General features: G+C 37.1%; 2 protein-coding genes across 2 annotated transcripts; one reads left to right on the top strand and one right to left on the bottom strand.

Annotated features, from left to right (window-relative positions):
- The first annotated feature begins 16,061 nt into the window (after positions 1 to 16,061).
- Positions 16,062 to 18,098, top strand: LOC123869745 (cytochrome P450 6B5-like). The gene is made up of 2 exons (XM_045912744.1): positions 16,062 to 17,499; positions 17,929 to 18,098. Exons 1-2 carry the CDS (start codon positions 16,119 to 16,121, stop codon positions 18,096 to 18,098), a joined length of 1,551 nt encoding a protein of 516 aa, XP_045768700.1. The 5' UTR covers positions 16,062 to 16,118.
- A 4,452-nt stretch (positions 18,099 to 22,550) lies between these two features.
- On the bottom strand, positions 22,551 to 68,882 carry LOC123869843 (ATP-binding cassette subfamily G member 4). Its single transcript, XM_045912903.1, has 8 exons — positions 68,690 to 68,882; positions 42,709 to 42,884; positions 35,147 to 35,452; positions 32,704 to 33,278; positions 31,746 to 31,931; positions 29,856 to 30,260; positions 29,092 to 29,192; positions 22,551 to 28,854 (listed from the first exon to the last, which is right to left on the bottom strand). The coding sequence occupies exons 2-8, from the start codon at positions 42,855 to 42,857 to the stop codon at positions 28,354 to 28,356; spliced, it is 2,223 nt and encodes a 740-aa protein (XP_045768859.1). The 5' UTR covers positions 42,858 to 42,884; positions 68,690 to 68,882; the 3' UTR covers positions 22,551 to 28,353.
- Between the last annotated feature and the right edge of the window lie 3,207 nt (positions 68,883 to 72,089).

The raw sequence follows: 72,089 nt of genomic DNA, 5'->3' as shown, positions 1-72,089 counted from the left end.
ATCCACCACGCTGGCCAAGTGTGGATTGGCAGACTTCACACACCTTTGAGAACATGGAGAACTCTCAGGCATACATGTTTCCTCACGATGTTTTCCTTCACCCTTAAAGTACCTTTAAGAATTTAGTGCCTAAAGCTGGACCCTCAATGAATGTGTTCTTCTGTTGTACACAATCCTTTAAATTAAAAAATGTCACGTCCAAATGTATTGCTATCCCTTTCTCCATGCTTCCTGCGTCAAAGGATAGCACTAGATTTAGATCTGTCAATATTAAAATACATAGAGAATTTTTTAAAGTAATTAAATATTTAATTTTTACGCACCGAATTTACAACCGCGCGACTACGAGGCCAACGTCTTAACCACTAGTCTATTACCACTTAAAAATTAAGTAATTATTTTTTAACTGCCATCAAATCTGTGATAGCCTAGTGGTTAGAACGTCCGCCCCCTAATCGGAGGTCGGGGGTTCGATCCCGGGCACGCACCACTAACTTTTCAGTTATGTACGTTTTAAGCAATTAAATATCACTTGCTTTAAACGGTGAAGGAAAACATCGTGAGGAAACCTGCATGCCTGAGAGTTCTCCATGTTCTCAAAGGTGTGTGAAGTCTGCCAATCCACATTGGGCCAGCGACAGACTATGGCCTAAACCCTTCTCATTCTCATCCCACTACTGAGTACGGGTCTCCCGTACCCAGTAGTGGGGCGGAAATGGGTTGATCATGATGATGATGATTTTTTAACTAATTAACTTTGAAAAATCTCTATGTATTATATAGACAGATCTAAATAATTATAGTGCTATCCTTCGGCGCAGGGAGCATGAAGAAAGAAAGCAATACATTTGGACGTGTCATTTTTAATTTAAGGGATTGTGTACAACAGAAAGCCACATTCATTGTGTGCCCAGCTTTAGGCACTAAATTCTCAAAGGTACGCAAAACAATAAAGCATCTAACAAAACAAGGGTGAACGCCGTTATCTCCTACTAACGCGGTCATAATTCAGTGAGGGCGTCATACCTGAAACCCGCTAGGGTTGTCACACAACACGGTAAAAATAACCAAAACTTATCAAAAACTAGCTGACGCTGTCTCTTCCGAGTGGAAGTTTACAAAATTCCGTAGGATTTCATTTTCCGGAATAAATAGTAGACTATGCGTTAATCCAGGGTATAATCTATCTCCATTCCAAATTTCAGCCAAATCCGTCCAATAGTTTTTGCGTGAAAGAGTAACAAACATACACACATACATACAAACTTTTGCCTTTATAATATTAAGTGTGATATGAGTTTGTATGGAGCAAGACGCTGCCGCGTCGCGTCGCGTCGTGCAGTGCAGCAGCGCGTAACTGCCAACTGGGAGTGTAAGTGTGTTTGGACCTTAACACTTATGTAGGAACTTAAAACTAAGTAGAGATAGCTCCGAGCAAGATGGCCCGCTTTGCATACAGCGGGCTCATATTGGCCGAGATGTCTCCCGCGTCACCTGCGAGTGAGCGCTTATTGTCTGATGAAATCGCAAGGATTTACATAATACGATACAGAATGATACTTTCTGTCTGAGGGTAAGTATAGGATATTGTATTTTTAACTCCCGACCCAAAAAGAGGGGTGTTTTAAGTTTGACGTGTGTATCTGTGTATCTGTCTGTTGCATTGTAGCTCCTAAACTAATGAACAGATTTTAATTTTGTTTTTTGTTTGAAAGGTGGCTGAGTGAGTGAGGCTGATCAAGAGTGTTCTTAGCTATAATCCAAGAAAATCGATTCAGCCGTTTGAAAGTTATCAGCTCTTTTCTAGTTACCGTAACCTTCACTTGTCAGGGGTGTTATAAATTTTTTATTTACACTTGTGTATTGAAAATGTTAGAACAAAACTCATAGCTAACCTAAGCTATACCCTATCCGCGGAAGGAAGTTAGTAGCTCTCTCTCTGTTACGTAATACCATACAAATGATAGAGACAAAAAAACCGGTCAAGAGCGAGTTGGACCTCGCTCTTTTAGAGTTCCGTACATAATTATTATGAACATCATATTTTGGGTGTATGACATACCTATTAATTCTTTTCTGAATAGCTAGAACAATATTGCAGTAACTGTGAAATAAAACCCCAAAAAAGTTTTCATTTTTTTATTGGTCACAGCTTACGAACTATTTTATAAGATATTGTTTTTCAGTATTTGTTATTTAAATACAGCATAAAATATACCGAAATTTCATATTCCTAACTAATTTAGTTTTTGAGATAGCCCCCGTCACAAAAATTGTCTAAAACTGATAACTTTGGCGGTCCTCCATTTCCTTAATTATTACCGAGATTGGAAAATAGCCTTCTACGTTTTTGAAAGAATTACGAAAATATAATTCACTAGAGGATGCCCGCGACTTCTTCCGCGTGGATTTAGGTTTTTAATGATCCCGTGGGAACTGTTTGATTTTCCGGGATAAAAAGTTGCCTATGTCAATTACAGGGACGCAAGCTACCTCGGTACCAAATTTCGGTTAAATTACCGGCTAAGCGGATGGGTTTTTGGGATTCCCGTGGTAACTCTTTCATTTTCTGGGATAAAAAGTAGCCTATCTCCGTCCCCGGGATATAAGCTAACCCCTTTCATCAGAATCGGTAAAACTGTTGGGCCGTGAAAAGGTAGCACAGACAGACAGACAGACAGACACACTTCCGCATTTATAATATTAGTATGGATTGGTCCGCGAGACCAACGCACGGGTACAGGAAGGTTGAGAGGATATTATTTGATATTCTGCATCTTTTTTTGTCCTGAATGTATTTTTAACTAGTTGATATTATACTCAAGGCCAGCGAGGCTAGCATAATGTGCTTTTAGCTTCGAGAATATAGCCCCTTTGAGAAACAACTTGGTTAATCTGGTTATGGACTTTGTTGCGACATAGTTGAGCTTTTAATTTTGAAGATTACTGGTAAAACAAAGCTAAAATTCTGGGAAATAAACGAGTTATGTCCAGCTGTGGACGTCTATCGGTTGGTGAAGAAGACGACGAAGTTATAGAGCAAATTCCTACTGTCGCCAGACCTTCCTTATTTTCTGAGAAACAAAATGTGTGGGATAGAGTAGTATTATAGTATAGTGTTAGTATGTACTATAAACGTATGCATATCTGCGTGTTACGTGGGACAAGTTATAGGTATCATCTACTGAAAGTAACTATTTAAACAAGTGTAAATTAAAAATTTATAACACCCCCGACAAGTGAAGGTTACAGTAACTAGAAAAGAGCTGATACGTAACTTTCAAACGGCTGAACTGATTTTCTTGAATTATAGCTAGGAACACTCTCGTTCAAGCCACCTTTCAAACAAAAAAAACTATATTAAAATCGGTTCATTAGTTTAGGAGCTACGATGCCACAGACAGATACACAGATACACACGTCAAACTTATAACACCCCTCTTTTTGGGTCGTGGGTTAAATGTACTCCCTTTTCTTAAAGTTAGACTGCGGATTTCCGCTTATGTTTTACAGAATATGGTTAATTATTAATATTCAATACTGCCAAACACTTCAGCGATAATTTCTACCAAACACTTTAAAGCTCGCAAAAAATAACATAGTTTATCTTGCTAATAGTCTGCGTAGTAATTTTTGTATTATGATATTCAGGAAATATACATAAAAATCAGTACTCAGACATCGAGAAAAGTGAGTGCTTTAGCAACTGATATCTTTAAATTGGCCCAGGTACAAGCTAGTAAATATGCGTTTGTTAAAGGTAGGTACACACTATAATAGCACTAAATTATCCCACAGATTTTGTTTCTCAGAAAATAATCTTGGACCATTAATGACAAGCTTATTTTCGATATATTTTGAGTAAATTTTCCGATATTTGCGTATCAAAATTGTCGGAGCGTAAACCGCAGCACAATATAGGTATTTAATACAAAACGATTGTCGTTAGGTATTCAAATATGAGTCGCATCGGGAAGGAACCCGACAGCTTTGCGTGGGGAAAGAATTTCTATGAGACATTCTTATTGGTTCTTTTCATTTTATACATAGAGATAACGTAATAACTTATTTTATATTGGAAAAATACGGCAAAAAAAGTGAAATTTAAAACGCAATAGTTATCCGCGATCTGCCGATAAATAGTGATAGGTAATATACTAAAATTGTTTTTCTGTCACCATTGTACGTTAGGATACCTCAGTTTATCTCGGTTAAACGTCAATCGAAACGAAATCGGCACTTAGGGGTAGAAGCGGTTTACAGCTCGTTCACACCTGCTGCGTAAGCGTTGCGTAGCGTAGACGTAGCACGTACCATTACGTTGTAATGTATGAGACATGGCATACCGCTTGCGTGGCATGGACGTTCGCGTAGACGTGATACGTACAGTTATGTCTACGGATTCACGCGCGTCACTACGCACGTATCACGTGTACGTGCTTGGTGTGAATCGGCCTTTAGGGTGTGTGTTAATAAATCAGTCAGTTTAGTCAGAGCCAGTCTTTTTGTATCATTAAAATTAATTAAGATCATCCGTAGTAAACATAATATTATGATAAGCAAATCAAGAGAGTTTTTGAAGTGTGCTTTAAATATGAATAAACTCATTACGAATAGAGGATTTGAATATACAATTCCGCTCGAAGAAATTTTCATGAATTTGGCGAAACGTAAGTACGGCTCGCTTCATCGTTCAAAGAGAAAATTCGTACCTCTAATAAACATTTAACGCCCGGGAGAGTCTCAAACGTTTATTTAAACTGTACGCACATCTAACAAATAGAGCACGCCGCACGCACCACACGCGCCAAAAATGTTGTATCAATAGCACAAAGCCCTCACCTATTTCAAATACCTTTATCCCTTCTTTACCCTCACGATCAATAAGATTAATGAATAAAAACTTAAAACGAGTTGGTTTACAGCACGTCATGCACAAAAAATTAGGGTGTTCAAAACTAACTCTCATGTTATTTTTATACATAATAATTCCCTTATTTAAACTATTATTTATCCAGATAAAAGTTTATTTAATATACAGAATCTATACTAATATATAATATAATAAATAAAATTGGAGTGTCTGTCTGTAATTTCGAAATAACTACCGCATATTAAGGTCATATGGTTATTTGAACGATACTATAACTGAATCACACGTTTTTAAAATTTTTGTCTGTCTGTCTGTCTGTCTGTCTGTTTGAAAAGGCTAATCATGGGAACGGCTGAACCGATTTTGACGGGATTTTCACAGACAAGTAGAGAATTGACCAGGGAGTAACATAGACTACTTTTTTAACCGACTTTCAAAAAGGGAGTTGTGTTTTTCTACCTATGTACACCGAAATCTCCGAGATTTCTGAACCGATTTGCGTCATTTCTTTTTTAATCGATAGAGGAACTTTGCGACATTGTTTCATAAAAAATTTGGAGTCCAACTCCTCAATCCTGATGCTGCAGGGGATCTGACCAATCCACGCGGGCGAAGCTGCGGGCATCAGCTAGTTACATATAATAATAATTAATTTACAATTGTATAAAATAAATTGAAATCAAAATTCAAATTTTAAAAAAAATATAACTAAATTAAAAACAAAAATAAATTAAATTAAATCTAAAACCTCATGAAGATTGCAGCAGATTATAATATGGATAGTGATGGGATGTATACCGCAATGTTGCTCTAGCGATGAACTAGCTGTGCGAGCAGCTATCGTCATAGTTCAATTAACAATTTTGTATACGATCTTAAATACATGAAAGATGTAATTAAGGAATTTGAACCAGAACAACGAACTTCAATTGGGCTCCGATATACCTACGACTCCTACGAATTTATCTATACTAATAAATAAAATTGGAGTGTCTGTCTGTAATATCAAAATAACTACCTCATGTTAAGCTCATAGGGTTATTTGAACGATACCTTAACTGAATCACACGTTTTTAAAATTTTTGTCTGTCTGTCTGTCTGTCTGTCTGTCTGTTTGAAAAGGCTAATCTTGGGAACGGCTGAACCGATTTTGACGGGATTTTCACAGACAAGTAGAGAATTGACCAGGGAGTAACATAGGCTACTTTTTTAACCGACTTTCAAAAAGGGAGTTGTGTTTTTCTACCTATGTACACCGAAATCTCCGAGATTTCTGAACCGATTTGCGTCATTTCTTTTTTAATCGATAGAGGAACTTTGCGACATTGTTACATAAAAAATTTGGAGTCCAACTCCTCAATCCTGATGCTGCAGGGGATCTGACCAATCCACGCGGGCGAAGCTGCGGGCATCAGCTAGTTATTAAATATGTGACACCCGCAGCTTCATCAGCGTGGATTTAGGTTTCTGAAATATCTTGCGGAGACTATTTGCTACAACCTCAGGAGTGGTAACTCTTAGGAAAAAAATTATATAAACTATTTTTGTAGAGAATTTTAAGATCTTTGGTCTGAGATTTTATTTGATAAATTTACCGTTTTCGAGAAAAATGCAAAAAAAACTCAAATTTTGACCTTTGACCCCGAATAACTTTTGTAGCGCACATAGGATCGATGAGAATTTTTAACACTTTATTTGTGATGGTAAACCCTAGCTCTCCACCAATATTTGGCTCTGTGGGATTTTCGTTATTTTAAATGTCTATATTGGCTGGCAAACAAGTGCAACACATCACTCAATTAATGAAAAATAATCCTGTGCTCCGCTTCCAGAAAGTCAGAAAGTCGTTTTAAATAGGAATGAGCGTAATCTTTTTTTATAATAAAACTGGATGATGCTCGCTACCTCGTTGCGTGTATTTAGGGTTATAAAAGTCCCGTGGGAACTGATTGATTTTCCGGGATAAAATGCAGGCTAAGTATGTGTTAATTCAGGGTAAATGTGAAAGATTATGTAAAATGATAAAGAGCGTGGATTTGACGCTGTAGCAAAGCGTGGAACTGCAATTACGGTATTACTTAATTGCAGTCTCGATGGTATAAAGCCCGATTTACATTGGTCCAGGGATTAGCCAAGTAGATAAGCACAGTGAGTAAGTACAGTGGTGTTAATCGATCGGAGAGTAATGGTGCAAGAGAATCTAAAAAGAATAGTTTTCTATTATTTTGTCATATTGCGAACATACGCATGTCTTGATGTCACGTAATGATTCACGAATTTATTTCCGATCTTCTATGGCTAGTTTTGAGTAATGAAGCCTCAACCGCTCTAGTTCTTGGAGTAATAAAGCATCAATAGTTACGTTTAGAGTCCCATAATATATTATTTCTGTTGGTTTATTTATTTGGTATATATAGCTTCTTCTTAGCTCTTTGCTCTAGTCTATAATATTGAAGAGGACTCTGCACAAAATCGCACGTATTTTTGACGATGCTCGTCGATTTTGTGCATACATTTCGTTCATTCTGGGCGCAAAATGCCACTTGACTCACTGCAGTATAAAGTTAAAAATGAATATTTTATTACGCTCAGCAACAAATGAAACATAAAAGTAACAAAACAAGTATAAACAATTATTTTCCAGTGATTGCGACTTGCCACTGGGCGACTTGGGCGATTGTGATTGTGAAGACTCGCTACTTGCCACTGTCCTCGACCAATGTAAATCGGGCCTAAGTTTGTTGAACTGTGTGCTGAGGCAGAGTTAGATATATTTACTCAAAAGCCTACACTAGAGCGTCAATTCCAATCTAATTTGCTTTCCCAAATGGAATGTTAAGCCTCAATTCCATCCGAGCAAGTACCTTCACAGGATAGGATCAGCGTAGAGCATTCACAATAAGAAGATTAGCAACCCGAGACCCTGCACCCTCGTCATGCGCTTGTTACTGGAATACTTCACGAGCCTGCACAGAATAGTTACACAACAGAGGTCCTAGACGCAACGCAAACCGGCAGAGCCAAGGCGCAACGTTTTCACACACCTTTGAGAAAAACATGGGAAACTCTCAGGCACGCAGGTTTGAGAAGTGAGTGTATTGTTGGGATAGTTTTATCGTATATGAGCACGTGTGAGAGTTTGACGGACGATAACTCGCATCGGTTGCTGGATTTAGTCCTACGCAAACTGAGCGAGTGTTTCAACCACCGAAAGTGTCGCTGAGCGAGTTTTTTATTACTTGATAGGTATTTTCGATGGGTTATCTATACTTATATTATAAAGAGGTAAAGTTTGTAATTTTGTTTGTATCTCTGGAACTACTGAACCCTCTCACCAGTAGAACGCTCCATTATTTCTGAGTAACATAGGCTATAAATTATTTTTTTAATAGAGATCCCTACAAAAACTTAATAAGCTACCCGTGCGAAGCCGTGGCGGGTCGCTAGTAACTTATAAGTATAGTTTCTACTCATATATCTTAAACTAAGAGAAAAGAGGTAGTTACTTACTTAGCAACGCTTTCACGTAAAAGCTATTCATTGGATTAAGGTGGAATGTTTGTTCCGAACTAGGTACATAAAATAGTATCAGAATATAAGTTGAGTGAAGTGCCTAATACGTTTATTAAGATGAAGTACCTACTGATAGAGTAAATAAATAAATTGAATTGAATTGAATTGAATTGGGACTACACAAAATGGAGTTTTCATAAAGTTTCCATTAAGCGTAAACTTATCGAAAAATCTTATTACAATGTAAAGGAATTATATTGAAGAAAGCTTGGGGATGAGCTACCTAACAGCTTTGATAGTTCTAATAAGTTGAAGTAATTTTGTGAAGTGGTGATAATAAAAAGAATACCCGGCTGAGTTTGTTGTGCGCTCTTTTCAGACCTGGGTGCGTTTGGAACCATCGCATCGCATTTAAGTTTACACATTTTAGAGCCTCGATAGCTCAACGGTTGAGGAGCGGACTGAATTCCGAAAGGTCGGCGGTTCAAACCCCACCCGTTGCACTATTGTCGTACCCACTCCTGGCACAAGCTTTACGCTTAATTGGAGGGGAAAGGGAAGTTCTGCTTATCATGACTAATATTCTTTTTCAAAAAAAAAAAATATCACCATTATTCTTACAAATTCAATTAGTGACAATCAAAAGGTGTACAATGTTACCAGGTGTATGATTTGACTTTGACTTTGGAGAAAAGGAAAAGACTTAGAAACGAATCAACCGCAAAAACAATTTTGTTTTTTCTAATTATGGTTTGCAAATTCTGCTGAACAAAATCTCCAAACTAAAGTTTTATAGGTCTAAATCTAACGCTCTCCTTCCCTTTCCGTGGAGAGCATTATGAAAAGGATAGCAATAAAATTCGTTGTTATATATGTGATAACATTATTATATTGATAACTTACCGAATCGAGTGATCTGGATCGCCCCGCTGTTATTATAGTTTACTCTAGAAATTGTGAACAACGGAATTATCACCATTGTGTTTCTTTCAGCATTGTTTGTTTGGTAAATACATAAAACAGTATCAGCGTATGAATTGAGAGAAGTACCAACCTACCTACGTTTATTGTGATAAAGGACTGATAAAGGACTACGGGACAAAATGGTGGAAAGGAAAAGGGTTCTAGTATAAATCCAGTCATAATTCAAGATGGTGGCAGCGGTCCTAAATAATTGTATTATTAACTTATTTCCCAATACACCGAAACTATAGATTAGTAAAGGTAGAAATTATGGTGGAATCATTTTTCAATAGTGTAATTTGCAGTGTAAAACAACAACCTTAGGGCTGAACGTAATCCTTAAACAATGTTAAGGCAACACTCTTCAAGTAGGTAAACCGAACCTTTTTTAAAATGCCCAAAATTAATTCACAGTCACGTTTTAATGAGGCTACCTACTTATGTTAACTAGGTAAGTACAACATAATCATTTTTCTGTAAATTTTCGTGTTACAAGCTGATTCAGTAATTTTTTATAGGCTTGCCTGAAGTAAAATTAGCACAATAGCTATTACAGACGCCGTCCTCATCGACACCCGATAGATATCGACAGCTGGACATAGTGAAGAACGAAAACACACACAGAAGTAGAATACATAAATTAAAAATTTATAACACCCCCGACAAGTGAAGGTTACAGAACAGCTGATAACTTTCAAACGGCTGAACCGATTTTCTTGGATTATAGCTAAGAACACTCTCGATCAAGCCACCATTCAAACAAAAAAAAACTAAATTAAAATCGATCCATTAGTTTAAGAGCTACAATGCCACAGACAGATACACAGATACACACGTCAAACTTATAACACGCCTCTTTTTGGATCGGAGATTAAAAAGACGGCCTTGTCTCTACCGGCAACCTAGAATCTCTTAAACAAGGGGTCGAAGGTTCGATCCGAGCTCTAGCTTTTCAGACTTAAATGCGTTTTAAGCAATTAAATATCACTTGCTTTAACGGTGAAGGAAAACATCGTGAGGAAACCTGCATGCCTGAGAGTTCTCCATAATGTTCTAAAAGGCGTAGTGGATTGTGACCAAACTCTTCTCATTCTGAGAGCAGACTCATACTCAATAGTGAGCTGATGATGAGTTGATGATGATGATCATGAAATGAAATGAAATGAAATTTATTTTTATTTTATAAAGGACATCATGTGCCACTTATGATAAGTCAAGATTCTACCAACGGTTCGGAGCGTAGATTCTACCGAGAAGAGTCAGCAAAAACTCAGTAATTGCCTCTTTTTTTTTGATAAAAATTTGATAAAGAAGAAAGCGCTTACAAAAATAATATTATGTTCTTTAAATATGAGTTGTTCAAACCCACTAATTCAAGGTCCTTGTCTGAAAAACAAACGCCAGGAGATAAAAGTCGGCGACAGTTTCAAGCGGTCGTAATTTAACTTTTGAAATCTTTACGAGTTTCCAACATTCTCCCGTGTGCTGCCGGAATCCCAATGAGGCAGCGTCTTGATTGTAACGGCTTGTGTTCTTGGGACTTGCAAACGCCCACTGCTACCTTACCCCTTTACCTAAAAATACAGATATGGACACTACACACAAGTACGCTACTACAAGTACAAGTACACGCAAGTACAAGTACGCTTGTTTAGGCACTCCATGCTAAATGGCCGTTATTTTTTGTACCGATTCGATACAAGAATATCTCAAAAGAAAACTAGTTAATAAAAATTAATGTGTGTGGCGCGGTGGGAAAGAATTAGAATAAAGCTCGCTAGATAACCCACAACCTGAGACTTTCATTCTATCTACCTGTGTAGATATATACTTGGGCACAATATAACCAAAGCAGAGATGGGCGAAAATGCAAACCAATCAGATAACTGACAATTGACGTGATACATAAGTCTTTTTATGTCATCTCCAATAATCAGATTGGTCTGCTAAACACATCCCCGCTCTACTCCACTTGAGTGGAACCAGGCCTTATAGAAGTCAAAGTTAAAGTTATGAAAGCAAATTAATTACAACCTCTGTACGAAGTAAAATACGCGTGCAAAACAGAAAACAATAAATCGTTCCACTCGAAAACAACAGCCTCTGCAAGCACACTGGAAGTTGTAACCGGAAACAATGACATCCGCTCGTTCTTCGATCTCAGAAGGCTCTGTTCGATACGTCCCTACTCCCTGCATCAAAAAGTAACGATCGCTCAAAAGCAAGAAGCTATAAGTTCCGTTACCGTCTGTAAAAGTACCGGACCAGTGGGTCAAAATAAAAGCATTCCACTCGAAAACAACAGTCTCTGCAAGCACACTGGAAGTTGTAACCGGAAACAATGACATCCGCTCGTTCTTCGATCACAGAAGGCTCTGTTCGATACGTCCCTACTCCCTGCATCAAAAAGTAACGATCGCTCAAAAGCAAGAAGCTATAAGTTCCGTTACCGTCTGTAAAAGTAACGGACCAGTGGGTCAAAATAAAAGCATTCCACTTGAAAACAAGTCTTTGCAAGCACACTGGAAGTTGTAACCGGAATCAAAAAGTATTGCACCAGGGGGTCAAAACAATTAAATAAACTATCACCCTCCTAATCCTAATCCCTTAATGTTATAAATGTATGTGATGAATTTTGTCAGTTGAAATCATTTCAAGCCTTGTCTTTTGTTTTGTTTGGTCGTAATATTCGAGAAGTCTACCCAGAGGCTTAGCGCAAAATCGAATTTATCTAGACAGTAAGCACCGTTAAATTTGTACACTCTGTGGTCCACTACATACATAATATTATACATAATAATATTATAAATTTGACTAAATATTATTTACTTCGGGCTTCTTCTAGACGTGATGCTTAATGTTCTGCGACTCATCAATTTAACACACGCTGGAGATTGAAGCAATCGAGGATAATCAATGAGATTGTATGTAATGGAGTTATGTAGGATCATAGTCATATTATAGATATACCTAAAGTCATATGATAAATATAACTAATATTGTTTCCCTACTTGATAGCAGCGACTTAGGCTCTACCCAGTACCCACCAACGAGTTGTTGCTTCCAAGAACGCCCCTCTTAAACTGTTGAGCCGTAAACAAACAGACAGACTGGCGCATTTTCATATTTATTATATTTCTATGGATTTAATATTCGTTTCAACTAAGAAGATTCTGAATCAAAAAGTAAATAATATAAAACTCGAAACTGCCTCATCAGAATTGGCAAAGAAGCAAAAGTTTCCGCTAGTTTTATCGAAGCGAGCGCTATATCAATTACAACAATAAATTAAATTTCAAGAAGACTTTTTTGAAATTCAAATTCAAATGCTCTTTTATCTTTAGTAGATTTATTACGCCAACTTAATGCATAACTTTGTGATTTCGTACTTTTAAAGTCTTTAGAATTTTCTGTAGTGAATCTAGAACATTTGCCAATCTTCACTTGGCCAGTGTGATGGACTGTGGCCAAAACGTCCTCATTCCGAGTAGACAGTTCGACACCCGTGCTCCGTAGTGAGCCGGCAATGGGTGGTTACTGATGATGAATCTAGAACATGTCTAGAACTCTCTACCTACAGTCTTTCACGACAGAGTATTTTTTTGTTTTTAACTGTGACAACTGTTAGATGGATTTGTTGGTAGTGTAGACACGTCCTAACTTTCTCTGACAGTTTTCGAGGTGTCTATGTTTGGGCAACTCTATGTACGCTCTGGTAAGGTTTGACACTGGCGGGTTTTAGTAAAGTATAACTGAAAAGTTAATTAAGAGTATATATATTAAAGCGTTGAAAACTTTTCGGGGTTAGTTTTAAGCTGTTTAATATCACTTGATTTAATGGTGAAGAAAAACATCATGAGGAAACATGCATGCAAGAGAGTTCTCAAAGGTGTGTAAAGTGTGCCAATCCGCACTTGGCCAGCGAGGCGGACTATGACCTAATTCTCATTCTGAGAGGAAACTCGTTCTTAGTAGTGGGCCGGCGATGGGTTGATCATGATGATCATTGTTTGGTGGGGTCGAAAATAGCTTATTTTTTTAACACAAATAGCGAAATCAAAGCAGGCATATACTTACCTACTCAGTATTATACCTATTTATTTATTTATTTATTTTATTTTACATCTAATTGAACGGCAGAGCCACTTACACGAACTAGATGATTAATTATTATACATATACAAAAAGAAAAATAAAAGGTAAAGATAGAACAAAATATGATACAATAAAAGATTTTAAATTGTAGCATTGTTTTGTGGAAAAAGAATGAAAGCAGATTTTTTTTAACAAACTGCGGAATTTTGAAAGAATTTCCATGGAAATGTTACAAAACTGAAACCGCTCAGATCAGGCTACAATGGAGGACGTCGGTTCCATTTCCTACTATAGAACGTTCATTGTCAAAGAAATGAATGGAAGGCCTTCAATTGTGGACAGAAATTGGCAAAAGTATCATTGAATTTATCGTCAAATAGCTGGCATGTCCCGAATTCGCGCGGTTCGGCTATGTGAAAGTAAAATATTAAAATGTAAAATCCTTCCTCGAAAAATGTTTAAAATTATGCTCAAAACTTCATTAAAAAAATTACAAGTGTGAATTAAAAATTTATAACACCCCCGACAAGTGAAGGTTACTACAGTAACTAGAAAAGACCTGATAACTTTCAAACGGCTGAACCAATTTTCTTGGATTATAGCTAAGAACACTCTCGATCAAGCCACCTTTCAAACAAAAAAAAAATTAAATTAAAATTTCTTGGATTATAGTTAAGAATACTCTCGATCAAGCCACCTTTCAAACAAAAAAAATTAAATTAAAATTTCTTGGATTATAGCTAAGAATACTCTCGATCAAGCCACCTTTCAAACAAAAAAAAATAAATGAAAATCGGTTTATTGGTTTAGGTTAGGAGCTACGATGCCACAGACATTTACACAGATACACACGTCAAACTTATAACACCCCTCTTTTGGGTCGGGGGTTAAAAACAGCACTAAAACCCTCTACAACCTCCTTCTTAAATAAAATAAAGAAACAAAATTAAGTAAATGTTATTTTATTTTTTATTTGTTTATTTTATTCATATCCGTACACAGTACACGAGCGGGCGGGCGGGCGGTCGGGTGGGCGGGCAGGCAGGCAGGCAGACAGACCGACAGACAGACTGCAAAGTGATCCTATAAGGGTTCCGTTTTTCCTTTTGAGGTACCCTAAAAAACTCACATACCAACATACACACATGAATCGTGAAAACATTAGCTTTTTCAGGCAGTAATAGAGAAGAGAAGATTCGTATTTTTTACGAGTCAATTATAAAACCATTCGTAAAACAAAAATTACTCGTAAATACAAGTGGCGCCCTCTCGAAGTTCTAGTTTAACCGCTGATTGACAGCCACTTTACGGCTGCACCGTTTCTCAAGAGTCTGCCCGCCTAGTTTTACTGCCAAGAGAAATACTGTAATTTCAACTGCTACTAATAAACTAACTGGAAAACCCTGCCTCGGCACACAGACTCTGTGAACAAGTACTTAAAATTATTTTTGTTTTTTAACCCCCGACCAAAAAGAGGGGTGTTATAAGTTTGATGTGTGTATCTGTGTATCTGTCTGTGGCATCGTAGCTCCAAAACTAATGAACCGATTTTAATTTAGTTTTTTTTGTTTGATAGTTGGCTTAATCGAGAGTGTTCTTAGCTATAATCGAAGAAAATCAGTTCAGCCGTTTGAAAGTTATCAGCTCTTTTCTAGTTATAACTGTAACCTTCACTTGTCGGGGGTGTTATAGATTTTTAATTTACACTGGTCCATCAATCGGCCACGGAGCAACGGATTGTCACGATTTTAGGGTTCCGTACCTCAAAAGGAACAACGGAACCTTTACAGGATCACATTGTTGTCCGTCTGTCGTCCTGTCGTGTCTGTCAAGAAAACGTTTCTAGGATACTTCCCGTTGACCTAGAATAATGAAATTTGGTAGCTAGGTAGGTGTTATATAGCACGAGTAAAGAAAGAAATCCGACAAACGTGAATTTATGCTTACATCACGGAAAAAATTAAATGTTTTCATGAACAAATAATATTTTTTATTTATTTTTATGCATAATTTAAATTTTTAAGCGCACTGGATGTCTGCATTAGTTAATAAGTAAGTGTATTAATTATATTAACTAACATAGAATAAGTTTCTTACTTACATACATTATATTATAATTTAGTTACTAACATAGGTTAAGATGTTTACTAACATAATATTGTGGGCCTTTGTTGCTTGAATAAATAAAGATATTATTATTATTATTATAATAATTTTTGATTTATCGTGCAAAATGTCGAAAAAACATCCGCGTACGGCACCCTCGGTGCGCGAGTCTGATTCGCACTTGGCCGGTTTTTTAGCATGGATATAGTTTGTATTATTATTGTCTATCTGTCTGTACAGGCATCACGCTATGGATAAATGCAAATGCAACGACTTTATTAAAATAATAACTATCCGCTCTAAATGTACTATAATCGTTCATTACTGTTAAAATATTGTCACCTTATCTTATGTATTTTGCAATAAACAAAAAATTATCGCCTAAAGTTTAAAGGCCTCAATACAACTTCTCAAGTTAATTTGATTGCGCATTTAATTTTCATTTCGTATAGACTTTCCGTCCGTATACATACGTCTATTTTATTATTATAATTTCCACACAGCTTCGGCGTTAACCTGAAAACTCTTACTCAGAACTTAAACATTTCGTTTTCGTTTCGTGTTCACTATGACTTCATATTATATTTTGTTGCTTATAATAATACTAATATTAATTATTCTAAAATATCTATCTAAAAATCATGATTACTGGAAGAAAAGGAACGTACCATACCTGAAGCCGACACTACTGTTTGGTAACTACAAAGACTCCATTTTATTAAAAACACATCAAATGCAGGTCGCGCACGAAATCTGCACCCAATTTACAAATGAGCCCTACATAGGCACCTTCTACGGCACGGCTCCAGCGCTCGTCCTACTGGACCCGAATCTAATTAAACTAGTGTTAGTGACAGACTTTTACTACTTTTGTGCCAGAGAAGTAAATGACTATACTCATAAGGAGGCGATCACTAAAAACGTATTTTTCACCGGCGGCGATGCTTGGAAGATCCAGCGGCAGAATCTCACTCCGTTATACTCTGCGAGCAAAGTGAAAGGTATGTTCCATTTGATACAAAGCTGCGCCAAACAGTTAGAGAAACTTATCGAAGAAGAAACGAAATATTCGCCAAGCATTGATGCGAAAACTTTACTAGGAAAATTCGCCATAGACACCGTAACCAGCTGCACATTTGGAATTAATGCTAATGCCTTGAAAAAAGAAGCTTCTGGCCCGAATCCCTTTGTAATGCTTCGAGAGAAGATATTCGACTCGTCAAAATTCTCAGGCATAAAAATCTACTGCAGACAAATATGGCCAGCGTTATTCTATGGTTTAGGATTCAAACTATTCGACGAGGCCATACATAATTTTTTCCGAAAAATCTTACGTGAAGTTTTTGAATCGCGCGCCAATATGAAGTCTTCCAGAAACGATTTCGTCGACCAAATATTGACCTGGAAAAAGGGCAATGTAATAACTGTGGAAAGTATGAGTAATTTAAAGACAGGCGATAAAAAGATAGTAACTCTCAAAGTGGATGATGATTTGCTGACTGGTCAATGTGTGGCATTGTTTGGAGCTGGATATGAAACGACATCTTCTGTTATGAGTTTTGTTTTGTTCGAGATTGCAAAAAAACCAGAGGTTCAGGTTAAAGTGATTGAAGAAGTTGATTCATATTTTAAGAAGCATAACGGTGAAATTGAATATGAGTGTGTCAATGAGCTGCCATATCTTGAAGCGTGCATTGAGGAGACTCTTCGGTTATATCCACCGTTGGGAGTGATTGCCCGGGAAGCGATGGAGGACTATACTTTTCCGACTGGTCTTCGTCTACGCAAAGGGGATCGTATTCACATGCCTCTGTACCATATACATCGTAATCCGAAATGTTTTCCGGAACCAGAAGAATTCCGCCCCGAGCGGTTTTATGGGGACGCAAGAAAAGATATTAATCCTTACAGCTACTTTCCTTTCGGCGAGGGTCCCAGAATTTGTTTAGGTAACTATCAATTTCAAATAATTATTGTCATTAAGTTTATAATAAATTTATCAACCGAGCGAATGATTCCCCGAGTCTACTGTGCCCAGCTGACTGTCAGATGTAAACGTAATTACTCCAAATTCACAAATATAATTTGTAAATCAATGGCATGGATGTAGGAAGTAATAATTTTTAGTAATTTCTTCCTAATTCCATGAAAATCAGCGAAAACATAGTCCACATTTACATTACTGTACTGAAGTACAAAACATACTTCATTATGTATGTCAGTAAATTCAATAGGAGACATGTCATATTACAGATTGGGTCCCGGATTAGACTGGGGCCGGATTACCGGAGGTCCACTGTACCTATATTAATCTCTTTTGTTGACACGGAATCCAGGTAGAAAATTTCAATGTCCTTAAACTATATCCTTTGTTCCAGGGATGCGGTTTACCAAGATGCCACTGCACGCGGGCCTTCTTGCGGTGTTCAGAAACTATCATCTGGAGTTGGCCGAAGACATGCCGAAGACGGTTCCCTTGCAGCCGTACTCCATCGTCATCACCGCCGCCATCCCCATCAAACTTAACTTTATTTCACGTAGAGCTTGACATTGGATATTTTTAGAGCTTTTGCTGCATAACTATGAGTAGTAAAAACGTAATGGCGTCACCCAAATGGGGGTTCCGTTTGGAAACCAGCGCTTGATTTTTTTTTTTGTATATTATGTGCAAGGCATTCATGCTGAGTTAGGACCGTTTTTTTCGGGTTGTGCCACACATGACACAGTTTATACGGCGCTTCTTCTGCTTGAGGTCTTTTGGTTTTAATGCTCAAGTATTAGAGGCGCTGGGATAACCTACACCGTAAGTATAACTGGTGATGTGTGGCACAGCTTTCAAAAATAAATGTTTTTTTTTTCTTTTCTTCTTTCTTTCTAATTCACTTTACTGACTATACGAATGTATTACAAGTGTAAATTAAAAATTTATAACACCCCCGACGATCCAAAGTATTTGAGTTTACCAAAACATCATTTTCAAATAAATAATTATGGCAACGTCCATCTTGACAGCTTGACATTTGTCTATTGACATAATATTATGAACCTAACGGTTATCTAACCTTCTTTTCTACAAGAATACTAGAAAAGAGCTGATAACTCTTAAACGGCTGAACCAATTTTTTTACAATATAGCTAAGAACACTCTCGATCAAGCCACCTTTCAAACAAAAAAAACTAAATTAAAATCGGTTCATTCGTTTAGGCGCTACGATGCCACAGACAGATACACAGATACACAGATACACACGTCAAACTTATAACACCCCTCTTTTTGGGTCGGGGGTTAAAAATATGTAATATGGCATGACATTAAGGTTAGGTTAGGTTCAAAGGGTACAGTAGCCTTCCCACAAGATTTAATAATGCATAGGTTTTGAGATCTCACTCGGCATTTTAGCTCTAGGTATGCATATTATGTGCTCGGGATTGAATCCCCGACCTTCGAATAGGATTTTATCATCTACGGGTGGTCAGACATCAAAGTGAACTTATATAATGCTTCAGTTTTCCATTTTGAGGCGCCACATGGCATACTAAAAAAAGAATTACGTAATTTTTTGAAAAGACCGAGTTTTTTTTAAGAGGCAATGAAGCCTCGAGTTCTGGGCCACAATAGAAAATGTAGGTCCCATTTCCCATTACCGAGTAGGTATCTATGCGGAGAAAAATGAATGGAATGCTTTCGCTATTGGAGCGAGGCGGAATTGAAAATTTGGGGAAATTGCTCGCTCTTCATACCTATTTTCATGTATAAATTAGATTAAAAAGAAAAAAGAATCGCTTATAGGCACATGGTCGTTCGAAAAGGTGGTTTAAACCGGAAAGAGGGCCATGGTATTGATCACACTAATATTAATAGTAGTGTAATAGTGTGTGTGTGTGTGTGTGTGTGTATGTTTGTTACTCCTTCACGCAAAAACTACTGCACGGATTTGGCTGAAATTCGGAATGGAGATAGATAATACCCTGGATTAGCACATAGGCTACTTTTTATCCCGGAAAATCAAAGAGTTCCCACGGGATTTCAAACCTAAATCCACGCGGGCGAAGTCGCGGGCATCGGCTAGTCTAAATATAAAAAAGGAAAAGCTGACTGACTGACTGATCTATGAACGCACAGCTCAAACTACTGTATGAATCGGACTGAAATTCGGCTTGCAGATAGCTATTATGACGTAGACATCTTCTAAAGAAAGAAGTTTAGTTCAACCCCTAAGCATGTAAAATAAGGGCTCGAAATTTGTATAGACCACGCGAACGACGTCGCGGGCAGAAGCTAGTTATTAATCCTTAAACTATGAACAAGTGGCAATTAAAAATTAAGAATTCCCTGCTAAAAACGATCGAAAACGTTTATTTTTAATCCCCGACCCAAAAGAGGGGTGTTATAAGTTTGACGTGTGTGTCTGTGTATATGTGTATCTGTCTGTGGCATCGTAGCTCCTAAACGAATGAACCGATTTTAATTTAGTTTTGTTTGGAAAGTGGCTTGAAGTGTTCTTAGCATAATCGAAGAAAATCGGTTCAGCAGTTTGAAAGTTATCAGCTCTTCTCTAGTTTTCTTATAGAGGTTTTTGTGTCGGGGGTATTTAAATTTTAATTTATGTAAATTGTGCATAGACTGCTCATGTAATTGCCACACATCACGTCTTCATACCTAAGCATTTAAGCCAGAATACCTCTAGCAGAAGAAGCGTCGGAGTAAACTGTGTCATGTATGGTACAACCCGAAAAAACGTTCCAGCTCAGAAAGACTGTATGTCTAGAACAAATCAACGCCCAGAACTTTCTGAGTAGATATTAGGTACCGACGAGGCCAGGAAAGTAATTGCAAATGTAACAAAGTTTTTAATTAACGCTAATTATGATCCCGCGCCGCTCGGGGTGGCCACGTGAAGTGCTCTTCAAACTGCAAGCGAGCGTTCGTTTATAATTAACGAAGTAATTAATTAATTTCATTATACTTACCATACCTAATCACTACTTACACGGTTTAACCAACCTTATTAACTTTTTTAACCGAATTCAAAATAAATTCTCAATTCGATGAGTATTCTGATAAAGTAGGTAATTTCGTTCTGCATGTTTAGATAACTCAAAATTTAAAAACCCCCGACACAAAAACCTCTATAAGAAAACTAGAAAAGAGCTGATAACTTTCAAACGGCTAAACCGATTTTCTTCGATTATAACTAAAAAAACTCTCGATCAAACCACCTTTCAAACAAAAAAAAAACTAAATTAAAATCGGTTCATTCGTTAAGGAGCTACAATGCCACAGACAAATACACAGATACGTCAAACTTATAACATCCCTCTTTTTGGGTCGGGGGTTAAAACTTTAATTTTTACTGTATCACAGTAACCATCGTCAGCATCATCAACCAATAGATGTCCACAGCTGGACATAATCGTAATAATCATAATCTGGACATAATTTCGGAGCTCACCGAAGCTTTTCAGCTTGTACATGAACGAGCTGATCGAGGGACTCAGCAGCATGCATGCGGGATGTTCGATTGATAATCAGATGATTAATAACATCAGTTACGCGGATGATATGGTGCTGCTGAGCCCATCGGTCTGTGCGCTGAGAGATTTGCTGAGGGTGTGCGAAGACTATGCTGAAAAGCATGGACTTAAATATAATGTAAAAAAAAGCATGCTAATGGTCTTTGCGGCGGGTAGCATTTCTCCCAGCTATGTACCTCCAGTGAGACTGTACGGTGCAGAGCTGGTTAGGGTGCCCAAATTCACATACCTGGGTCATGTGGTTACAGCAGACATGAAAGATAACTGTGACATAGATAGGGAACGGAGGGCGTTGGCGGTTAGAGGGAATATGATAGCTCGCAGATTCGCACGTTGCACAAAAGAAGTTAAGGTCACTTTGTTCAAGTCCTTTTGTCAGAGCTTCTACACGTGCAGTCTGTGGGTTGACTATACCCAAAAATCTATAAACGCTCTCCGAGTCCAGTATAATAACATCTTCAGAATAATGTTGGGACTGCCTCGATACTGTAGCGCGTCTGGTATGTTTGCGGAGAACCGTGTAGACGGTTTCTTCGCAATAATGCGGAAACGGATCGCCTCAATTAAAAGCAGGCTGGAGAGAAGTCCCAACATTATCCTGAAGGTGATAGCAGACAGACAGGACAGCGCTCTCAAAGCGCACTGGATGTCTGCATTAGTTAATAAGTATATTAATTATATTAACTAACATAGAATAAGTTTCTTACTAACATACATTACATTATAATTTAGTTACTAACATAGGTTAAGATGTTTACTAACATAATATTGTGGGCCTTTGTTGCTTAAATAAATAAAGATTATTATTATAATTATAGTGCTGGAAATAACATACTTATCAAAGTCCAGAAATTTAGTCCAAGCGTGTGAAGCCGGGGCGAATCAGCTAGTATTATGTTGATAGAATCGTCATTATCATGACCAACACCGACGCACTACTGAGCACAGATCTCTCAGAATGAAAATGTTTAGCATAGACCGCCACGTTAACAGGGCTCTCTCCGTCACTCGTTTCATACAATCGTAGTTCCAATTTCATTTGAATATTAAGCAACCAAAGTCCATGAAATTTTGCAGATATATTCTAGAAACTAATATCTGTGTCTGTGGTGTTTTAGATTTTTCTAAAAATATGTAGTTTTAAAATTACAGGGGCTCAAAGATTTGTATGAAAATTTTTAAGACCGCGTAACTTTGAAACCGAATATTTTAACAGAAATTTGGAAACCACAGACATAGATATTAGTTTCTAGAATATGTCTGCAAAATTTCATGGACCTTGGTTGCTTAATATTCAAATGAAATTGGAACTACGATTGTATGAAACGAGTGACGGAGAGAGCCCTCTAGACTTCACACGCCTTTGAGAACATCGTGTGGAACTCTCAGGCATGCAGGTTTCCTCGTGATGTTTTCCTTCATTGCAACAAAGGATAATATGTATTACGATGAAAAAAAAAACAAATATTTTATAAAAATCACAGTCGTTTATTATATTATTAATAAATACTGGTAATTAAGAATAGACATAGAGAATTACCAAAAGATGTTTAGCGTAATGAAAGGTACTTTAAACTCCTAATTAAAAACTAGAATGTAAATTGAGTAGATATGTACGCCCGCCTAATCTCTGCGGTCTGTCGAAATTATGGAAATCACTACAAAAACACCAAAAATCACACAAAATCACTAATTCGGTAACTTAATAATTTTATTAATACCATCTATGTATATAATATAATTTATATACTTAACAAAATTTGACTAATAAAGTTCTTTGCCTACTACACACTATCTTTCTTTTAAATCAGATACAAGTTAGTCCTTGACTGCAATCTCACCCGGTAGTAAGTGATGATCATACCGGAATGCTAAATGGCTTGGCAGTACGGCTTTGCCGGTAGGATAAGTATTATTTAATGTTTATCAAAAAATTACTTCAATAGTAATAATATTTTGCTATATTTTGTGATGGCCACTTAAGTTCACATCCAATGTCAATTTCAGTGATTATTATAAGTACCTACTAAGCAACTGATAAGTTATATTATTATATTTTTTATTTTTCATATTTCATGTTCCAAAATTGTAGTTAAAAAGTTATAATAAATTAAGTTAAGCTACGTTGGATATGCTTATCTCAAAACAGAGATTTCTTCCAGCTTCCCGTTCAAGGTTTTGAGTAAGACGCATTATAGGTTACGTCATACGTTACAATATATTATTATTATCACACCAAGTCAAATAAACACAAAGTCAAATCATATTTTCAAAGTAGATAGCATTGTACACCTTTTGATTGAGAGTTGACTTGTAATATCAACCTCACTAAAGTTTGTAAACACTGTTTTGTTAAGAAAATAAAGAAAAATAAAGATAAAGAATATTATAATGATAACGTTAACTGTTGCACTAGATCGGCACGTGTTATTACTATTAAGGCGCGATTCCATTAGGCAAGTTACTTGTATGCAAGTTGCAACTTGAACAAATCTGCATACAAGCTACAACTTGCATGAGGTATAGTTTGAACTTGTATATTTTTAACCCCCGACCCAAAAAGAGGGGTGTTATAAGTTTGACGTGTGTATTTGTGTATCTGTGTATCTGTCTGTGGCATCGTAGCGCCTTAACGAATGAACCGATTTTATTTTAGGTGATGATAGTGATGCGACGATATATTTTATTTATTTTATTCAATAAAATAAAGAAGCATCGGTAATTATTCAATCGGACATATATTATCATCTCACAAATGACTCTGCAAGTAGCACAGATCATAACAGCACGTCTTCCACCCATGATGTCTTACTCTCCACATCTCCACTTGCATACAATCAAAACCTGCATGCAATTTGCACTCTCAAAAACATGTTTCCAATGCAAGTAACTTATACGCTTTGACGTCATACTTGCACGCAAGATTTGCCTAATGGAATCGCACCTTTAACAACATATTCTATACAACAGTGATGTAAACAATAGAATTTCGGTTACGTGTAGTAGGCAAAGACCTTGATAATTATTATACAGTCAATAATTAACTAAAAACTTTATCCCGTATCCCTTCTAACATACGAAAGTATGAGATCATTTTACACCATTCAATGAAAAACCTAGAAATTTCACTTATTTTCATAGTGTAGAGGAGGAGCGCTGCCTTTCATCTTCCGTCATCATCTCTACTGTCGGACCAATACTGACTACGTGTCTAAAGCTTAGGCCTTCCACACTGGCCAAATGCGGATTGGCAGACTTCACACACCTTTGAGAACAATAGTGGTGAACTCTCAGGTATGCAGATTTCCAGTTTCCACGCGATATTTTCCTTCACCGTTAAAGCAAGTAATATAATTGCATAAAACGTACATAACTCTGAAAAGTAGAGTACATGTCCGGGATCGAACCCCGAACTCCCACGAATAGTCCGAAGTCTTAACCACTAGGTTACACACACCAACCAACACACATATCACCGCTTTTTCGATTTCATATTATTTATTAGCAAACTAGGTAAATTATGAAAATATTAACTACCTACGGTTATTATTTAGTTGTAATATTATTATGGATATCATCCAAAGTCTGCTAGCTAATCTATTCTTCTAAGAGATAACTCTAGAAATTATATCACACAAATACTCTCACACTCTCAGATTTCTATGGGACGGCAATCTGACACGAATGGAGAGAGTCAGAAGACCAACGGCTTTACATGCTTTGCGAATTGTGAGGAATGGTGGTCTAATACTACCAAATTTCCAACTCTGAGTTGCTACTAAGAATTTCTCAAAAGACCGAAACGTCACATCATCCCGTAAAGTAAGAGCCACTAGACTAACTAATCAATTTTATGTAAGCCAGATTTTCAGCAAGCGGTACGTATGATTATAGGTGATTACCGTCCATGGTCATACATAATATTTTACGGAGTACCAGACTTTAGAGAATAAGTTCATTTGTCCCACAAAATTATAATAATTCTGTGAGAAAACAGCTGCTTGATGTTGATTCTACAACTACCAATTATCTACATGGCACATAAAACCACGTTTCATTTAATTTAACATCCCGAATAACATCGATTTCGACCCTTTAGGATAAATTAATGTAGTAATCGCCTTGTAGGATGAAATGTAGTAGAATGGGTTTTTTGACGCTATCTTACTAAATAAAGAGTCAAAACACATTTTTGAAATTTGCATCCTGTAATGGGTAGATCTAACTAAAAATATGTTCTATCAATCATAATACATAAACGAACATACTGCGAACGAATTGCTTAGTTAAATCAGATTAATTAGGCTACTAGTTAATTAAAATTAATTTTTATTTCTTACTAGTAGGTACGCGTTGCAACGTAATTCACGCGCCACTTATTATACATCGATGGTATTATCAGAAACCTATACGCAAATGTCAACAACAACTGTGCAAAGTTTCAGCTCAGTTGCACGAACAGTGCATGAATGCATAAGTAGCAAACAGACAAAGATTATTTTATGTATATCATTTCGATGTTATTCGGAATCTTGTACAATTGTTTCATTCAATCACTCTCACACGAAACATAATTTCGACAGACCGCAAGCCCCTCACCAAGTAGTAACCACAAGCGTACGGAACGAGTAGAAAAGCCTACGTTGTGATCTCGTAAATATACGTAATAATTAAAATAATATCATTTAAGTAACTTAAAGTTAAGTCATGGGCCCGATCTAGAAAAAACCTTACACCTACCTTTTATATAATTATGTATAAAGACTAATATCGACCGAGTCGAACTGCGTTCTATAAAGCTATATATTTCGAAAACTATATTAAACCTACTATAACAACTAGATGCGCCGGCGCGTAGTTTCTGAACAAATTACAAAACTGACAGATTCTTGCTATTACGGTGCGCGCATAGCAAGAAGTCCACTCTGAAGTTGCAACATGGCGGTTTGCACAAGTCATACGTTGAGATCTATAGATCTATAGATTCACTTTGACTTTGCTGCACTGTTAAAACGAGACAGCGCTATACTGCTGACATAAAACCGTCTCGTTTTAACTGAAGTTTAAGTCGGAGAAAATCAAAGTACTTTCTATAGATTAAGACTAAGTCGCCTTAGACTAAGGTTGAATTCTATAGAGGGTACTCTTTGCTCAGACTCAAACTTCAGTTAAAACGAGACGTAATTTATGTCAATTTCTGGTCTGGTCTGGTGAGAGGCTTCGGCCGTGGCTAGTTCCCACCCTACCGGCGAAGCCATGTCGGCAAGCGATTTAGCGTTCCGGTACGATGCCGTGTAGAAACCAAAGGGGTATGAGTTTAAAAAACTGCCATACCTCTTGCAGGTTAGCCCGCTTCCATCTTAGACTGCATTATCACTTACCACGTAAGATTGCAGTTGGGCTAACTTATCTGAATAAAAAAGCGATGAAGCGCTGTCTCGTTGACAGTGGCTTAAGTCTGAACAAAGTCGAAGTGCGTACTATAAATCTCAGAATAGGTTGGTATTTAATACACAACTTGATTACTTGCTTCTAAAGTTTTGACCAGTTTTGATATCTGTCGGTTTTGGTTTTGCCTAAAGTAACACTAAGCGAAACACGTCGGGCAGTGTTGCTAACCATGGGCGTAACCGAAAGGCGGTAGGATTCCATCAGCTCTCAAAACTTTCCAAAATTTTAAATAAACTAGACAACTATAATATGTTATCACAATTAATAGTAGTTTACGATACATGTGTACTTTTTTGGTAATTAAAATCGAGACGACGGTTTAAGCCCCAGCCGCAGGCGAGGGTTTTAAGAACGCCTAGTTCATTTTTATACTTGCACACTTATCATACTACGTTTTTCAATACATTTGTAATTCGTAAACGCCACTCAATGGCGTTGATTCTGATCTAAACTTAATTTAGAGTATCTGCATCTTTTTCTTTTTAAGATTCCTTAAAAATGGACGTAAAATGAGTTTAAAGTTAACACCCTTAAGTTTTAGTGTTATGGGGAAACTGGCCCATAGAGTCACGAGATTGACAGTTTTAAATTAAAATAAGTTTGTCCGTCCTTTTCGTATTATATCGGTAAGAAAAAGATGCGAATGCTTTAAAATTGAGTTCACAACAGAATCAGTATTAATACCAACTTGTATCATGAGCAGCCTAAACGCAATTATTGCGACAAATCTTTCTCACTATTGGGCACAAAGCATTGAGAAAACGTTGTCACACTGATTGTGCTTGGGATACAGACAATGCAATAATATTATTTTATTGCATTGTCTGCAATACTTAATTTGTATGTAGGTGGATGTAACAAAGTAGGTACTTTATATGTAGTTTCAAGCAAAATGTATTGAAATGATTTACGCCTACCTATTCCAAATATTACTAATATTTCTATTTTAATACTAATACTAATCCGTGACATTTCCTGTTGTTACCCTTCTTATTCTATGCTGCTCACCTTTTTCAATCCCTGTTTAAATCTTTTTATCTTTATTTATATCTACTCCTAAACCGAAGTCTTCGACAAGTATTTAAAAAGAGCCATCTTAAGTTACTCCCGCAACCTACATTCTAACAATATCCTTCACTTCTGCTGCCTTCTAAAAGCTAAAACCGGTAATTACATACTCGCCGCACAAGCGTTATAGACGAAAACAATGCTGGAACGTTGCGTTCACACATATTTTGAATCCGTTCCTATAAACTTTAATACATCAAGTATGTGCATTGTACACCCGTGGAGACCAAGCTGGGTTTCCATAACACTAGAAACAAATATAGCGGAATTCCGCGAGCGGAAATACAAGCGAGCGAGTGTACAAGATTCCGCTACAATGACAGTGACATATTTAAATGTTAGGGGAACACTATATTTAATTCGCGCGAACAAGACGCCGAAAATTAAGTATACGGTAATTTATCCGCACACTTGAAGTATAAACGTACACGTGATTTCATTTTTGAAAATGAATTACTAACTACTTGGTATTTCGAAAAATCCCGAAATATAAAATATGGCAGTCTCGAAACAGCTGTTCTGTTTGGCAACCATTTTGAATAAGTATGGTGGGTGAATTTGCTTTGAATCGCGCCTGAAAAAGTTTTACTTCAAAATTTCTGCTCACGGAATCTCGCCAGATTTGTCCGTGGACTAAATTAAATTTACTTTCCATAAAACTGGCTACGCCCATGCCGCTAACCGTGGGGTATAAATGGAAAAATTGATTATCACCGTTAAAATACAAAGCGCTTTTTGTGCTGTCGGATCTACTGCATCATTTTCAGTTTGAACCTTAGAACTAGATAGGAGATTACTCTAATAAATACAAAGAAAGCGCTTAAAGCGCCGACGTCGACCCAGAAGTTTGCGTGATCCATCGTCATCTCTTTGAGGAAGAGACTGGGAGTTCTGAAATGGCAATACGCTTCGGAGCAATGCAGCTTTTCTCTTCCGAAACCGTAGACTGACAACATGGCACCTTCGAAACCGTATCTCACATAACTTAGATACGTCAACCATTGCAAGTAACTTGGTATTGCATTGAAGTTGACAAAGAAACCAGAGAAGAGAACCACAGGGATAGTTGTCACTGGTCCTAAGTAGACTCCGGTTTCGACTTTCATAGCAGCGCCAATTAAGAGGCCTAGCGACTGCGCCACAAGGGCTGTGAGTATATTGATAGTGGTAAACATGAGAACCCGGTCGGTCTGCATCGGCTGGCCCGTCATAAAGTACACTATTATCACGTACACGCCACTGAATACTATCTGGAATGGAGAAAAACAATAATTGAATATAAATTATTGAAACACCAATTTTTATCGGAAAATGAATCGTACGTGGCCCTTTAAAGTTTCTGGCTCAACATGAAAATCAACAGACAACGCCAAATCCAGTATTAAAGTTTAAGAAATATCTAAATTGTTAAAACTCTCAAAACTTTATTAACATGATGATGATGATGATGGTGACATAAAGTCAGGTCAAAATTGATGAATATTTACCTGAAAAGGTAGATCTGCTATAGTCTTCGCAAAGTAGAACGCCTTTAACGAATACCAATAATTTAAATGCTCTCTCACAAACACGCTCATCTCCGTTGGGACTGAAAACAAAATTAACATTAACAATACTATAATGATCAAAAATTGTGATAGCCTAGTGGTTAAGAGGTCGGCCTCCTGTTTGGGAGGTCGGGGGTTCGATCCCGGGCACGCACTTCTAACTTTTCAGAGTTAAGTGCATTTTAAGCAATTAAATATCACTTGCTTTAACGGGAAAGGAAAATATTCTGAGGAAACCTACATGAAACATTATGGAGAACTCTCAGGTTCTCCATAATGTTCTCAAAGGTGTGTGAAGTCTGCTAATCCGCATTGGACCAGCGTGGATGATGTTCATGATGAATCTTGCATGTCTCAGGAAGAATTCTAGATTATGTGCAGTCCGTTGCAGGTCATTAGTCTTAGGCTGAGGTTTATAGAGCGCAATTTGACTTTGCTCATACTTAAGACACTGTTAAAACGAGACAGCGTTATGCGGCTGACATAAATCTGTCACGTTCTAACTGAAACTTAATTCTAAGCAAAGTCAAAGTGCGCTCTATAGATTTCAACGTTAGAGTATCGTAGTGGACCTAATTTCAGTGCCCCATGAATGAAAAGCCTTAATATTTCCCAGCAGTAGGACAAGGCCAGGTACAAATAGCGAAAATCGCACACCAAATTCCACTGATTGAATGGATATTATGATACTAGAATTTACTTACATGTAAGTATCGTAGGCATCATAGCCGTGAACATAGTGAACATCACAGTAAAGAATATACAGCCAGCGTTGCTCATAACCTTCGCAGCATCGTGACCAATATCGTAATACAAGAAACCGATCAGCAACCCCACGATTGTATGCGAACATAGCCTTAAGTGCGTCAACATCTGGTCTCTCATTATACTCCGGAACGTCCGCTTCAATAAGATCCAGAATTGCTTCCACCCAGATGTAGGGAAGCCTAAGTTTGCAGGTTTCTTTGTGAAACTCTCGCTGGAGTCCAAGAGAGATGTGGTACATGTGACTGGGGCTAGATTGGTTGCGTTGGGAAGTGCGATTTGCTTCTCTTTGTCTGTATTGAGTGTCGGTTCGGACATGTCTATCACAGTGCAGGTTGGTTTGTCTGGAACAAAAGTTATATGAGCTTATTAAAAAATCTGTTACTTATTGAGGTCCTGTATTGTTTGACTAAAACGAAGTTTATAGACAAGATGTTATATAAAATGTTTGGATTATCATTCAATTGTATTTCATTGCAAATAATAAATCAGGCTAGATACTACAAAATATATTGTGCCTCTTTTCTGGAAGAAAGGTCTATGTGGAAAGTATTTTTCAATTCAATTCAATTTTATGTATTTGCTGATACAGGTTATCTTATAGGTGTGAATACATTGTAGTTGGTTTTTTAACCTCCGATCCAAAAAGAGCGGTGTTATAAGTTTGACGTGTGTATCTGTGTATCTGTCTGTGGCATCGTAGCTCCTAAACTAATGAACCGATTTTAATTTAATTTTTTTTGTTTAAAAGGCGGCTTAAACGAGAGTGAAGTGAAGATTACAGACTTAACTAGAAAAGAGCTGACAACTTTCAAACGGCTGAACCGATTTTCTTGGATTATAGCTAAGAACACTCTCGATCAAGCTACCTTTCAAAAAAAAAACTAATTTAAAATCGGTTCATTAGTTTAGGCGCTACGGTGCCACAGACGGATACACAGATACACACGTCAAACTTATAACACCCCTCTTTTTGGTTCAGGGGTTAAAAACTATACAAATATCCAAATTAGGACTTCCCAAATCCCCGTTTTGTGATTTAATTTGTCATAAAGCTTTTGCCCAATCTAAGAACAGTTCACGCTAAATTATATTAGTGTAATTTGATAACAAGATCCGAGGCCCTTTGCCAAATCGTGGGCCAAATTGGATTACCACATTTGTCATACACATCTAACACAATCTCAAAGGCTTCTTTCTTTACGTTGTTTTTGTTCTGGTTGTTGTAATTGCAGTTTTGTGGAACTGAAGATGAGAAAGTTGTGGAGAATTGGCCTCTGTCACTATTGCGTATGATAATTTTTGTTTGTGATGCACACCATACATCGCATACCTATGTTATCAAAATCTCTCCTTCTGGACGTATTTTTAGGGTTCCGTACCTCAAAAAGAAAATCGGAACTCTTATAGGATCACTTTGTCATCTGTCTGTGCGTCTGTCGTATCTGTCAAGAAAACCTATAGGGTATTTCCCGCTGACTTAGAATCAAGAATTTTGGCTGGTAGGTTGGTCTTATAGCACAAGTAAAGGAAAAATCCGATAACCGTGAATTTGTGGTTTTATTACTGAAAAAAAAAATTAAAACGTGTACACGAAAACTTTAATTCACTAAGTCACATATAGATGGCGCAGACCGTTATTAACTTGCAGAGTTCTACATAGAGGTGTTAAACATATCTTTTACGGTAGTACGGAATGCTTAGTTTGCGAATCCGACTCACACTTGACCGGTTTTTTTGCTTTTAAAGTTGCAATGCTGCATCACCGAAGATGAGGTGAAAGATGTGGAGGATTGTCCACATACATTACATTTGTTTATCATACACACCTATAACAATCTCGAGGGCTTCCTTCTTAACGTTGTTCTTGTTCTGGTTATTGTAGTTGCAGTTCTGTGGGACTGAGGACGAGGAAGAAGACGTGGAGGACTGGCCACGACCACAGTTGCCCTTGTTCACCGCCATCACCAACTTGTGGACCCAGTCCCCGTGTTCACCAGTCGCCACTTCCATCACTGGAATTGGAGGAAAAAATTGATCAGTTTTCATGCATTAAACTCATACTGAGCTAACTTAAACTATTACCGTACAAGACATAGTAAGTACATTATTATTGACTGAGAAAACTTTTTTTTAGATTTATATATAGGCTCTATAACGGTGTCTCGCTCTAACAGTGTCTAGTCAAAGTGCGCTCTATAGATGTCACCTTAAGAGACAGGTCCAATTTAGACGGACCTACAAAGACCAAAATTGGTTATGAAAATAGCCATCTTTATACTGATACAAGTTAAAGTTTCCAGCTCTTTACAGTATCGATCCTAAGACAATTATTCCAGGCATTATTAGTAAATTAACAACATAATCCGCTTAGGGGTATCATTACATTACAGATAATCCTCATTGTAGCGTAAAGGTACCCTCTTTCTCCCTCTGAACTATCATATTTCCTAATACGGTGAACGTGTTGTCTTATAAGTATAGGTGGTTACGGCTATACTCGAATATTTAGTCGATGTAAGCCCGACTAGTTTCGAATCCATCCAGGGTCCTTTTGAAAAACGTGTTGTCTGTAAAATACTTGAGGTTAAACTCATTAAGTGAATAGAATCACTAAGCTCATACACAAGGCTTTATAATTAAATCTATTTAGGATGTTTTTCAGATCACTCCAACTCTTTTGAAGATTTGACCCGCTTTGTCTGTCTGTATGTCGATATCTAGATGCATGTCGTATGGCAACTGGATTGTACGTATATAAGTAGTATGGATTTGATGTTCACTCACCATAATCAGCAGGATTGTGGTAGCTAGGACAATGCAGCCCCATCGAAGACAGGAATGGCACTAAACCAGGCACAGGTCCCTGATATATACACTGCCCATCAGCCAGAGTGTACAAAAAGTCGAACATTTCGAACAGCCGCGCGGACGGTTGGTGGATGGTGCAAATAATAGTCCTGCCACCCCTGGCCAGGGATTTTAGCAACGATATACATTGGAAACACGAAGAACTGTCCAGACCAGATGTAGGCTCGTCGAAGAACATAACAGGCGGATTATTGACTAATTCTAAAGCTATTGACAGGCGTTTCTTTTGTCCTCCAGAGAGGTTGATGGTCCTCGTGTCACCAGCCTCTACCAGACTCAGCATTTCCAAGATTTCGTCAATGACAATCTTTTTGGCCGTCACGGTCATATCTTTCCCGAGTTTCAGGTTCGCTGATACGTGCATCGCTTCTCTGACAGTGAGATGTGGTAGGAGACAGTCGTCCTGCATTATGTAGCAGGACAGCTTGCGGAACCTTCTAAGGTTTCTTTCCTTTCCGTTTATTAGGATTGAACCACTGACGTTCGATGTTCTGGAATTAAAGAAAAGTATTCATTAAATATTTTTCTAGTCTTTTTCTATTGTTATTGTTATCTAATCAATAGAATTCCATTATTGGCTTTTAGTGGTTGTTTTTTTTTTTACTAGAAGATAGACTTGCGCGTGATAACTATCATAAGGTCTAGGTTGGGACCCGCTTGCCTAAAAGATATTGTGTATTTACTCTTATCTTGAACAGGCTTTGTTATACTTGGGAGACGTGGTCGCCTTGAAAGGAAGTGTATATCTACGTGGCAGAAAATACGGACGCCGGAAGGGTATTCCATATCTTAGCGCTCTGTATGAGAAAAGTTGAGCAAAAATGTTTCGTGTGCAAGTATAGTTTGCGACAGGTCGAGATGGTAATCGGAGTATAAGGCGGAGGGACGACCCGCACGTCACCCGCACTCGCTCACACCGGGTTAGCGCGGAGGCTGTGCGGGTGTGCAGGGCATTGCCATCTCGACTTGTCCGCTCACTATAGATTGGAAGTCGGCAACATAGGATGTCAACGCTGACGATTTTGGCTGTTTTGTGGTTGAACGAGATTTTGCATAGGAACAAAATGTAAAATATAGACTTAACCTTAATTCCAACCATTTAGAAACAATGTAAAGCTAAAACGTAGGTACCTATAGCGTTTCGTGAGGAGGTATCGTGAAATAAATTACAACCGAATTCCAGAATTTTATAACAGAATCACGAAGGTACAGTACTGAAATAACCTCAACATAAATGCCCTTTTTATCGAACGAGCCTCGTCAAAAATATGTTTGGCCTTCTTCCAAATCTACGTTCCACGAACAGTTAAGCAATGGTCATAATAAATCGTCGAGTGTTCATTAGGTATTTTGCGTAGCATCGCGTTGTTATATTTTATATTTACAGTCTGTATGTCGCCACAACTTCAACATATAATAAATGTAATCAATTTATTAACAAGTGTAAATTAAAAATTTATAACACCCCCGACGATCCAAAGTATCTGAGTTTTCCAAAACATCATTTTCAAATAAATAATTATGTATTTAGGCAACGTCCACCTTGACAGCTTGACATTTGTCTATTGACATAATATTATGAACCTAACGGTTATCTAACCTTCCTTTCTACAAGAAAACTAGAAAAGAGCTGATAACTCTTAAACGGCTGAACCAATTTTTTTAGATTATAGCTAAGAACACTCTCGACCAAGCCACCTTTCAAACAAAAAAAAACTAAATTAAAATCGGTTCATTCGTTTAGGCGCTACGATGCCACAGACAGATACACAGATACACAGATACACAGACACACAGATACACAGATACACACGTCAAACTTATAACACCCCTCTTTTTGGGTCGGGGGTTAAAAATATCTTGTAGGGTCGAGTCAAAATCGAACTATGTTGAGTGGTATGCCAAAAGACCACTGCATTATTATACCAAGAATACCTCCTGCCATTATGTTTGCGAGCAAGATGGACTCACCAATGCTTGAACACATTGTTCAAGTGTTAGTGAGGCCACATTTGTAAATGTAAAAAAAATAGAGATTTTAATCTACGGTACTTTAAAACACCACAACACAAAAAGATGGCGGCTCCAGAACAGCTGTTCTGTTTAGCGGCCATTTATATAATTAACCCCTAATATCCGTCCAAACAATGATCAGAGTCAATCTCTCAAGTCACGCTAAAGAAGTTTTACTTCAAAAAAACTTTATAATCATAAGTGCTCCCTCCATATAAGATGGCGGTCTCAAACAGCTGTTTTATTTGGCGGTCATTTTAAACACTTGTCCATAAAGTTAATTTTATCCAAAAAAAAAGATCCTCAAGTCGCGATTATAGAAATTTAATTAAAAAAAAAAACTTACTTATAACCAGCTAATATGTTCATAAGGGTGCTCTTCCCAGCGCCGGAAGGCCCCATGATGGCCGTCAGCTCGCTGGAGCGGAATGTCCCATTGATGCACTTGAGCAGAGCCTTGTAGCCCCTCTTCCGACCCTCGCTGACGGAGTACGACAGTTCTGAGAACTCGATGTCGACCGGGGGACGTTTGGGGAGGTGGGTGAGAGACGCCATGGGTTTCTTCTGGTCGCCATAGCCGTTGGGTATCTTTGGTACTAAGCCTGTGATGGGTGCGCCCGCGCCGCCGTTGCAGAGATTCATTTGAGAGCCTCTGGAAAGAAAATAAAGTGGGAATTAGAATTATTTATATATTTGGTAATATGTACATTGATATGGAAAATAAATGAGATATATTTAGCAAATAAGGAGATAATCTAGTCCGGTGTTTTATCCCGGGCACACACCTCTAACTTTTCGAAGTTATAAATTTGTTGTAATTTTTTTGTTGTTTTTTTTTTTAAATATCACTTTGCTTGAACAAAACATCGTGAAGAAACCTGCATACCTGAGAATTCTCCATAATGTCTCCATAATCATGTGTGAAATTCTAGGCCTTCAGATGATACTATTTTTATTAACCCCCGACCCAAAATGAGGGGTGTTATATAAGTTTGACGTGTGTATCTGTGTATCTGTCTGTGGCATCGTAGCTCCTAAACTAATGAACCGATTTTAATTTAGTTTTTTTTTGTTTGAAAGGTGGCTTGATCGAGTGTTCTTAGCTATAATCCAAGAAAATCAGTTCAGCCGTTTGAAAGTTATCAGTTCTTTTCTAGTTACTGTAACCTTCACTTGTCGGGGGTGTTATAAATTTTTAATTTAACACGTGTTGCAAGACAGGCTTGCGCTTGATGACAATCAAGCTTAATAACAAGTGTAAATCAAAAATTTATAACACACCCGACAAGTGAAGGTTGCAGTAACTAGAAATGAGGTGATAACTTTCAAACGGCTGAACCGATTTTCTTGGATTATAGCTAAGAACACTCTCGATCAAGCCACCTTTCAAACAAAAAAAACTAAATTAAAATCGGTTCACTCGTTTAGGCGATACGATGCCACAGACAGATACACGGATACACAGATACACACATACACACGTCAAACTTATAACACCCCTCTTTTTGGGTCGGGGGTTAAAAAGTAATGATGAGGTCTAGGTCGGAGCGCGCTTGCCTATATGTAAATAAGGATGCCAATTTGAATTCTGTTATATAAGCGCTTTACATAGTCTTTCATTAAAATGTGTAATTTAGTACGGCGTATGCTTTAACATGTAATTTATATAATACAGTGTATGCTCAGTTACATAAGCTTCATCCAATGTCAAGGTCGAGAAGCGAAACGTGACGTTTGGACTGTTTCCATACTCCGCGACATAAGGGCGTTGCACAAACTACGCGGTTTTCTTAACTGACTAACGCTTGGCTGTAATCACACCTGCTGGCAAGTGATGATGGAGCGCGCTTGCCTAGCTAGAAGATGCCTTTTCACTCTGGACTTAATATTAAAAATGGAGGAGAAATAACATATTGTTAGTTTATTAAGAGGCGTAGTCGGATTTTAATATCAAACTTTATAGGTGTCTCTATATATCACAATATTATAAAGGCGAAAGTTTGTGTGTATGTATGTGTGTGTGTGTATATTTGTTACTCTCTCATGCAAAAACTACTGAACGGATTTGGCATGAAATTTGAAACGAAGATAGATGATATCCTAGATTAGCATATAGCTACTTTTTATCCCGGAAAATCAAAGATTTTCCACGGGATTTTGAAAAACTGGATCAGTTTCGAGATATCAATTTCATAAAAATCTAGCTTTACCAATAATAAGTAAGTAAGTACTAAGTATGATAAATGAGGGAGCCGTTACATTCAGACCGTTAGAGTCAAGAGCATGGCATATGAAAGTATTTTATTTATTTATTTATTTAAACATATGTATTGCTTGAATACTATGACAAAGAATAAAATACAGGATAGACTTAAGAACAAAGGGCGACCTTATCACTATAGTGATAAGGCCTCTACCAGGCAACCCATACTTATACAACTTATAGAACTGTAAGACGGGAAGTGGCAATGCAATGGAAGTATGTAAATGGGTACCTACTGCTTCTAAATAGTGGTACGCTTGTAAGAACCCTAATAAAGGGCAGAAGACAAGTCTAGACTATTAGATATAAATAAGGAGCGATTATATTTTTATCTTGTGACACCATGTGCAATTTGTCGCAATCATACAAGTACCTATCTAGACTATAATAATCTATTCTACAATACACTTAGGTAGTGCAGCGATGCAAATAAGAAGTCATTTTTGTGTAATTTCCGGATGGATTAAAACGTCGACTTCATATGCTTGCATTTTGGTTTTTTAGGGTTCCGTGCCTCAAAAGGAAAAATGGAACCCTTATAGGATCACTTTGTTGTATGTCTGTCTGTCTGTCAAGAAAACTATAGGTTACTTCACGTTGAGGTAGGTAGGTCTAATAGCACAAGTACAGGAATAAATCTGAAAACCGCTTTGTGGTGACATCATTCAAAAAAAAATTAAAATGTGTTTCAATTTTCAAAATAAGATAACTATACCAAGTGGGGTATCATTTATGAAAGGGCGTTACCTGTATATCTTAAAACCGATTTTTATTTATTTTTATGCATAATAGTTTTTAATTTATCGTGCAAAATGTTGGAAAAAATACCCGAGTACGGAACCCTCAGTGCGCGAGTCTGACTCGCACTTGGCCGGTTTTGGATTTTTTATAATAATAAATATCTAAATATATAAAAGGAAGGTGATACACTAACCGACTGATTGATTGGCAAAAGTTAGTCAAAAATAAATTATATTTGAGACAAAAACAGACGAATGGAGTTTAAATGAATGACATTTTTTTCAGAATGAACTAATTGTAGCACTTCAATCAATCAATCAATCAGCCTGTTTGCGTCCATTGCTGGACATAGGCCTTCCCAACATCCCCTACACATCCTCCTCCTTCCTCATCCACCCACTTCCCACTATCAGTCCAGCGGGTCGGAGGACGTCCCGTGATTAGAACTTAAGTCTTAAGTAGGTACCTACAGGGTTAAGTTTAGTTTAACAACACTGTCCATCACAGCGTATTTGGGTTGTACACAATATCTTGGACTCCAGCCAAAATGGAATAGAACTAGGTAGGTACATAATAATGTATCTAATGTACCTAGGTATAGAACATGCTGTTACAAATTACCAAGCCATTCATCTTCTTCCTTGGGTTTAATTGAAACACCAGAGCTGTAAACTGGGCAATATATTGAATACTAAGTACACGCTAATCCAAGGTTAAGATAATTTTAGTAAGTTTACTAAATCAGCTCGCTACTGGTTTATCTTGTTAAATATTTGTGCCACAAGTTTTTTGATTAAAGATTTAAATTAAAAAATTACTAAAGAACAAGAACGTACTTAATTATTATTTTAAGCCCCTTTTAACCGACTTCAAAAAAGGAGGAGGTTCTCAATTCTTGTATCGTATGGATGCGTACAGTTAAGCAGACTTCAATAAATAACTACATATTCAATACTACCACGCATCTGATTATCCTGAATTTTTCAAAATATTGCTACGTTCCTAGTTGGGTTTGCCTTGTCTGCAAGAATCTAGTATCTATCTAGAAGTAAAGTAACTACTAAACACGCAGCGTTCTAGAAAAAGAAAAAATATGAACATTTGGGGCATATTTATTGGATCATGCCTGTTGTAAAAAATTCATAAAACCCCAAAGTAAGAACGGCAACTGCGTACAAGCACTACCCACTTACATTTTATTAAGGTTTCCGTTTGCCTTTATTGTCGACCACTGTACTCGGCTGGTACATACCTTGGAATTTAGCCAAGAGAGTGAAATTGTGGAACTAGGTTAATATATTATGTGCTGTAGATACTACAGATATCTCTTCCATTGTGGCATTATAATTTATTTCCTCTATCTAAACACCTACCTATCATTTAATTGAATTTCCGTATTGATTTATTTTGAAAAATAAATCAATCACCCATGCTCACCCGCAACGGTGTGTGGGGCCCACCCCGGTTGCCATCTCAACCGGTCGCGCACTATAGATACATACAAATATCGGTGTCAGTTGATATATTTCAGAGGATAAGACAGCATTATCGATGAAAGCTCTCAGTAGGCTTGATTTCTTCCGACATCTTGAATATTTACTCATATTTCAATAAATTAACACAAAACAATATCAAACTATACATATAAAGATAAACCTTCCCTTTGAATCACTATCTATTGATGAAAACCGCATTAAAATCCGTTGCGTAGTTTTGAAGCGACAATGTTTTTAACCTCCGACCCAAAAAGAGGGGTGTTATAAGTTTGACGTGTTAGGTATCTATGTATCTGTCTATGGCATCGTAGCTCCTAAACTAATGAACAGATTTTAATTTAGTTTTTTTTTTGTTTGAAAGGTGGCTTGATCGAGAGTGTTCTTAGCTATAATCCAAGAAAATCGGTTCAGCCGTTTGACAGTTATCAGCTCTTTTCTAGTTACTGTAACCTTCACTAGTCGGGGGTGTTATAAATTTTTAATTTACACTTGTACATAATACGCCTAGTATTTGACATATGAAACAGGATCAAACCGAAAGTTCCCTCACACTTCACTCTGGTATGGTACTGGTAGTGAACGTCCAACTTTACCCTTATTAGCAGGTGACCTACTGCTCCAATATTCATTGGAGTCGAGTGGAAAAAGGCTATTTAACTTTTCCGCTGGCAGGTATGTTCCAGATACTCCTGGCCGGAGGCGGGCGGCATTATAGCTAGGTCTTGGCCTACTTGCATGGGAAATTACTTCTGAAAATCTCTACTGGGATCACTCTAGTATTATAATAAGATGAAATTTTGTATATAAAAATTGATAATAAAAAAAAGTATACCCGGCTGAGTTTGTTGTGGGCTCTTCTCGGACTTTGGCGCGTTTGGAACCCTCGCAGCTTTAGTTTTAAGTTACGTAATTAATTATCACCATTATATCGTACAAATTTAACAATTTCGACCATCAAAAGGAGTACAATTGTATCTACTATAAATAAATGATTTTGACTTTGACTTTGACTTTTGACTATAGTACGCGATCGGTTGAAATGGCAATCGGGGAGGGAATGCCCCGCATACCCGCACAACCCCCGCGCCGATGCGGACGAGCGCGTGACGTACGGGTGTGTGGGGCATCTCCTCACCTCATACCCCGATTGCCATCTCAACCCGTCGCGGACTTTACGTGTGTATGTAGGTTTGTTACTCTTTCACGCAAAAGACTACTGCACAGATTTGGCTGAGAATAGAAACATTATACCCTGGATTAGCACATAGTCTACTTTTTATCTCGGAAAGTTAAAGAGTTCCCACGGGATTTTTGGGCCCTAGATCTAAAACTAATATAAAAAAGTAAAAGTACACAGTCCCCGGGGAACCAATGAGCCGACCGAAGTTTATGCTCCCTGGTTCTCCAAGACCCAGGTACCCGCTTCTTAAAACTAGCTTAACCTGAATCTAAAATCTTAAGTTTCTAGACCCAGCTGTTTGTGCTGTAGGGTTACTAGGTACGTTGATATAGTGTCAGTCAGTCAGTCAGTTTCCTCTTACATTCTAACTATCCATCTTGCGTGTATTTACAAATGTAAACAAAATGCCAACTGGTGTCGTTCCGTCTAAAAATAAAAACACGTGAAGATTCAGTAATATGTTGCAGATAAGATTCCACACAGTTTTAGATTAGGCGAGATTATAAGTTACGACACCAGTAGCTTTTTAGATCACCCGAAATTAGAACTCTTAAAGCAGCTTCTCTATATGCAAAAATACAATTATAATAGGGTTCCGTATCTTTAGAGAAAAAAGGAACCCTTAGAGGATCTATGTCCTGTCTGTCGTAACGGTCACGACCCCTCAAGTAAATTATAGAACCTTTAGGATACTTTCCGTTGACCTAGAATCATGGGCAGGTTGTCATAATATAACACAAGTAAAGGGAAAAATCCGAAAACTGTGAATTAGTGGTTACATAAAAAAAATATACAGTGTTTCAGCCATAATAGCTAATAGCTATTATTCATACGATTTCTATTCGTTAACGCATTTTTCTAATTTTATTTTCCGTGCCCCGTCGCTAATGGAACAGGAATGTACCTATTAGATTAGTCACCATAGACCACCATCATACAAACAATAAAAAAAACACTTTCAAGCAAATATAAACTTTATGTATATGAACTCAAGTTTAAAATTGCGATTACTATCTAACATACGGGCATCACCATACGCAATGAAATGGTTTTTACTCTTACGCGAATAGAAACTTTGTTACTAAGCCATAAAGTTTAAAATGGTATGTAGAACTGGTGGAAACCCTTTGTTTTATGCGTCAAGGGCGTCGTCTATTTTAATTATAAGTAGAGTTAGCAGGAAAGGTACGATTTGACATTAGAATTCTTTATAGGTACTAATTAACTAGATACATAGGCCTAGATAGGAACATAAAGTTACAATCAAACTAGATATAGCGACCGTATAATGCACAAATTATAAGAACACACTTGCCATATCCTACCCTATATCTACTATCATATCAAAAGTAACGTTTACCATGCATTTTCCCATAAGAATAAGGACTAAAGTCGTAATGTACTCAAAATTTGTACATAATGCCATACATTTTGACATTCAAAATTATGTAATAGTAGTCGCCAACCTATCTAAACCTTGTTCAAGGAGTCGAGCTAACTAGTGCGCTCTTTTTTGCACAATTGTATAGAAGTGAAAAGGACACACTATGACTGATTGTGACCATTTCCTAAAAATGTAAGGATGTGTCTATAATGCTCACTAAAAACACTTGAACAGAAGATAGACAGACAGCCACACTTTCGCATGTATTTATTAGTTTGGATGACTAGTAGTTTTCCCTTGAACCTGAAAGATAGATAAGTCGTGACCTGAAAGTCACAAACACATTCACAATTTATGTATTCTGAATTTCAGATTCGTATGACGTCCGAATCAGCCGTTATGTCGATATCCGTTGTATAACGGACATGATTCTGTAACTATTTGCAATATCATCAAACTAGCTTATTTCCACGACTTCGTCCGCGTGGACTGTCAAATTGCAAACCCGTATTTTACCCCCCTTAGAGGTTGATTTTTCAGAAACCCTTTTGTCTCTAATCTTTCTAAAATATAATAGCTATCTGAAGACGGGCGGTGCATAAAGCATCTGTTAAACACAGATTAACTCTAGAAGATTAGTGTGGTACTGTATGTATTGTTTCTTTTCCTACTTCTTTAGTGGTGGGAGAGCGGTCGGTACATATCGCATGTTGCACGTTGTACTATACAGATTTATCTGTTTTGGCGGATTATAGCGGAATTAAGGCTTAGGTTCCTGAAACATCATGGACTTCCGCCTGCTAAAAAACATAACGCCTGCTTCTATCCAATATAGGAAACTCACCCTAACAGCTGCCCATTGTTGAGTTGCTCGGGGAGAGGCTTGCCCTGGGAGAACATGACCTTGTCGCTGAGCTCGCCCCGGCTGCCGCGCCCTATCAGGGGCAGGTGGATCTGGGTGCCTTTCGACTCCATCTTCTGACCAGTCGTCATCGCCGCGTAACCATCTTGGTGAAATCCCTGCAACAAAGTAACATAAAATTAATATTTAGTACCGCAAAGCCTTACCCAAGACTAAGGTTTTCAATTAAGCGGAAACGTACGTTCGTGGATACTGACAGTTGGCCTCGTCCACGAACTAAAACTCGCTCAGCGCGCTATGGAATGAGCTATGTTGGGTATTATTCTCAGGGATAAAATCCGGAACGAGGAAATTCGCAGAAGAACAAAAGCGACCGACATAGCAAAGGATTAGCAAGCTGAAGTGGCAATGGGCAGATCATGTCTGTCGCATAACCGACGGCCGATGGGCAGACGTGTTCTGGAGTGGAGCAGCGTACCGGGTACCAGAGTGGGATGACTTTTAGCCCGCTGGAGCGATGACCTTAAGAAGGTGGCGGGGAGAGGGTGGATGAGGAAGGCAGAGGACCGTGTTTGGTGGCGCGCTCTTGGAAAGGCCTATGTCCAGCTGCAGTGGACGCATACAGGCTGATGGAATGGTCTTAGTGATATATCAGATATCTATTTGATTCTGAGTGTCGTTGTCCTTAATATACCTACTATACTATATATATTATCATCTCTATGGCTACCCTACGAAAAGAGAGAACATAAAAACTTTGAGTCTAGCTCAGCTCGTTTTATCTTTCTTTTATGGTTAATCAAGAAGCTTTCTTTCAACAAAACATTCTCATGAAATTCTATTTTGAGTTTATAGAGTATAGAGTAATGCATACCGTGTACAAGATGTTAGATCATGTCTGTAACATTCGGGCAAGCTAAGCTATTATGACCGATGCAATGTAGATGTACTAATAACAAAATATTTATGAACCCATAGCATGATACCCGTAGAAGATATTATTACGTTTAAAACTCCAATGTGACAAGCCTGCAAACAGCTGATCGCGGAAATAAACCCGTAATAAACTTCTGTGAGCTCGAAGAAACGTTTAACAAGTAGCTGAGACAACGAAAGAATGTATGGCACTAGGTAACTAATTGATACTAAACCTTTGATACCTCATTAAGTCATGTTTATAATTTATTATTAAACCTTGGATACCTCATTATTTATTTTGTCATATTTATAGTTTATTACTGAGTGACGAGTTTTCATAATTTCCAGCTACTATTTTTAACCCCCGACCCAAAAAGAGGGGAGTTATAAGTTTGACGTGTGTATCTGTGTATCTGTGTGTCTGTGTATCTGTGTATCTGTGTATCTGTGTATCTGTCTATGGCATCGTAGCGCCTAAACGAATGAAACGATTTTTTTGTTTGAAAGGTGGCTTGATCGAGAGTGTTCTTAGCTATAATCCAAAAAATTGGTTCAGCCGTTTAAGAGTTATCAGCTCTTTTCTAGTTTTCTTGTAGAAAAGAAGGTTAGATAACCGTTAGGTTCATAATATTATGTCAATTGACAAATGTCAAGCTATCAAGATGGACGTTGCGTAGATACATAATTATTTATTTGAAAATGATGTTTTAGAAAACTCAAATACTTTGTCGGGGGTGTTATAAATTTTTAATTTACACTTGTATTAAGTACCTTCTTACTTAGTAATTACTTTTTATTAATGTCAAAAACAATTGTCTTTTTCCGTGCCTTTATTATAAAGGCACTTTTGTCCGACAGCCGACGATGAGCGTGAAACGAATAATTGAGCTAAAAACTATATAGGAACGAGTGGGTGAGCAACGAGAAGCGATTGTGTAGTTATGTCTTTTTGTTTTGTAATAATAAAAACCGGCCAAGTAGAAGTCAGACTTGCGCACCCAGGGTTCCGTACTCGGGTATTTTTTCGACATTTAAACGATAAATCAAAAACTATTATGCATAAAAATAAATAAAAATCTGTTTTGGAATGTACAAGTAAAGCCCTTTCATATGATATCCCACATGGTATAGTTATCTTACTCTGAAAATTGAAAATACTATAATTATTTAATGACACATTTTAATTTTTTTTCTGTGCTGTAACTACAAATTCACGGTTTTCAGATTTTTTCTTTTACTTGTGCTTTAAGACCTATCTACCTGCCAAATTTCATGATTTTAGGTTAACGGGAAGTACCCTATAGGTTTTCTTGATAGACACGATGGACGTACGGACGAACAGACAGACAGACAGACGACAAAGTGATCCTATAAGGGTTCTGTTTTTCCTTTTGAGGTACGGAACCCTAAAAATTTGCATACACGAGTGCCTATAAGTAGGTAGGTACTTACTACATCGGTAATTATTATTTTATACGTCGCCTCGTGCCAACAATATCTATTATATCGAATTTTCATGTTATGAATTATATTATAGGGGTCGAAAAACCCAATTTATCAAAGGCTTTTGTGTAGGTCATAAAAAGAGATCGATATTCAATACCCTTTTGTCTGGTTTTCTGTGAAGTTTCGCATAGCAAAATGAATATTTAAATTACAGTTCTACGAAACGAACTTATAATGGCAGGTTTAATGAAAATGTTTAAGTATCAAATTTTCTTATAAGTATCTATACTATTTATCAAAATTCGAATTAGAAAAGAAAATGATTTAAAATTTAACAAGTGTAAAATAAAAATTTATAACACCCCCGACAAGTGAAGGTTACAGTAAGAACTAAAAAAGAGCTTGAAAAGGATTGTAGCTAAGAACACTCTCGATCAAGCCACCTTTCAAACAAAAAAATTTAAATTAAAATTGTTTCATTAGTTTAGGAGCTACGATGCCACAGACAGATACACAGATACACAAATACACACGTCAAACTTATAACACCCCTCTTTTTGGGTCGGGGGTTAAAAAACCCCCGACACAAAAACCTCTATAAGAAAACTAGAAAAGAGCTAATAACTTTCAATCGGCTGAACCGATTTTCTTCGATTATAGCTAAGAACACTCTCGATCAAGCCACCTTTCAAACAAAAAAACTAAATTAAAATCAGTCCATTCGTTTAGGAGCTACGATGCCACAGACAGATACACAGATACATAGATACACAGATACACACGTCCAACTTATAATACCCCTCTTTTTAACAATGGACTAACATTGATTTATTTGTATTCAATTTTCGAAGGGATCTCTATTTTTTTTTAATAAAATATAGCCTATATGTCACTCAGTAATAATATAGCTTTTGCCTGGTGAAAGAATTTTCAAAATCGGTTCAATAGTTCATAGATTACCCCCCTACACACAAACTTGCAAACTTTACCTCTTTATAATATTAGTATAGACTAACTAGCTAATGCCCGCGACTTTGATCGCGTGAATTTAGTTTATTAGAAATCCCGTGGGAATCCTTTGATTTCTCGGGATAAAAAGTAGCCTATGTATATCTCCAAGAAGCAATCCCTGTATCAATTAGACGATATCACCTGGATTTAGGTTTTTTTAAATCTCGTGGGAACTCTTTGATTTTCCGGAATGAAAAGCCATGTCGTTACCCACGGAATTTTAAAAAGCTATACCATGTGGTCGACGTCGCGGGCATCAACTAGTATTTTATAAGAACACAAAGTTAAAGGTTTAATAAATATCATGCCACAATCATACAAGTTAGAATACCTCGGACTCTACTTGATACCGGAATCAATGATAAGGTAAAGAATTCTCAAGTACAGACGAGTATTAAAAACATCACAAGGTTTAATAAAATCCAAACTAATATTATAAATGTGAAAGTGTGTCTGTCCGTCTGTCTATCTATCTGTCTGTCTGTCTGCTACCTTTTCACGGCCCAACAGATTAACTGATTCTGACGAAATTTGGTACAGGATTAGCTTATATCCCGGGGACGGACATAGGCTACTTTTTATCCCGGAAAATCAAAGAGTTCCCGCGGGTTTCAAAGACCAATCCTCTTAATCGATTTGTATAAAATTTGGTGCCGAAGTAGCTTGCGTCCGTGTAATCGAAATAGGCAACTTTTTATCTCGGAAAATCAAACAGTTCCCACGGGATCTATAAAAATCTAAATCCACGCGGACGAAGTCGCGGGCATCCTCTATTCAGATACAGAAATCTGAAACATTCATGGTAACATCCCTGGAAGTTTCTAGAGTAACGAAAGCCTCGACCTTGTTGTGTGGGTCTCGCTTACGTAAGACATGAAACCCGCCCCAGCGGAGTTAAGGCCTGGACCAACAATTCATGAGGCGGACCAACAAATTCCTGAAAGGCCGAAACATTGGCGGTTTCTCTGGTGCTGCAAATCATAGGCGGTGTAATCACTTAACATCAGGTGATCCGCCTCTCGTTTGCCGCTATTTTTATATTATACTACGTCTATGCAAAGATGATTACTTCGATGCAAAGTCACATTATTACAACTTCTCAAAACCGCTTTAGTTTCCTAGCAATAAGGCTGCCTTTGGTCCCTTTTGTATAGTTTCTTCTATATCTTGTATTGTTTTCCTATATATAATGCGTATACAATAAAGATTTCTAACAAGTGTAAATTAAAAATTTATAACACCCCCGACGATCCAAAGTATTTGAGTTTTCCAAAACATCATTTTCAAATAAATAATTATGTATTTAGGCAACATCCATCTTGACAGCTTGACATTTGTCTATTGACATAATATTATGAATCTAACGGTTATCTAACCTTCTTTTCTACAAGAAAACTAGAAAAGAGCTGATAACTCTTAAACGGCTGAACCAATTTTTTTAGATTATAGCTAAGAACACTCTCGATCAAGCCACCTTTCAAAGAAAAAAAAACTAAATTAAAATCGGTTCATTCGTTTAGGCGCTACGATGCCACAGACAGATACACAGATACACAGATACACAGATACACAGATACACAGATACACAGATACACAGACACACAGATACACAGATACACACGTCAAACTTATAACACCCCTCTTTTTGGGTCGGGGGTTAAAAAGAAACACGTTAGACAACTTTTCGTCGCGCGTCACTTCTGACCAGGCCCTTTGAGCTAGCGTTTGCGTGTATTTCCTATTCTATCTTTGGCCACGTTCTATTTTCAGCAGACTATCTTTTATGCAATCTTACCTTCCATCCATCCGTCTATCATACGTTTGAAATGGGTCGAAATAGCGTTTTTTGCGTAGAAATAATATCAAATAGGTTGAGGACGCGTGAAATAATCTGCCCTATTTCAATATGTCCTTTACAAAACAGATTCTTTAACGACACTCATTTTTAGGGTTCCGTACACAAAGGGTAAAAACGGTGCTCTATTAATGTCACTCTGCTGTCTGTCTGTCTGTCCGTCTGTCTGTCCGCGTGTCACAGGTCTCTAGCTCGTAGACTAAATCAGTCACATACCTGAAATTTTGGTATTCAGTGTACAACGTTGACTCAAAATCAAATATTGAATTAGAATTAAATTACTTTTTTCACCCCCGACCCAAAAAGAGGGGTGTTATAAGTTTGACGTGTGTATCTGTCTGTGGCATCGTAGCTCCTAAACTAATGAACCGATTTTAATTTAGTTTTTTTTTGTTTGAAAGGTGGCTTGATCGAGAGTGTTCTTAGCTATAATCCAAGAAAATCGGTTCAGCCGTTTGAAAGTTATCAGCTCTTTTCTAATTACCGTAACCTTCACTTGTCGGGGGTGTTATGAATTTTTAATTTACACTTGTTGTTTTTAACAGATTTGTGTGGATTTTATAGATCCATTTGAATACTATTTTTTTAAAGGTAAAAACAATTTTTTAAGTAAAGCGTTTGTGATTTGTGAGCTGCATTGTGAAGTAAGAAAGAAGGAAAGAAAGAAAGACTGGGATCGCTCGCTCAGCGCAACAACTCACTTGACATAAAAAGCAAATTGAAAAGAGCCATCAAACATCAAGTACCTACGAAGTAGTATAAAGTAGTGAGTGTTCTTGTATTGAACATCGCAAGAACGACAAGTTTCATTCTAAAAAGAAAAGTTTCTGCTTCTTTATTTTTCTGGAAAAGAGATTCTATTTGAAGACTAGGACTAAAGATTTATAAGATTTAAGCACCTAAGTTGGCTTAGCTAAAAATAAGTGAGTTAATCTTTAAACAACCCCTTCCCTTTGGTCGTAGTTGGGTAAAAATAGGAGTGCATAGCCACCTTCTAGGCGCACGCACTGGACTTGACTGCAATCACTCCAAATAGTAAGGAGGTACCTTACTATTTGGAGTGATTGCAGTCAAGTCCAAGCCTAGGTTTAAAAAAAACCGATTTAGCAGCAAAACAACTTTCACACTGTACCTACGTATAGTACGCGACAAGCCGAGATGGCAAACGGGGTATAAGGCGGGAGGACGCCTCTCACACCCGCATACCATCTGCACTATCCCGCATTGGGTTACCGCGAAGGCTGTGCGGGTATCCCCGCCCCGATTGCCATCTCGACCAGTCGTGTACTATACATAGAATACCGGTCCTGCAAAGGACTGCGGATCGCCTTATGCTTTGAGGCTACCAAGTAAATAAATGATGAGTCAGCATGACTAAAGATACCGTTGGAGTCAACAACCCGCCTGGCTTAATTATTACGGAAGTGCAAACTAATTTCGCGCACAAGTGTTATGTAGGTAAACCTAACAAAACCACGCTTATTAATATGAGTATGATAATTAATCTAACTCAAAACAATGTACCCATAAGACTTGATTTTGAAACTCTCATATTATGGAGTATGCTCACACCCTTGAGCCGGAGCACCCCAGTACCAACTCCTTCCATTTGATCGGATGTAAAGGACTTGTGGACGATCCCAAACTAATTGTTCCGTTGGAAAGCCTGGAGCACCGCAGAGATGTAAGCTCTCTTTTGGTGTTCTATCGCCTTTACCATGGGGAGTGCTCTGAATAGCTATTTGATCTCATTCCACCCTCCTTTTTCTACATCGCACCGCATATCACCGCAAGCAATTTCATCCTCACCACCTAGGTGCCTGGTGTACTTCGACCGCCCGCTGTGTTAGATCCTTTTTTCCACGCACATGCAAACTGTGGAATCATCTCCTATCGGCGGTGTTCCCGTTAGATTACAACATATTCAAGGGCGTGGGCGGTTCCTCTGGTGCTGCAAATGTTCATGGGTAGCAGTTATCACTTCAGGTGAACCACCTGCTCGTTTGCTTGCAATCTTTTATCAAAAAAAATTATCTTGCCCAAGGAGTAGCATCGTCATCATTATCATCATCAAATGATAGACGTTCATTGCTGGACATAGGCCCCTTGTAAGGAATTCCACACGGTGTTGCGCCGCCTGAATCCAGCGGCTCCCTGCGACTCGTTTGGTGTCGTCTGTCCAGTGGGGATCTTCCAACTTTGCGCTTTCGAGTGACAGGTCGCCATTTTAGCACCTTAAGGGATTTAGGACCCCAACGTCTAGCGGTTTTTCAAATTATGAGTCCTGCACATTGCCACTTCAGCTTCACAACCCGCTGAGCTTTGGCGGTTACTCTGGTTCTCCTTCATTTCTGATTTGATCACGTAGGGACACTCCAAGCATAGCTCTCTCCATCACCCACTGAGTGACTCTGGGCTTTCTTTCTTCTTTTCGGGCTTTTTTTATGAGGCCCATAGTTAGCGATCATGTCTCGGATCCAAATGCTACTGTGATCACTTCATCGTAAATACAGAGCCAATAGTAAACAATTAGACACTTATTATTATTTATCTCCACAGCTAATGTTTCAATATTGAATAAAACATTTTCTATCATGATAATTATTATACTAGTCAAACAGTCCTTTTGTTTACATCTGTAATTGTATGTATTATTTATGTCGCTTCTTAGCACAGGTAGGTACATAGTGTTTATTCAAAAAAATAATGCTGGACAAAGAGCCAGCGCGTACCAGACCTTCGTTATTTTATAAAAGCTGAAAGTTTCTCTGCGTATTGTTGCATTGCCAGATATTTTGACGTAAGATTTTTTACACCTTTTTAACCTATTATTATAACCTCCTAAAGCACCATGATCTAAACTTCATAGTCGTTGATCGTTCCTCCCTGTGTTGGGCACAATACACAGAGAAACTTTCAGCATTTATAAAATAACGAAGGTCTGGCACGCACTGGCTCTTTCTCTATGCCTCCCCATCGGTTAAAGAGATTTTTTTTTAAATTTAAGTAATTGAGATGATGATGAATTAATATAAGGATGAATTATTAAAATATTTTACCTTTATTAGAGTACCGCTTAAATTAGCAAACATCACAAATCGACACAACCACTTGATGTCCAAATATAATCAGCACTGATTTTCATCAATGATATTCAAATAATAATTATCCCTCTTATCAACTGCTTACGTATACAATATTCCATGATACTTTGCACCCAAAGAATTTAGAATAGGTATATCGAATGACATGTGGCCTAGTTGTGAAAACTCAAATCAATCGATTGAGCGTTAATCGGTTGACGGAGCGTTGAAGTCGGTAAGTGGACTTTGGAGGACCGAAATAAGCCTTATCGATTCTATTACCTATCCGGAGAGAACGATAAATGATAATCCATCGGTCTCGGTTTTTATTAGTTGGCATTTCTATTACACAATTTTGAGTTCCGTGGCGCTTTCGTAAACTTGATACTTAGCAACCGAAATTAAATCTGAAGATAAAATACACTTTGATTATTCTGTCCTTAACCGGCATGAGACCTTGTCTATGATAATAAATATAATTAGACCTTAGTTATTTTATAAATTCTGAAGATAAAATTAAGGGCGCAAATATATCGGATATCAGATAATATACCGGTCTCCTTAAACAAGATAAAATTATGTATAGGTACACTTTGATTATTCTCTGTAGTTAGGGCCTGTTTCACAATCTCCAGTTAAACTTTATCTAAAGGATTTTTTGACAAATTCCCAATGTAAAAACTGTCATAACGTCGTTAGATAAATAATAATTAACCAATATAACTTAAACAATATATTGGAGATAGTAAACTTTAACCCTTAAACTTTTTCCACCTAAGCGGAGCGGAGAGGAGACGTGTGTTCAATAGACCAATCAGATTTTAAAAAAAAGATGTTCTGATGTTTTTATCTCTCAAAAGAATCTCATTGGTTGACTGAACACATCTCCAGGCCTAAGGGTGCGTTTCCACTGACGTGGAGCTGGGCGGAGTGGAGTGGAGCGGACCGTGATTTGAGCCCAATCACTCCAAATCTTTCTCTACTCAGCGTCAGTGGAGACGCAGCCTAACAAGAGTCCGTCTGTAGTTATATCAGACTATATTCGATACTACTATCCTACCCAGATCATTATCTAGATTTATTTCGTTCTAGTTCCGCTTAAATCTGTATGAGCCAAACGAAACTAAACTAGGTTAAGTCGTTGCTTCGAACACGCAAACCGTGTCTGAATTTGTTATTTTGTACATTCTTAGTATCATTTGAAACAGTTTCAGCATGACCGGTATTGTATCCTTGACATAATATCTACCTACTTATTTGCTATTTTATATCTCTCAATGAACAGTCCAGATACAAGCCTCGAGGTAGTTATTTGCACTTAGCACTTAGCGGGAGCCCCAGGGAGAGGGTGCGTCCTGCGGAGCGGCCAGCGTGTCGTACAAGCTCTTTACAAGAAAAAAAAATAGATAAAAAAAACCATTACGCACTAAACGGATCTAACCGCGAAATTAAAATTTAATTTGATTTTTCGCAATGTAGGCTTATGGCATTCTAATTCCGCTAATGGCAGTATCATCTTCACAGGATTACATAAAAATCTTTACTTGAAAGTGTTCAGTATGCAATATTATGCCATGTATAAAATGTAATTGAAGTTCCGCGCATTGTTGGAGCGAGCTGCAGGTCAAATCCACACTCTTTTATATCATTTACATAATCTTCAATTGGCTCCGACAAACCAACAAACCAACACACACTTTCGCATTTATAATATGGGTAGTGATATCTGTTGACTGTCCTTTAACAAGTAACACGGACGTTGTCCTATAATCCCAATAATTTTCATATCACGTTACATTGTCATTATCACCTAATTAAGTAATCTTCATCCAAGATTCGGATGTGCGGTCGCAGTTACTAGGTAGCATATCAGATAGGTAGTGGTTATGCGTAAGCCGTTCATTAGTATCGTTAATTATGAATAAATCAACATATTGAAATAATTCTACTTAAAGTTTCTTTTAGCTAGTATTTTCAGAGATGTAAGTAACCGGTTTATACAAGCTGATATTAATAATAGTAGGTACAATACAGTACGCAAACCTTTATACATATCTTATTTATTAAAAGCGATTAAACAAACGAAACCAATTGTTCCATTCCCAGTTTACATAATGCAGCCTGGTACATAATAACACGCGTTGAAGCCACTTGACTAACAAAAATAAGCTTTATTATGTACAGTATAAAGATCACAATACAATGTAAAGTGAATTGAAACTGAGTTGAAAAACAACAATGCAAAAAGAACCTTATTGTTAAAAGTGTAACGTTGATAACACAATGAGATTTTCTTTAATGAAAACATGGATCGATACAGTCTGCACCCAGCCAGAGGTACGCATTTTATTTCCAGTCTAAATGAAAGTATTTTCATTGTTATTGAATCTTCTAATGGAATAGTTGATAAAGTTCGTAAAAGGGTACGAACTCTTCTTCGAAGTATTTTCGCGGTACTTAACTATGGTCTCTACTATTACAGTGAACCAATCTTATGGGAGCGAAAAAAAACTTCCGCAAGCGAAATTAGTTTAAGTACTTAAATAATAGAAATAGAAACAAAAAGATTCAAATAAAAGTGCTTTTGAATTGCCAATTGAATCTCAGTAGTTAAGAATACAATTCTTATCGAGAAGAATTAACAAGAAATGTAATGAAAACAAGTAGGTATTATTGTAAAACGTGTAGAGTAGACTGTCATGTAAATAAAGTGTTTATGCAAATTTTTTTGTCTGAGTTGGAGAAGAATTCTATAATTCTTGGTTAGTTACACGCAAAGAGAGCTTACATCTCTGTGGTGCTCCAGGCTTTCCAACGAGCCGGTTAGTTTGGGATCGTCCCCAAAAGTCGAACAGCGTGCTTTTGGATCCGAACTCATCGAAGGAGTTGGTACTGGGGTGCTCTGGGCTCTGACTCAAAGGTGTGAATTACAGTACACCAATAATATTATAGACAAGGAGCCTGTGTTCGGGCGCGAAGTACCGCTTTGCTCTGTTTAGTACCCCAAGCTTACGGAGGCTAATAAAATTTGGGTTTACTTTCCAAATGATCCCGAAATTGGACTTCGCTTGATATGTGGACTCCAAGAATCCCAATGCTGTTGGAAGGAGTGAGGAGAGCGCTCTAAAAGAGACTTGAATAAGCTCCAACATTTAAATAATCACTGATCAGCCTTCTAAACTGTTTAAGATTTCCTATTGATAGTTGAACGCTGCCATAAATGTATGGACAGGAAGATGTCCAAAGGTCTAATCAAAACGGACGCACTTGTAATAACTAATAAGTAATAACGTAGATAGAACGTAGGCTATAATTAGGTGTGTGAGTATGAGGAATGTATTTGATAGGTAGTGAGTAGTGACTAGTGAGTAGTGATCCTGACAGTTGGCCTTATCCACAAACTAAAAGTCGCTCAGCACGCTGTGGAGCGAGCTATGTTGGGTATTAATCTCAGGGATAAAATCCGGAACGAGGAAATTCGCAGAAGAACAAACGCGACCGACATAGCTCAAAGGATTAACAAGGTGAAGTGGCAATAGGCAGGTCATGTCTGTCGCAGAATTGACGGCCGATGGGGCAGACGTGTTCTGGAGTGGAGACCGCGTACCGATAAGCGCACTGTGGGATGACCTCCTGCCCGCTGGACCGATGACCTGAAGAAGGTGGCGGGGAGCGGGTGGATGAGGAAGGCGGAGGACCGTGTTTGGTGGCGCGCTCTTGGAAAGGCTTATGTCCAGCAGTGGACGCATACAGGCTGATGGATGGATGGATGGATAAGTTAGGAAATTCCTACGGTCTATTTTATTTTTACAATTGCCAAGAACGATTGTGTTTTTTAATGACTGGAACATGTTTGTATAAGGATCGGTTGCTTAACAACAAGAAATTCCTTAGTAAATTGGATAATCACGTGGTAAAAAATTAGCGAAAGCAATTTGCGGTGAATATTTCAACTCTCTAAGCACCTACCTTTTACGGTTCATGATATACAGCCTGGTGACAGACAGATGGACAGACAGACGGATGGACAGCGGAGGTTATTAATGGGGTCCCGTTGGCATCTTTCGAGTACAGAACCCTAAAAAGCTTTTACTCTACTAAAGTTTTTTACTTCATCTTGTCATACTTAGGTATAGGGTTGTATAGGTATGTTGTATAAGAGTCATTATTGAGCCCAGCGGCCATTTAGCTGGGTCAAATGATTGCGTTGCTGTAGATATAATTAATGTTGACTAAACAAAATTATAAGCACTTCGGTAGTCATTTTGGCAACTATTCCGATCGGTGGTCCTTGATGATGGGTTTTTAGAGCAGCCATACGCGGTCTAGGTATTCGGCCAGTCGATCATTGGAAAACATGTTTGGACTGATCGAGCAGTCTTTGTCAACTGCTACTGCTCCGTTGACAACTGCTGCAACTGCAACAAGACAAATTCCCACGGGAATAATAAAAACTCAAGGAAAATCTACGCGGGACAAGTCGCGGGCATCAACTAGTTAAAAACCTTAACCACCATAATCCAACACATAGATAAATATATTATGTCTGACTATTCTGTAACTATGTCACAGCCATTTTATTGAGGTCATGTAGGTAATTACTAATTACTATCATCCGGTAAAGTCGTTTATTGTAGGCGCTATGTAGCATACCAGATACCTAGGTATACGAGTCAAATATACGTAACACTTAATTAGGTACAATTTATGATCCTTTTATCTCTAATAACCAAATCACGCATTCCTATCAGCCTTGATTAGGACGGTAGCCGAATCGTAATTGATAAAACATAATCTCTTATCTACTTAAAGCGTGTTTGATAAACAATTCCACATGATAATTATTGAGGTACTAGTATGTACTAGGTACCAAATAGTTAGTGCAATAGATTCTTTCGTTGTCTTTGCTACTTGACGAACGTTCAAACGGTCCTTTGAGTTCACAGAAGTTTTTTAAGAGTTCATTTCCTCGATCAACTGTTTACAGAGTTGTTACATTGGAGTTTCATATACAAGTCCTCATATCTCTCACGTGTATCACGCTATAAGGCTTTTTTGGTACTTCTAAATATCAGTTCTTACCTAAGCTTGCCGGGACGAATTTATTTATTATTTATTTATTTATTTAATTAGAACGGACCTTTTAAGTCCAATTACACTAATTAAATTACACAATAAAAATAAATTTGTTAAGTCAATAATCTAATATGTCAACTACAAATTCTCGCAAAAGTGCAGGATCTGACCTATGAGGTCAGCCCATTTGTCAGCAAATATGTCACAGCGAGGGGACTCCTTCAGCAGCGCGTTCAGCGCCGCCAAAGTGCGCGGTATGGGAGACCTGGCGCGCGCTACCGTGCGATTAAACAAATAAATAAATAAAAATAAATAAATATAAAAATAATAAGTAAATAAAATAAATGAATGAAATTAATTAATTACATATAGGGCATCATGTGCCACTCATGAGAAGATAAGACTCTGCCACCGGTTCGGAATGCGGATGTTACGGACATTCTACAAACACCATTGCTCGTACAAAATGTACCTATCTAATAGTTTGTCCGTTTGTCCGTATTAATTCGTGCGATCAACATGTAATCCTACGGAATAGATTAAAATGATACTCATCTGTAATGATACTAATTAATTATATTATGTATGTATATTGTATAATGAAAGGTATTTTAAATAGGGTGATTAACTGGGCATTATTAATAAGGACCGGCCATGATTAATAATGCCCAAGAGCGATGGGCAAAGTGATTAATTTATCACTTAGACTGGCCATTATTAATAATGCCCGACGGCCCGTGGTCCATGTAATAAGTCAGTGTTTGAGATAGCTTGAATTTATCACTTGGACCGAGCAATATGATGAATACAGACCGGCCATTATTAATAGTGCCCGGATTTATCGAATTGCCCGTAACAATAATTATTTTTTTCCTGTGTATTTATGTATGCAATAAAGTTTTGTAAATAAAAGTTGATAAAGGTCACAGACACGGCGTTTCGTAAACAAAACACAGTTTATCTTAGATAAAGTGCTCTGTATCAGATATTGCAGACTCGGTAAGTACACTAGGTACCTACTCAGTTCATTTTTGTCTTGGCTTAGGAGCATCCTCGTTTCTTTACATTGTTAGTATCATAGACTGCCGCGAATTAGTCCAAGTATCATTGAACTTATTTTTTTTGTATCAAGATTCAATTACTTTTATACATGGCATAATGAAGATGGTTATTCACTCTTCACTTGGAAGGAAAATGCTTCAAAGTCACTGATATGGACATGTACAAGTACGCTAGATAAGGAGTGTGTATTAGTAGAGGTCAGTATGGAACAAGGAGCTGGTTTTATTAAGGAACCCTAAAAAAAGAAATGAAAGATGAATTGTTATCATACTAAATTATTAGCTTGATTCCCATAACAATGAATACTCGGAAGACACACGTAGGTATAAGTAGTAGGCCTTTAGGGTTGCCTCTAATTATTATGTATTAGAGTTTGACTTTCGTTGTTGGTTCCGTTTTCCGAAGAAAAAATCTCATGACTGTCCCGGCTTACTACTGAATACATATAATACGGTGACATCCACACTTAATCAGCGTGGTGAATTTTTGCTTAGTTACCCTTCTTATTCTAAAAGGAGCCCCTTGCTCAAGAGTAGGTAGTTAATGATGATAATAATCGTATCAACATTTTTTTACACAACTGCTAATTCCACAACAACCCCTTCATGGACATTCCAATATCGTCTCTACCTTGTTTCATAGAGTTTCATAGTGACAGCTGTCTGTTACTATGAGCAAAAGCAGTAAGCCGCAGCTCTATATCTGTATACACTACGTCAGTTATTTCTTTTACAATTTAAAACTCTATTCGAATTGGATAAGGTTGATAATCAAACATCCGCAGAAAAGTGATCACCGCGTTTATAGTTCTACAGCCTGATTCATAGGCTGTTACTTTTTCTTTTACACAACTAGATGTCCCCGTTATTTAATCATTCTAGTTTTAGGTTTTTTTAAAATCATGATAACTCTTTAATTTGCCGGGATGAAAAGTAGCCATGTCCATGTCTGGGTTACTGGCTATCTCTGTAACAAACGTCAAAATCGGTTAAACGAATGGGTCATGAACGAGTAACAGACAGTCACACTTTCCCGTAACATTAATTAATATGGATTGACAACCCTATCCCAAATTAAGTAAGTCTGATAGTTGGATTGAGGTCGTATGAATTAATCGGCCTGGATGACGTCATTCGCGTCACAAAGAAGACGGATCGATACAATTTACACCTTTTTGTGTTATATTAGGTATTTTAAGTAGGCACGATTACTTGGTAATGAGGAGGCCTCAAGGCCTAATTAATCTAATTAATATACGTCAATCTAATTACTTATGATTATTTATTTGGACGCACCATTGCGTTTATATTTCAAAGGCCGATTCACACCAAGTTGTATTCCCACATCCATTCGACCGTCAAGCGATATTATTATTTTCGACGATTTCTCTGGCGCAGTGGTAAAAGCGCTGTGGTCTTATTAGTGGGAGGTCCCGAGTTCGATTCCCGGCAGGGGTTTGGAATTTTATAGTTTCTACATTTCTGGTCTGGCCTAGTCGGAGGCTTCGGTAGTGGCTAGTTACCACCCTACCGGCAAAGCCGTGCCGCCAAGCGATTTAGTGTCCCAGTACAATTCCGTAGAAACCAAAATCTCATTGTAAAAAACTGTTTCTGCAAATAAAGAATCTTGAAAATCTTGAAAGGGGTAGGTAGAGGTAGGTCGTCCAATCGAAGTTTTTTTAAATGTAAGGCAGTTTTTCTTTTTCTCTATCTATTTCTCTAATCTATTTATTTGAAATGAATTGAAATAATTTATGTACTGATTTGGTTTCTACATGGATCGTACCGGAACGCTAACTCGCTAGCGGCACGGCTTTGCCAGCATATTAAGTAGGTATGTGTAAAATATGTCATTACATTACTTGCAATATGCATCAAGATACCGTCCGCGTCTTTAATTCCAAAAATGTCACGAAAGGTCAAGATGGTCAACCCTTTGTTTCGTAACGTGGCCATCATTTTCGAGACAAGTTGTATGTAATGACATAATAAAAAGGTCATTTTTTTTTAATACATCATGTTGGAGGAAAAAATTGTAGAATACCCAAATAAATGAAATCGAATGTCGAAAATTTGTATAATTTTAATCCCGTGTGCTTATACCTGTAGTACGCGACAGGTTAAGATAGCAATCGGGGTATGAGGCGGGGGGACGCCCCGCACACCCGCACGCCACCCGATCAAAATTAGTATGGCACTGGACATCATAAGCAAAAAGGAATTATTTTAGTAGGGATCTACTCATGTTATTTCAGCCCGCAAAAAAAATCATTTGGAATGATCCGTCTTGTTCTACCTACCTAGTTACTAGTAATACCTTTGGTAGGTACTATCCAGTGTAATAAAAAAAAAAGATTCCGACGAATTGAGAACCTCCTTCTTTTTTGGAAGTCGGTTAATAAAGGTCGTTGGGAAAAACATTTTCTACGCGCGGAAAATATCGCAGTTAACAACTGTAGATATGTAGCCATTAAAACATACAAACTCTTAACCTTGGCTCAATCTTGGTACGTGAAAATGTTATGTTTGTAAGACTTGAGCACGTTTCTGTGGGCTTATAACGTATGGTTATACGTGGGCGTACCTGAAGTGGTGTTTCAAAGTATCTAAGCTAACTAGAGAAGTTTTTTTTTTATTTTACGGCCCTGGATATCACTCTTTTAAGGCCTATCTAAAAATCACAAATTCTTAAAATATGTATAAAATCCCTTATAACTAAATTGTAGAGAAAGCTATTTCTATCACACTAATACTATAAAGGCGAAAGTTTGTGTGTGTGTGTGTGTAGGTATGTTTGTTACTCCTTCACGCAAAAACTACTAGACGGATTTGGCTGAAATTTGGAATGGAGATAGATAATATCCTGGATTAGCACATAGGCTACTTTTTACCGCGGAAAATCAAAGAGTTCCCACGGGATTTCAAAAAACCTAAATCCACGCGGGCGAAGTCGCGGGCATCGGCTAGTTTTGCATTAATACTTAGGTTGAGAATGAGATCTATAGAGTGCACTTTGACTTTGCTTAGACTTAAGTTTCAGTTAAAACGAGACAGATTTATGCCAGCCGGATAACGCTGTCTCGTTTTAACAATATCTTAGGTCTGAGCGAACTCGAAGTGCGCTCATAGATCTCAGCCTTAGTCTAACTCTGTGTTCTATATTCAAAACACATGTCCAGCCAGAGTCCTAGCAAATGCGCAAAAATACTGACACAACAGACTAATCATTTCCACTAGAAGCACTGTTCATTTTTAGGGGTTCCATACCCTAGGGCCCTTTGGAATCCGCTAAGAAAGAATTTTTGAAAATTCAACCTTTAAAGGTAGGAAAAATAGGGGTTTGAAATTTGTGTAGTCGTCTATAAAACAACGACAACTGTTTATGTCGAAAATTATTAGGTAGGTACCTTATTAAGCAATTGTGGCAATATACGGCGCTTATTTTCAGATAGACTTTCAATTTAGAAAGTATAATAATATGAGTCTATTTCACAAGGCCTTTTAGACATACCGGTTCCTAAGTTCAGCAGACATTGTTCGACGAACTACTTTCATATTCACCGCTAGGTCACGACCAGTCACGACAAAAGGTTAAATATTAGACTAAAAATTTTCAGGGCAGTCATGTCTGTAATTGGTACTTAACCCTAACAAATAATAAATAATTAATAATACCTGTTCAATTCAAGGTGAAGAAGAAGTGAAAAATTAAATTAGAAAACCTGTATTTTTTAAAAGTTCACAATTGTATATTGCAAATAAAACATCTGACTGACGCTAGATGCCAACGAACGTTACGTAGATAGGTAGGTACCGCGAGTTTGCACGCTATACATTGCGAATTTGAAAAATAAACCACTAATGCTAGCTAGATGCTAGCGTTCTGGTTACACTAATTATAGCTATAGCTGATGAAGCTATAGGTACCTAATGAAATAATCATCATCATCATCATCACCTACCGTCGGCTCACTACTGACTCTACTGAGCACGGATCTCCTCTCAGAATGAGAAGGGTCTGACCATAGTTTACAAACATAGATGTTTCACAAACCTTTGAGAACATTATGTTGAACTCTCATGGCATTTTTTTTTTTTAATTATATAGACTAGCGCTTGGCTATAATCAGACCTGCTAGAGCTAAGATGGAGCGCGCTTGGCTAGAAGTTGCCTATTCACTCTTGGCATGCAGGTTTCCTCACGATTGTTTCCTTCACTGTTAAAACAGCCTTTCTTCTCGGTGGTGTGTGAAGTCTGCCAAACCCCACTTGCCCAGCGTGCAACGTAGTAATAGCCTAATAAGAAAATGAGCGCAGAACTTTTAATCCATACTAATATTATAAATGCGAAAACGTGTCTGGCTGTCTGCTACCTTTTCACAAAGGTTCAGAGTCAGCTTATATTCCGGGGACGGACATAGGCTACTTTTTATCCGGGAAAATCTAAGAGTTCCCACGGGATTCCTAAAGACTCATCCTTATTACCGATTTGCATGAAAAGTACCGAGGCCAGGTAGCTTACGTCTCTGTAATTGAAATAGGCAACTTTTTATCCCGGAAAATCAAACAGTTCTCATGGGCTCTTTAAAACCCCAAATCCACGCGGACTAAGCCGCGGGCATCCTCTAGTTTAATTTAAAACTTAAACATGGTTGTTTACAAAGTTCTGTAACATGCGTAAAGTCGCAAGCACCCTTTTGTATAAATAGTTGATAGATGTAAGCGCCACGTTTGTGCAATGAGTCATAGAGTTTAGATATTTCAGAGTAGCGAGATTTATCGGTCTGAGAGTATTGGTTATTAACCCGACGCGGTGAATGTTCGAGGACAAAACTAGATCAAGTATTGAGTATTAAATTATTACGATAGGTATATTTATCTATTCAAGTACGACTAAGGTCTAATAGTTGCATGACAACCGAGATGTGGTTAAAGTTAAGTTACGGTTACCGGCAAAGCTGTGAACTAGTAAAAAGCGGTCAAGTGCGAGTCGGACTCGCCCAGGAAGGGTTCCGTAGCAGCAAGTAACATCATATAAAAGTTCTTGTAGTTCGCTGTAACTTTGATCGATAGTGTATTTTTTTTAAATTAAGTTATTGATAAGTAAACATTATAAAGAAAGGTAAATTGCGGTTTAAAAAAAAAACTATTTACTAGATCTCGTTCAAAACAATTTTCGGTTGAAGTTTGCATGGTAATGATGGTATAATATAAGGGAATGATAAAATATTTGATGTACATCATATTATCATATCACTCTTATTTTATAATATATAAATAAATTGCTTAAAGGCACTGCATGACCCCTGCTAACTTAAACCTCAATTAATATGAAGTGAATGAAGTTGGCAGAAGGATCTCGCGGATGTCAACATTTGAATTTTGAGCAAGGTAATGACAGGCAAATCTTAAAGGTACGTGTACCTACCTAACAAGGTATAAAACTTAAATATTGACACTGAATAATTATCCTTTCAATGCTATAAAGATGATACTTGGTACAGTATAATATTGATTGTACAAATATACTCAAGATAGATGGAACTTGCCACTACTTAAATGAACTATGACCTTTAAATACAACCTATCTATTAAACTTTACTTGCATCTATAATGGGGAAAAAATCTACATCAGTGTTTTCTTTTCAAAAATAATCCTTTCAAAAATGGTTTTCTATCAAACTAAAGTTCGACCTGCTTCTAAAAGTCAGTAATTAGCATGTCGCAATGTCACATTGTGTTGTTCTGGTGTAAATCAATCTTAATATTAGCGTAACACGTTAAAAAATTGCGTTTTTTCATTGAAAACCTGATATAAGAAAAAAACTAGCGAATTGACATTTGCATTTCCTGCCTATGCCTTCTTGATACAAGGAAGAACGAATAAAACCAGTCATAAAATAGGAAACTTGAACAACTGACCTTATGAAGTAACACCATATTTATAAAAGAAATAGTAATTACTATTATTAGTAATTGATGTTGCTAGTGTTACTACAAAATAGGTATAAAACATACGGAAGTTAAAAACAAGCTGTTTAGATCTTACAGATACCTTAGATCTTACAGAATAAATCTTATAAAATAAGATTTTGCAATAAAAATGTTTGCTCCAATAACAGAATATTCATCGATGTATATCGATAAGACATCATTAAAACAATTTGATTTGACAAGGTAGAGCAAGATCCAAGACCATCAGACGCTACTTATTTTCTGAAAAACAATTTGTTTGGCATAGAGCAGCATAACTTAATTTTTTCTTCAGATACAAGTTAGCCCTTGACTGCTATCTCACCTGGTGGTAAGTGATTATGCAGTCTAGTAACGTCGACGTGTGCCGACGGCCAATTCATAGGTAGGTATCATCTGCTTAATGCTACCTACCTTATATAATATATTTATTTAAGTATATTTATTAAGTAATAATAATTATCTTTTACATAATACATATTTATAAGAATTGCCAGACGGCTAAAAATAAATAACCAGAACTGCAATTTACTAAATTTAAATAATAATACAATTTTGTCCGAACATTAGCATGATAGGCTACCTATATTAATGTTATTTATGATATCTATGCCTAGAAAAATACAATATAATCAAAACTATTGAAGAAAACGATGTAGAACGCACGCTGCGCGATTTCATTCCGAACTTGGCTAGTAAAAATAATTATAATGTACAAAACAAGTACGAATTTAATAACCAAATAAGTAACAAAGAATGAAAAGATGGCATTCAATTTATAGCCTTACGCATCTCAGGTTCTAACGACCCAGACTTAGCAAAAAGACAAACTGGTTTCGCCGAAAATCGTTTTCAAGCTATACCAGGACAGCAATTGCAAGGACAAACGCTCACAAATTAGGTACAAGGCCAAAAAGAGCGAGATGGGATGATATAAGGGGAAGGTTAAAGACATGCGCAAAAGAATTAAAGGAATAATATGAAATTAAAATAGTTTGCTATGTATTTTATTTGTGGTACGCACATTACAAACAACCACTAATTAGACGAAAATTTTACTATTGTAAAGCTTAATATTTTCAAACTACATTGATGACTGAAATCAAGACTTAACAGGTGACTAGGGAAAGGTGCTTTCACGCAATAGACCAACTTTAAACAATAGATTATTTTGATTATGTAATGTTTAACATTTCTACAAGAAAATTTTATTTACATAGCTAAGTATCATTTTAAAAACATTTCCTTAATTATAAAGAATTTGCAAGGGTCGCCTAAGCTAAAAACAAATCTCGCAGATATTCGCGTACGGAATTCCGCAACAATGTGACGTTTTGAATTAATATGGTACATAATATCTATGATATGGAAGCGTTAGGGAATCTGCACGGAAAAATATGAAGGAAAACCTCGTGTGTTTTTCCGCTTGCGGAATTTGAACCGAAGTTTGAGTTGAAACAGACGCGAGCGTAGCCAAAGGCAAAATCAGTAAACATTATAAGTATTATATAAAATCAAAAAGTCAAAGACTGGAACATTATGGCCGGTACTCAGTTAGTAATTAATAATAATGTAAGTACAAAAGAAACCAAATCAAGATTTAGCTCGTAAGAGCCTGAGTAAACCTTTTCAAGACAAAGAATACAACCAAATAAAAGTAATTGATTCATATTTCAGATTACTGTTACTTTAGTTAGTAACTTTGGACATCATTCATTGTATGTACCTATTACTCTAGATTTGCATATTATATCAGCATCTATCAAATTTCTCCATTGACAAATTACAAATAGAATAATATTAAGTAAATTCTATATTAAATATGTAGAAGGAAGCGTTATTATAAGTAAATGTTCAACAATGTGTACAAATATATGTTGTTTTATATCGCTGCTGATATAAATTTGAATGCATTTATTTTTTTGCAAAATCTAGACTTTATTCACTGCAAATGACAATCTTGCCTAACGAGAAACTTTTATACTAGGACGGCACGTGCCTTGAATAGCCTCTTAAATGTCGGTTTTTTAAAATCAAGAAGATGTAGTCTACAATGTAAGGATTTAATAACAGCTAAAACCCGCTATATATTTTAGGAGGTCACAAATCTTGGAGTATAAAAATCTGCAGGTTAATTAGGTAAGCATCAGTGAATTTAAATATGAAATACATGTAACTCTTTAGTACATAGTACTTTACCATTTTAAAATAACCGATACTAGGGCTGACATGTACATAGTTATAAAAACCCTTAAATAAATAAAGGAGAACAAAAAATAACCGATATGAAAGAGAGTGAAGGTCATAGAGGGAAATGTCTTTCCAATTTAATTTATTGGGGTGGATATGACATGCGCGATATTTTCCTATCTACCTAAATCGCTACTTAACTAATCATTTTCTTGGAAGCCTTGAAGATGATCAGACGAATCTAATAACTAATTAAAGTTATTACTTAAATAGTAAGCACAAAAAGTTCATACCTAATCTTATGCTAACTGATTCCATTTGTTCAACAATGACTATGTAATCCAAGTTTTTCGTTTCGTGTCATGTCATGTATTAGGATACAATACACACTCAAGTGGGTATTGATTTGGCAAGATTTTTGGCATCTTTAACACAATATACTATCAAATCTGGAATGATTTCAATCGTTTTTTTTTTTTGTTTGAAAGGGCGTATCATCGGATAAGAAAGACTAAGACATCGAATAAAAACACGACTGTTCTGCCAAAAAACGCTGCTACAACTTTTGAAAATATCGCCATATTGAATTTTTTTCAAAAAACTATAGACCGTGTCACTCGGGACTACATTTATTATAAGGATTCTAACGATACCCCATAATCTATTCAGGCTTTTAGAAGTAATGGTGAAGTAAAGAAAGTTACAGGGACCCTGTTTTTTTTTTTGGGTAGTCACAAGTTTCTACATCCCAGCTATTTTAGTAGTATAGTTTATCTTTTTACATGCATATACAAGATAGAATATTGAAAGTGACTTTGGTCATAATCATATTGGTCATTTGGTCATTTGGTAAAAATCATTAATGATGATTTAACTAGGAGTTACGAATCTTTTGGTCATTTCTTGTGAAGGATGTAACGGACGATTTCTGATTTCTGGACCGAATACCTATATAGAAAGCCCTTCTGGCATCAGTTTTTCATATCCATTATTCAAGTGCGGTCCATCTTAGACTGTATCATCACTTACTTGCCATTGTCTGATTGCAGCCAAGCGCTAGCCTATTACAGATAAACAAAAAGACTTTTTAGATGCGTGATTTGGTTTGGATAGTAAATACTTAAGTACTTAAACATTAAAGTGTAAAACCATAAAAGCTAAATTTAAAACAACGTTTTTATCATGATTTGTGTTAAACATTAGTACTTATAGAGTTAAATAACACGATAACAAAATTAAATGCAGAAAAACTTGATTTTAATGATTTAATAAATGTGTTGAGATTCGAGTATAATTTACTTAAATGAGTGTATTAAATACTGTAGGAACACTTTTTGATGTCGTAATATCATTATAATTGTACTTATATACTAATCAAAATTATATACTAACTTAAATAGATATTAAAAAAATTCAAAGCAAGGAATACAATAAAAGTTATCAGAATATTAGCGCACGAAAGTCTTTAAATGAAAAATAAATAATATTAAGCTAAGAATTATTGTATTTCGCTCAAAATAGATATAGCGAAGGGAAGATTTTTTTTATAATATCTATCATCAAGGTTATAGATCATATATAATTTATGTAAATGAAACCAACCTGATCTTCCAAATCAAAAAAGAAAAATAAAACCGACTTCAAAAACCACAAACTCTAAAAAAAATTTTCAAAAGAAAAATAAAACCGACTTCAAAAACGACAAACACTAAAAAGTAAAAAATAACTTTTGTTTAGCTACACGTGTAATGCACCTAGGTATGAAGTCGAGCGAGCATATTAAAACAAAATTAGAAATCCAAGAGTGAAGCTCGCCCGACTTCATACCTAGGTGCATTACACGTGTAGCTAAACAAAAGTTATTTTTTACTTTTTAGTGTTTGTCGTTTTTGAAGTCGGTTTTATTTTTCTTTTGAAAATTTTTTATTTCACAATTTTTAGTGGCCCTACTGTACTATAATATGCTGTGCCCAGTTAAAACCCTACTGTTTACTAAGCTATTACACTGATCGCGAGCAATTTGCTCCTATCCGTTGAGGAGTTCTGTTCTCCATCTCCGAAGATATTCATCAGATCTTCACCAAATTTATATGGGACCACCTGCACAGTATACCCTTTCAAACAAAAAAAAAATTTTCCAAATCGGTCCAGGGATCTTTGAGTAATCGGGGAACATACATAAAAAATAAAAAAAAAAATAAAAAAAAAAAGATCCCGACGAATTGAGAACCTCCTCCTTTTTTGGAAGTCGGTTAAAAAACAATTATCATTCAAAATTGCATTAGGTTTGAAAGCAACAGAGTTCTCAATATTCTTAGACGTACTTATTTACTCAGTAACTTTATAAGATTTGACGGATTAGAGGGTAATATCACCCAAAATAAAAGTGCAAATGGATATAGTCTGTTCGAAATGCAATTTTTATAAAGGTTTTCCTCATTCACAGTTGAAAGAGGCAAAGCTTATACCACATACCTACGGCGCGAAATTGATAAATATTCAAACCCTAATGTGTGTCCCATAGCAAATTAACGTACCTTGTATTGTCTCACTCACACTCTACATCACACTAATATTATAAAGGAGAAAGTTTGTATGTGTGTGTGTGTGTGTGTGTGTGTGTGTGTGTGTGTGTGTGTATGTTTGTTACTCCTTCACGCAAAAACTACTGGACAGATTGGGCTGAAATTTAGAATGGAGATAGATTGTACCCTGGATTAGCTCATAGGCTACTTTTTATCCCGGAAAATCAAAGAGTTCCCACGGGAATTTTAAAAAACCTACATCCACGCGAACGAAGTCGCGGGTATCAGCTAGTAATGTTATAAGAATGAAATTATCAATGCAATTCAAGCTGCGGCATTAATGGATACCTTTATTACCAATGGGCAGACCGTAAAAGCCTATATAATGTGAATATTGCAATGTTTTAGATAGAGTTTGACTTAAAATCACTCAACCATCACCTTTAGATGAACAGTATTATCAGAATTCAGCAAAAAACGAGAAATATTGTCCACAAACACAATTGGAAATATATGAATGAGACCGATTAGAAGTTTAATTTTCACAAAACCAGATCGCATAAAGGCAGGCGAAAATATAAATGAAAATCTAAACCAACAAAGAATGACATATTAAGAGTAGATTGTCGAGATTAAACAAAGCTACTGAATTCAGCATTCAAATCTCTGTCGAATCACAAACAAAAATGTTTCAAATATTAATGCCATTACAACAAAAACAATGGATGCGCGTACAAGAATAAAATAAACAGAATTTTGACGTCCGCATTCAACTATATAATATTTCAGCCAGTATAAATAATAAATTAAACAGTGGATATTCACCAAATTTGCAGAGTGAAATCCAAATTTGATTCACAAAATGGCACTGGAAACACTTGGGTTACTCGGTTACACAATAAGTACAAAAAATACGCACTGGAAGCCCTGAGTTTATTTGACTTGTAACCGACGGACTGGCGGACGAACATCCACCCTACTCGCCAAGTCATATGCTACTGAATTCTGGTTCGCGAGACAACGAACTCGGTGCGGTCTATGCTGTCTGTACTCTGTACTTTAGGTATACTGTACGCGTACATATTTCCAATGCACACATTAGCGATTTTCCACTCGATAATAATCTGACCCTGTTAGCAAAAAACATTTTCCGCTTTTGCAATCGAGCAATTCTCTGTCTGTCTGTCTGTCGACTGTCTGCTAGCTTTTCACGGTCCAGCAGTTGAACCGATTGAAATGAAAGGTACAGAGTTAGCTTACATCCCGGGAAAGGACATAGGCTACTTTTTATCCCGGAAAATCAAAGAGTTCCCAAGGGATTCTTAAATGCCCACCTGTTTAACCAATTTATATGAAAGGTAGAGAGGCAAAATGAAATTAAGAACAAAGGCGAAGCAGGGTACAGCTATTTTATGTTTGCCAGATATATAACCGAAGCAAAAGTGCGCAGGAAGACAAAAGGATAAAAAGTTGCGCAACAAAAAGTCCCATGTGTAATTCTCGCTTACGTCCCTGGTTCGACCGAACAAAGGCGACGCAGTCCGATGCTACACAGCTGTTTGTTTTATATTTGTCGGTCATGTAAGCAAGTGTGCGCAGGAAGACAAAAGGACAAAAAATTGCGCAGCAAAAAGTCCTATGTGTACTTCTCGCTTACGTGGTTCCACCGAACAAAGGCGACGCAGTCGGGTACTACACGGCTGTTTGTGTTATGTTAGTCAGTCGACGGTCATTTAGCTGAAGCAAGTGTGCGCAGGGCGACAAAGGGACAAAAAGTTGCGCAACAAAAAGTCCAATGTGTAATTCTCGCTTACGTCCCTGGTTCCACCGAACAAAGGCGACGCAGTCCGATGCTACACAGCTGTTTTATGTTTTCGAAGTAGACTCGCGTCTCGCGAATCGATTGTCGATTCTAATTGTGATGTAATGTAGAGACAAATAGAGAGCTATTTTCTTCATAGCCTTACAACTACAAGTTACGACTACAAATCATAAAATCAATAGATCAGTTTTGGCCCGCATTATGCAACCCTCATATCTCCATATCTATTGTTTGTACATCATTGGTATCTTATACCTAAGCTAAGTAACTCTGAGTACTGTTAGTTTCTACTGTTTCTTAATTAATTAGGTATCTTTAAGTATGTAAAATCCCATCATTTTGTGTCATGCAGCAACCTAACAACAAAGGTAGGTAAACCTACTTAATTCATAGTATTCTTGTGATCAAATTAGTTTAATCCCTAATTAAATTTTTGATATCCTTTCGAACAACTCAATAGCTACGGCTGATTCTAAGTGGTACAAACATACCTTTTTAGTACCTACATCTGATCTTTTTGATCTCTTCTCTTCTATACAAGCGTAAATTAAAAATTTATAGCACCCCCGACAATAGTGAAGGTTACATACAGTAACTAGAAAAGAGCTGATAACTTTCAAACGGCTGAACCGAATTTCTTGGATTATAGCTAAGAACACTCTCGATCAAGCCACATTTCAAACAAAAAAAAACTAAATTAAAATTGGTTCATTAGTTTAGGAGCTATGATGCCACAGACAGATACACAGATACACACGTCAAACTTATAACACCCCTCTCTTTGGTCGGGGGTTAAAAATGGAAGAAAACAAGTCCAAATGCTTCAGAGATGCGAAATTCTTCTATTTTTCTTCATGGTCTTTAAATAAAGTATACCTACCTATTGAATGGAAACGATCATTCGTTATCTTTTCGATTATGATGTGATTTTTTAGGTTGAGAATAATATTATTCCTACGACCCAGTTTATTTGTTTAAAAATATCATTATGTCCGACTTTGACACATTTATCACTATCTCGCAAATTAATTTTATAGGAGCAAAAAGTGGCATAATATTGTCGTTAGTCATTTATGTACCGAGGTACTGATATGAGATCTTAATATTACTTTTGCAAATATTGTGAATCTTTTACAGAATTATTATGCGGTATATATTCACACTAATATTATAAAATGTAAAAGTGTGTCTCTCTAGATCACAGATTGAGATCGACGAACATAAAGATAGGTTGCATTTTTTTTTAAATAAAAAATAGCGATTAAAGGAGCAGGCGGGTCACCTGGTGTTAAGTGATTACCGCCGCCCATGAACAATTTGCAGCACCAGAGGTACTGCTGATGCGTTGCGGGCCTTTCAGGAATTTGGTGGTCCACCCCTTGAATAACCCTATGGTGTAATCTAGTGGGAACACCGATGATGGGAGCTGATTCCACAGTTTCCATTTCCGTGGGAAAACGGATATGGCGCAACGGGCGGTCGATGTGCACCAGGCACCCAGGTGGTGGGGGTGAAATTGCTTGCGGTGGCGTGCGGTGCGGTTGTAGAAAAAGGAGGGTAAAATGAGATCAAACAGCTCTTCAGAGCACTCCCCATTATAAAGGCGATAGAAAACGCAAAGAGAGCTTACATCTATGCGATGCTCCAGGCTTTCCAACGAGCGAGTTAGTTTGGGATCGTCCACAAGGCGAACAGCGCGTCTTTGGATCCTATCAAATGGACGGAGTTGGTACTGGGTTGGTTGCATCCTGGAGACGAAGATAATAAGCTTCATGATCTAAAAAGTAATTCGAGGGCATCAGCTACACGTAGTACCTATTTCCTTTGTTCTACTCTAGTTTTACACAAAGGAAATGTGCTGGCAATAACCAGTCAAGAATTTATCTATTACGTTATTCCTTATAATTAAAAATCAAACGAACTTACCAAGTGAAGTTCGATTGTAATTATGCGAGCAGCTTCTTTCGACGCGATTTGGTTTACATATTGTAGAACGCGTCCCACGCATCAGCCTAGCACGGATTTTTAGATCTTTTTTGACTTTGAAATTGGCAACACTGCCTACCCGCATCCAATCCCCCACTATCGCCCTCCCACCACAGCTCGGACCACTTCACGACCGGCTTGTCATTTTAGTTGATAGTTATAGATAGATACATTTTATATTTGTTTATATATATGTATGTATATATATAAATTAGGGTAGGGTGTACTTTTGTGTACTTTATGAAAATAATAAAATTAGGGAGGGTGTGTATAAATCGCGTCGAAAGAAGCTGCTCGCATAATTACAATCGAACTTCACTTGGTAAGTTCGTTTGATTTTTAATTATGCTTCGCAGCTTCTTTCTTTGCGATTTGGTTTACATATTGTAGATGTTCAGAGCTAACAAATATAAAATG

This window comes from Maniola jurtina, chromosome 11, assembly GCF_905333055.1.
Source record: "Maniola jurtina chromosome 11, ilManJurt1.1, whole genome shotgun sequence".
In the NCBI taxonomy this organism is placed as follows: Eukaryota; Metazoa; Arthropoda; class Insecta; order Lepidoptera; family Nymphalidae; genus Maniola; species Maniola jurtina.
This window is presented reverse-complemented; position numbering and strand designations above follow the sequence as displayed.

Excerpts from the sequence above, each read along its gene's own strand:
- LOC123869745 (XM_045912744.1), top strand. The coding sequence starts at position 16,119 with ATGACTTCATATTATATTTTGTTGCTTATAATAATACTAATATTAATT. Across the intron at positions 17,500-17,928 it reads GGGTCCCAGAATTTGTTTAG|GGATGCGGTTTACCAAGATG; the intron begins GTAACTATCAAT and ends CCTTTGTTCCAG.
- LOC123869843 (XM_045912903.1), bottom strand. The coding sequence starts at position 42,857 with ATGACGACTGGTCAGAAGATGGAGTCGAAAGGCACCCAGATCCACCTG. Across the intron at positions 35,453-42,708 it reads AACAATGGGCAGCTGTTAGG|AGGCTCTCAAATGAATCTCT; the intron begins GTGAGTTTCCTA and ends TTTTCTTTCCAG. Across the intron at positions 28,855-29,091 it reads TAGCAGATCTACCTTTTCAG|ATAGTATTCAGTGGCGTGTA; the intron begins GTAAATATTCAT and ends TCTCCATTCCAG.